The sequence below is a fragment of the Borostomias antarcticus genome (genome assembly GCF_949987555.1).
Source record: "Borostomias antarcticus genome assembly, chromosome: 22".
Taxonomy (NCBI): domain Eukaryota; kingdom Metazoa; phylum Chordata; class Actinopteri; order Stomiiformes; family Stomiidae; genus Borostomias; species Borostomias antarcticus.
In genome coordinates, this window is record NC_140255.1 from 5,833,785 (window position 1) to 5,885,716 (window position 51,932).

At 47.4% G+C, this 51,932-nt stretch overlaps 2 protein-coding genes across 2 annotated transcripts; both read left to right on the forward strand.

Annotated features, from left to right (window-relative positions):
- Positions 1-20,772: 20,772 nt before the first annotated feature.
- Positions 20,773-45,268, forward strand: cmn (calymmin; the record flags this gene model as incomplete). The annotated part of the gene is made up of 29 exons (XM_084456593.1): positions 20,773-20,779; positions 20,889-20,951; positions 21,700-21,750; positions 22,442-22,483; positions 22,631-22,672; positions 22,760-22,813; positions 23,422-23,517; positions 23,713-23,769; positions 24,374-24,690; positions 25,006-25,363; positions 30,159-30,215; positions 30,363-30,413; positions 31,031-31,075; positions 34,165-34,242; positions 36,739-36,798; positions 37,324-37,389; positions 37,830-37,886; positions 38,236-38,283; positions 38,394-38,465; positions 38,670-38,735; positions 39,199-39,255; positions 39,464-39,532; positions 39,889-39,957; positions 40,187-40,249; positions 42,349-42,420; positions 42,600-42,638; positions 43,094-43,363; positions 45,087-45,152; positions 45,264-45,268. 29 exons carry the CDS (start codon positions 20,773-20,775, stop codon positions 45,266-45,268), a joined length of 2,397 nt encoding a protein of 798 aa, XP_084312719.1.
- A 2,701-nt stretch (positions 45,269-47,969) lies between these two features.
- On the forward strand, positions 47,970-51,412 carry LOC311324040 (progestin and adipoQ receptor family member 4-like; the record flags this gene model as incomplete). The annotated part of the gene is made up of 3 exons (XM_084456410.1): positions 47,970-48,135; positions 50,563-50,781; positions 50,979-51,412. The coding sequence occupies 3 exons, from the start codon at positions 47,970-47,972 to the stop codon at positions 51,410-51,412; spliced, it is 819 nt and encodes a 272-aa protein (XP_084312536.1).
- Positions 51,413-51,932: the final 520 nt, after the last annotated feature.

Consider the following 51,932-nt stretch of genomic DNA (forward strand, 5'->3'; position numbering starts at 1 on the left):
ACTGCTCTGTCCTCAGTTCATACCAGGCCTACAGTAGTTTGTGTCTGATGTGTGTCCAGGACAAACTCAAGTCATGAGAATGGTAAAAGGTAAACTGCACTTATAGCACCTTTCTAGCTTAACGGACAGCATTTTACAATGGACTCTTATCACACACCTTCACACACCAATGCAAGGTGCTAGCCTGCTCATTGGGAGGAATTTGCGGTTTAGTGTCTTGCTAAAGGGCATTTCGACATGTGGACAGGAGGAGGAGCTGGGATTCGAACCACCGACCCTACGATCATTGGACGAGCTGCTCTACCTCCTGAGCTACAGCCGCCCGTTGAGAACTTGTTGTTCAGCTTCACTGTAGTTTCAGCCTGCTGCCGTTTACCCACGTCCGTCAGGAGAGTGGCACAGACGCTCGTACCCCCCTGTAACCCGGCCCTCTGAGAAGTACCAGAACTGAGAAGTACCAGAACTGAGTAGTGCCAGCCCTCTGAGAAGTACCAGAGCTGAGAGGGTCTGAGTGTGTCTGGTTGTAGAGGTCTGGTCACCCAGCTGGAGATGGGGTCTGGTTGTAGAGGTCTGGTCACCCAGCTGGAGATGGGGTCTGGTTGTAGAGGTCTGGTCACCCAGCTGGAGATGGGGTCTGGTTGTAGAGGTCTGGTCACCCAGCTGGAGATGGGGTCTCCCCACTGGCCTGACAGCCAGCGTTGATTAGAGGGACATGTTATACCCTTCCACCAAAAAGTCAGCCAGAATTTGTTTTACCAGTGAAACTTCAGTTGATCTGTAAGCCACTGTCTTTGTCATACAAGGCATTTCCCATGCTTTTAGAAGAAACCCTGGGGTCCTGTACATCGGACTACCAATTCCCCGAAAAGTTGCAGGCCTCATCTGTGTCTCCTCAGACCAGAACAGAATTTTAAACAGGGTTCCCCTTGACTGGCCAGACCCCAGTGTTTGTGTTGAGGGGAACGGGGAGGCGAGGAGGCGGTAGGTAGCCCCCTCATGTTGATGGACTGTTTAATGTCCTTCATCACCAATGGAATCTTTTAAGATTTACAGTTTAAAAGTGTTACAACTAAAAATTTTCCCCCATAACTTTATTTTATTGCTAAAATACGTTGCCTCCGTCATACCTATCTACACATGATAGCAGAACATTAACTGTGATAGATTGCAGCACACTAGCGTGCTGGAAGTGGGCAACGCCATGCTGACTCTGAGCTGTTCTTCTGTCCGAGGGCTACTGGGCTGGAGAGTCTGACCAGAGTGATAAGCCTGTACTATGCAGAGACACCGGGGCGCGACATTCCTGGCAAGGAGAGGCTGATTGGCAGGAGGACATGACGTTACTCTGGCAGAGGAGACATTACAGGGAAAAGGGCAACCATGACAGTTCCTCTGTATGAGAGCAGAGTTCAACACTGCAGTCTGGAGTGTATAAGAGCAGACTTCAACAGTGCTGACGTAACATTATAAGAGAGCAGAGTTGAACACGGTGCAGACTGGTATAAGAACAGAGTTGAACACGGTGCAGACTGGTATAAGAGCAGAGTTGAACACGGTGCAGACTGGTATAAGAGCAGAGTTGAACACGGTGCAGACTGGTATAAGAGCAGAGTTGAACATGGTGCAGACTGGTATAAGAGCAGAGTTGAACACGGTGCAGACTGGTATAAGAGCAGAGTTGAACACGGTGCAGACTGGTATAAGAGCAGAGTTGAACACGGTGCAGACTGGTATATGAACAGAGTTGAACACTGTGCAGACTGGTATAAGAGCAGAGTTGAACACCGTGCAGACTGGTATAAGAGCAGAGTTGAACACGGTGCAGACTGGTATAAGAACAGAGTTGAACATGGTGCAGACTGGTATAAGAGCAGAGTTGAACACTGTGCAGACTGGTATAAGAGCAGAGTTGAACACGGTGCAGACTGGTATAAGAACAGAGTTGAACATGGTGCAGACTGGTATAAGAGCAGAGTTGAACATGGTGCAGACTGGTATAAGAGCAGAGTTTAACACTGTGCAGACTGGTATAAGAGCAGAGTTGAACACTGTGCAGACTTGTATAAGAACAGAGTTGAACATGGTGCAGACTGGTATAAGAGCAGAGTTGAACACTGTGCAGACTGGTATAAGAGCAGAGTTGAACACTGCAGACTGGTATAAGAGCAGAGTTGAACATGGTGCAGACTGGTATAAGAGCAGGGTTGAACACCGTGCAGACTGGTATAAGAGCAGAGTTGAACACTGTGCAGACTGGTATAAGAGCAGAGTTGAACATGGTGCAGACTGGTATAAGAGCAGGGTTGAACACCGTGCAGACTGGTATAAGAGCAGAGTTGAACATGGTGCGGACTGGTATAAGAGCAGAGTTGAACATGGTGCAGACTGGTATAAGAGCAGAGTTGAACACCGTGCAGACTGGTATAAGAGCAGGGTTGAACACCGTGCAGACTGGTATAAGAGCAGAGTTGAACATGGTGCGGACTGGTATAAGAGCAGAGTTGAACATGGTGCAGACTGGTATAAGAGCAGAGTTGAAAATGGTGCAGACTGGTATAAGAGCAGAGTTGAACACTGCAGACTGGTGTAAGAGTAGAGTTGAACACGGTGCACACTGGTATAAGAACAGAGTTGAACATGGTGCAGACTGGTATAAGAACAGAGTTGAACACCGTGCAGACTGGTACAAGACAGCAGAGTTGAACACAGTGCAGACTGGTATAAGAGCAGAGTTGAACATGGTGCAGACTGGTATAAGAGCAGAGTTGAACACGGTGCAGACTGGTATAAGAGCAGAGTTGAACATGGTGCAGACTGGTATAAAAGCAGAGTTGAACACTGCAGACTGGTATAAGAGCAGAGTTGAACACGGTGCAGACTGGTATAAGAGCAGAGTTGAACATGGTGCAGACTGGTATAAGAGCAGAGTTGAACACCGTGCAGACTGGTATAAGAGCAGAGTTGAACACAGTGCAGACTGGTATAAGAGCAGAGTTGATCATGGTGCAGACTGGTATAAGAGCAGAGTTGAACACAGTGCAGACTGGTATAAGAGCAGAGTTGATCATGGTGCAGACTGGTATAAGAGCAGAGTTGAACATGGTGCCGACTGGTATAAGAGCAGAGTTGAACATGGTGCAGACTGGTATAAGAGCAGAGTTGAACATGGTGCAGACTGGTATAAGAGCAGAGTTGAACACCGTGCAGACTGGTATAAGAGCAGAGTTGAACATGGTGCAGACTGGTATAAGAGCAGAGTTGAACACAGTGCAGACTGGTATAAGAGCAGAGTTGAACATGGTGCAGACTGGTATAAGAGCAGAGTTGAACATGGTGCAGACTGGTATAAAAGCAGAGTTGAACACTGCAGACTGGTGTAAGAGTAGAGTTGAACATGGTGCAGACTGGTATAAGAGCAGAGTTGAACACGGTGCAGACTGGTATAAGAGCAGAGTTGAACATGGTGCAGACTGGTATAAGAGCAGAGTTGAAAATGGTGCAGACTGGTATAAGAGCAGAGTTGAACACTTTGCAGACTGGTATAAGAGCAGAGTTGAACACTGCAGACTGGTGTAAGAGCAGAGTTGAACACAGTGCAGACTGGTATAAGAGCAGAGTTGAACACTGTGCAGACTGGTATAAGAGCAGAGTTGAACATGGTGCAGACTGGTATAAGAGCAGAGTTTAACACAGTGCAGACTGGTATAAGAGTAGAGTTGAACACGGTGCACACTGGTATAAGAACAGAGTTGAACATGGTGCAGACTGGTATAAGAACAGAGTTGAACACCGTGCAGACTGGTATAAGAGCAGGGTTGAACACCGTGCAGACTGGTATAAGAGCAGAGTATCTTTGAGTATCTTTTTACAGGCTGTACGGTTCAGTGTCCTCTCGTTGGTGAGCGAGGCCTGACCAGTAGTCAACGTGCTCAGTACGGTATTGTCTTTTATGGTGCTTTCTGGGACTTCTTTATGACCTCAGAGTGTGACCTGGTGTGTGACCTCGGACTCCTGTGCTGTGGAGCCTCTAGCTGTCTGTTTCCCTGTGTTTAGTGTGTCTGTGCATACCCCCTCAAACCTACACACGGTTAAGATAAACCCCTAAAGTTGGCAGACAGAGCCAATATTGTCCCATTGTCTGGGGGGGGGGGGAAGGGGTGCAGACCGAGCCTGTGTGAGGAATGTGGACATGAGACGGTGTGGGAGAGAGACTGGGGGTCAGCGGAGAGGGAGACCCAGGGGTGATACCAGCGGTGTGACACGTTGTCCCTCCCCCAAACGCAAGTGCGCTGGGTTTGAAATCAGATTGACCATTGACCATGTTCCTTAAAAGATTTTCTCGTCTTAGAAATAAGAGAAATAAGAAAAATAAGAGAAATAAGAGAAATAAGAGAAATAAGAGAAATAAGAGAAATAAGAGAAATAAGAGAAATAAGAGGCAAACGGCAAATTTAAAATAAGTCTCCACTATGGTCATCATGGCAACAGGTTGTGTTCCAGCTAAATATTTGATCTGAGGGAGAGATGGATGGAGAGGAGGATCCAGGCGGAGGTGTCTGACACGTTCAAACATGCCTGAGCAGGTCCACTCCTGCGCAGCCTCTTTATACATGTGGACCCACGTCAGGAACCTCTCCTGTCAGAACCACCCTCCTCAGTCTGGTCCGGCCGTCCAGAGCCATCTGTCTGTGTTTACTCCCCCGGCGCGACACCGCCGTGTCGGGGCCCAATAGGACTGTTTATACATGGGGGTGGGGGCCCCCTGACCCTCCACCGGGACCCCCGGCCCCCCACCCTCCACTGGGAAGGGGGTTCTGGATGACTGGCGCAGCTTGAAGTGTTGTACCCTGCCCCGCGAATACGTGGGTCTCCATCATCAGCCTGACCCTGTGCATGTCCCGTATCCAATAACACATGAAGACACAAAGGCCTTGTTGAGGCGGCGATGGGATTAAGAATTAGTGACAATAGTCCACCTACGCCTACATATGCATGAAAAACACTCCTTAAAATGATCTGTTGGACCAAAACCAAGCTCAAACATGGAGTGATGGGTTTGGGGGGTTCCCGAGGTCGTAGGTTATCGTCAGTCTACAGTAGGAGGATAGATGGATCTTGGCGCCAACACAACCACAACTTTTGGATGTATAGGAAGTACCGTAGTACTGTAGTACCGTATACATCGTGCAGAGTTCATTTTTCGAATCCCTTCAAATGGTTCACCCCCATGACTTGTGACATGTTAGCGGTGGACTGTGGAGCGGTCTGGTCCAGGAGGGCATGGGGTCCGTGTCTCACAGCTGTCTGGGCCAGGAGAGGGGGGGTCCGTGTCTCACAGCTGTCTGGGCCAGGAGAGCATGGGGTCCGTGTCTCACAGCTGGCAGTGCGTCAAAGCCTCCGGGATGAGAGCTCGACCGTCAGCTCTGCTAGGAGGGAGGGAGGGAAGGAGGGAGAGAGAGAGAGAGAGAGAGAGAGAGAGAGAGAGAGAGAGAGAGACGCACCTGGGTTTGAATATACACAGAGGAGAGACGGGGGCTAGGGCCAGAGAATCCATCTCAAACTGTGGTTACATTGTGTTCCCCTGCCCAATTTTTAGTATGGTACACAGAGCGATACACTAACATCCTGTCACTCTTAGTCTCACCCCCTCCCTCCCTCACACACACACACACACACACACACACACACACACACACACACACACACACACACCCTGCTTCTATGCAGGGTTCCTCTGACTGGCCTGTTGGCCTCCATCAGTAATGGTTACACCAAGCCTAACCATGGCAACATTGGTCCTATAAAATTCTTTACACCACTTGGAATCTGATTGATTAAGGGGCCGTTTACATGAGGGTGTGTTTCTGGATGCAGGTCTGTGTGTTGGGTCAGGTCAGGTCTGTGTGTTGGGTCAGGTCAGGTCTGTGTGTTGGGTCAGGTCTGTGTGTTGGGTCAGATCTGTGTGTTGGGTCAGGTCAAGTCTGTGTGTTGGGTCAGGTCAGGTCTGTGTGTTGGGTCAGGTCAGGTCTGTGTGTTGGGTCAGGTCAGGTCTGTGTGTTGGGTCAGGTCTGTGTGTTGGGTCAAGTCTGTGTGTTGGGTCAGGTCTGTGTGTTGGGTCAGGTCTGTGTGTTGGGTCAGGTCAGGTCTGTGTGTTGGGTCAGGTCTGTGTGTTGGGCCAGGTCTGTGTGTTGGGTCAAGTCTGTGTGTTGGGTCAGGTCTGTGTGTTGGGTCAGGTCTGTGTGTTGGGTCAGGTCTGTGTGTTGGGTCAGGTCTGTGTGTTGGGTCAAGTCTGTGTGTTGGATCAGGTCTGTGTGTTGGGTCAAGTCTGTGTGTTGGGTCAGGTCTGTGTGTTGGGTCAGGTCTGTGTGTTGGGTCAAGTCTGTGTGTTGGGTCAGGTCTGTGTGTTGGGTCAAGTCTGTGTGTTGGGTCAGGTCTGTGTGTTGGGTCAGGTCTGTGTGTTGGGTCAGGTCTGTGTGTTGGGTCAGGTCTGTGTGTTGGGTCAGGTCTGTGTGTTGGGTCAGGTCTGTGTGTTGGGTCAGGTCTGTGTGTTGGGTCAGGTCTGTGTGTTGGGTCAAGTCTGTGTGTTGGATCAGGTCTGTGTGTTGGGTCAAGTCTGTGTGTTGGGTCAGGTCTGTGTGTTGGGTCAGGTCTGTGTGTTGGGTCAAGTCTGTGTGTTGGGTCAGGTCTGTGTGTTGGGTCAAGTCTGTGTGTTGGGTCAGGTCTGTGTGTTGGGTCAGGTCTGTGTGTTGGGTCAGGTCTGTGTGTTGGGTCAGGTCTGTGTGTTGGGTTCTGTATGTTAGCCTAGAGCTAAGAGGCTCCACACAGCAAGGCTGCTCAGATTCCAGATTCAGGACTTCTTTAGCTTTCCTGTACAGTTACAGTGAAATGTTGCTGCCAGCTCCAAGATTATGCTCAATACAGATAAACCTCAATACTCAATTTACAAATTTACAAGTTACAAAAGTACTAATTACACAATAAGTAGCATTTCTTTACATTGTACAGATAGGGGTAAGACAAGATAAGATGATATTCAGTAAGATATGTTAAGAGAAGAGAAGATGAGTTCAATACTGGGCTGCTCCACACAAGGCTGGTTGAGTACAGTAGACTGGTTGTGTTCAGTAGACTGGTTATGTACAGTAGACTGGTTGTGTTCAGTAGACTGGTTGTGTTCAGTAGACTGGTTATGTACAGTAGACTGGTTGTGTTCAGTAGACTGGTTGTGTTCAGTAGACTGGTTATGTACAGTAGACTGGTTGTGTTCAGTAGACTGGTTATGTACAGTAGACTGGTTGTGTTCAGTGGACTGGTTGAGCAGTTTGTGTAGACCGGCTGTGTACAGTATACTGGTTGTGTTCAGCTGACTGGTTGTGTAGACTGGTTGTGTACAGTAGACGGTTGTGTAGACTGGTTATGTACAATAGACTGGTTGTGTTCAGTAGACTGGTTGTGTACAGTAGACGGTTGTGTAGACTGGTTATGTACAATATACTGGTTGTGTAGACTGTCTGTGTACAGTATACTGGTTGTGTTCAGTAGACTGGTTGTGTAGACAGGCTGTGTACAGTATACTGGTTGTGTACAGTAGACGGCTGTGTAGACTGGTTATGTACAGTAGGCTGGTTGTGTTCAGTAGACTGGTTGTGTACAGTAGACGGTTGTGTAGACTGGTTATGTACAATAGACTGGTTGTGTACAGTAGACGGTTGTGTAGACTGGTTATGTACAGTAGACTGGTTGTGTTCAGTAGACTAGTTGTGTTCAGTAGACTAGTTGTGTTCAGTAGACTAGTTGTGTACAGTATACTGGTTATGTAGACTGGTTGTGTACAGTAGACTGGTTGTGTAGACTGGTTATGTACAGTAGACTGGTTGTGTAGACTGGTTGTGTACTGTAGGGTAGACTACTGTAGAACTCAGAGAGCTGCTCCACACAGCAAGGCTGCAGGAAACAGTCAGAGAGAAAGAATTTGACTGATTATTTGTCTTTACCGGTCCTGAAATGTTGCCATACTGACAACATGTGTCTGTCTGAGTGTGTGTGTGTGTGTGTGTGTGTGTCTGTGTTTCTGGGTGGGAGGTCTGGATATGAATGTGTATGATATGTTATGTGCGTGTATTTCTGTCCTAGTCTAGGTGAAAGGCTCTTAGTTCAACCCCCCAACATCTTCCCCTATAGGACCCGGACACTCCGGCAGAAACACGTTGAAATGCATGAATCCTTCACTCAAATGAGCGCTTAGCAGGGCGGGTCTGAGAGACGCGTGATTCAGACACCTTTCATTCACTATAGGAAAAGCACAACGTGCTTTTTCCAGGACACCTTTAAAAGAGGAACGTCCTATTATGCCTGGCTCACACTACAGGATTTAAAATCCTAACCAATTTCGAAATCGGGTTACATCACGCACATAAGGAGAATCTTAACAGATATTCTTCTTGCGCATCTCAAACAAGCACACACAGCAAGATTTGAAAATAATGGCTCATCACACACTACAGGATCTTATCGTGCCCGAGGGAGCAACGAACCACTGGTCTCGCCGTCTCACTTGTAAAGTCGGGACGTAATAATCTTAAATATCAAACATGTTTGATATTATCGGTGCCGCCCCGATGGGTCTGCGAGCCGATTGGGAGGTATAAGATTGGATCTGTAAACCCCTCACATTACAAGATCATCTGGATCTGTAAACCCCTCACATTACAAGATCATCTGGGCAGATCATCGGCCCTGACCATCGTTCCAGACCAGATTTCTCCTCCGATTGTCGGGAGGGATGAATCGGGGATAAATCGGCCCAAAATTCCTGTAGTCTGAGCCCGGCATTAGGCATGTGAACCTCATTGTAATTGAAGAACATGTCCTGTTGATGATTTATTTGGGGGCAGAAAGTGTAAATGTCACTTTCTTCCTCAGCCTGTTGCGTAAACAACCAAATTACACAAATGAAACACGCATGTCTGACATAAAATAAAAACACGCGTCTGACAAAATATGTCTGTAAATATTATTCCAGCCATTCTAGTGCTCTAGTGTCACGTTAACAGCTCACTCTCAGTGCTACACCATCGACAAAACTAAATCTCAAATGCATACGAGATTCAGAGCTGCACAGCTGCAGCTTCCTCCGACAGACAGGATTCATTTGAATAGCTGCATGTGTGATCTTCATGATGACTGAGGGCTGACAGATGCTGAAGGAAAGAAGATACATTTGTGAAAAGAGCATAATATGACCAGACACTCGTGCTCTGTGCTATAAAATCATTATTATTAAAGGTTATTTCACAAGTAAATAATACCCGAACAAGATAATGTTGAATGTTTTTGTCCAGACAGACCAGCGGCATTTCCATGGATCTGGACGGAGGAGACTGAGAGGGGAAGAACCTGGCAGAACCTTCACCCCACCAAGACGTTCAGGAGTTGAGCTCTGAACAGGGTTGGGACGGCTGGAGGGGCTGGAAGGCCAGGGGAGGTATCTGGAGGGGTAGGAAGGCCAGGGGGGGTATCTGGAGGGGGTGGAAGGCCAGGGGAGGTATCTGGAGGGGTAGGAAGGCCAGGGGGGGTATCTGGAGGGGTAGGAAGGCCAGGGGAGGTATCTGGAGGGGTAGGAAGGCCAGGGGGGGTATCTGGAGGGGGTGGGAGGCCAGGGGGGGTATCTGGAGGGGTTGGAAGGCCAGGGGAGGTATCTGGAGGGGTAGGAAGGCCAGGGGGGGTATCTGGAGGGGTTGGAAGGCCAGGGGAGGTATCTGGAGGGGTTGGAAGGCCAGGGGGGGGTATCTGGAGGGGTAGGAAGGCCAGGGGAGGTATCTGGAGGGGGTGGAAGGCCAGGGGAGGTATCTGGAGGGGGTGGAAGGCCAGGGGAGGTATCTGGAGGGGTAGGAAGGCCAGGGGGGGGTATCTGGAGGGGTAGGAAGGCCAGGGGAGGTATCTGGAGGGGGTGGAAGGCCAGGGGAGGTATCTGGAGGGGTAGGAAGGCCAGGGGGGGTATCTGGAGGGGTTGGAAGGCCAGGGGAGGTATCTGGAGGGGTTGGAAGGCCAGGGGGGGGTATCTGGAGGGGTAGGAAGGCCAGGGGAGGTATCTGGAGGGGGTGGAAGGCCAGGGGAGGTATCTGGAGGGGGTGGAAGGCCAGGGGAGGTATCTGGAGGGGTAGGAAGGCCAGGGGGGGGTATCTGGAGGGGTAGGAAGGCCAGGGGAGGTATCTGGAGGGGGTGGAAGGCCAGGGGAGGTATCTGGAGGGGTAGGAAGGCCATGGGGGGGTATCTGGAGGGGTAGGAAGGCCAGGGGAGGTATCTGGAGGGGTAGGAAGGCCAGGGGGGGTATCTGGAGGGGTAGGAAGGCCAGGGGGGGTATCTGGAGGGGTAGGAAGGCCAGGGGAGGTATCTGGAGGGAGTGGAAGGCCAGGGGGGGTATCTGGAGGGGGTGGAAGGCCAGGGGGGGTATCTGGAGGGGGTGGAAGGCCAGGGGGGGTATCTGGAGGGGGTGGAAGGCCAGGGGAGGTATCTGGAGGGGTAGGAAGGCCAGGGGGGGTATCTGGAGGGGGTGGAAGGCCAGGGGGGGGTATCTGGAGGGGCTGGAAGGCCAGGGGAGGTATCTGGAGGGGTAGGAAGGCCAGGGGAGGTATCTGGAGGGGGTGGAAGGCCAGGGGAGGTATCTGGAGGGGTAGGAAGGCCAGGGGAGGTATCTGGAGGGGTAGGAAGGCCAGGGGAGGTATCTGGAGGGGGTGGAAGGCCAGGGGAGGTATCTGGAGGGGTAGGAAGGCCAGGGGAGGTATCTGGAGGGAGGAAACCAGGAGGTCACTGAGGCTCAGCCAACTGTGTGAGAGGTCTGGGTGGGTTAAGAGGTGAAACATTAACCTCTCCTTGACCCCATAAGATGAGGATTTGGGCGAGTGGTGAGGAATCTGCGCCGAAGGTGAGATATCTTCTTTTTTTTTGCTCTTTTTTTCCTAGACACACAGAGGGTCAGTCACTGGCCGGCTGTGTGTTTAAGCTGAGATCACAGAGACCCTGACAGGCTACAGAACTGAAGAGGCCCGGTGGCTCTGAGATCAACCTGAACTCTGCAGCCTGCTGTCACTGTGTGGACTAGCAGTGTTTCAATCAGGAGGTGATGTCATTTCCTCCATAAGTACTGACCAATGAGACGCTGAGCTCGGTAGTCTTGTCAGAACACACTGAAAGTTGGGTTTAGATCGCAGTGATAACATTAGACCTCAGACAAGGTCATTTTGATGTGAATGACATATTAATTGTAATGAACTTTGCTTCAGCTTCTTATGTTGAAGCATAAGAGGGTTCTGTGAAAACGTTTCCTGTTTTATTTTTGTTTTTCCACATCTTTCTGAGCCCCTGGTGTTCAGGTGTGTGAGACAGATGGCTCTGTGGCTGTGTTGGCATGTCTCTGTCTGGGGCCATGTTATTCAACCTTCACCAGTCATTTAAATTATTTAAAAAGTTCACACAAGTTCTGTTTCAGGCATATTTATAATATTTTGGACAGACTTTACTTGTGTAATTTGCACTGCCTACTTAATGTTTGAGCTGAGTTGGCTTCAAAGTCCATTGAAATAAGTTAAAGTGCTGCTTGTGACACAAGTGTGTTTTATGTCTCCCTGTATTACATTGCCTGGTGAAAGAAAAAAACATTTGCCATGGTGTCCCTAGTGTAGACAGTGTGTCCTCCATTGTGTCCCTTGTGTAGACAGTATGTCCTCCATGGTGTCCCTAGTGTAGACAGTATGTCCTCCATTGTGTCCCTTGTGTAGACAGTATGTCCTCCATGGTGTCCCTAGTGTAGACAGTATGTCCTCCATGGTGTCCCTTGTGTAGACAGTATGTCCTCCATGGTGTCCCTAGTGTAGACAGTATGTCCTCCATGGTGTCCCTAGTGTAGACAGTATGTCCTCCATGGTGTCCCTTGTGTAGACAGTATGTCCTCCATTGTGTCCCTTGTGTAGACAGTATGTCCTCCATGGTGTCCCTAGTGTAGACAGTATGTCCTCCATGGTGTCCCTAGTGTAGACAGTATGTCCTCCATTGTGTCCCTTGTGTAGACAGTATGTCCTCCATGGTGTCCCTTGTGTAGACAGTATGTCCTCCATTGTGTCCCTTGTGTGGACAGTATGTCCTCCATGTTGTATCTAGTGTAGACAGTTTGTCCTCCATTGTGTCCCTTGTGTGGACAGTATGTCCTCCATGTTGTATCTAGTGTAGACAGTACTGTATGTCCTCCATGGTGTCCTTAGTGTAGACAGTTGGTCCTTCAGTTTATTTGTACATTTGTTGTGGTTTGTCTTGATTTATTCTATTCCAGTTTGTTTTTGTAAGATAGCGACAGCTAATTATCCCCTGCTAATGACTCTCAGCCCACTGCTAAATAACTGCTTGTGTTTGAGGAGCACTGTGTTGACAACCTCCCTCTGCAGTGTTGGTGAGGCACCATGTGGAGTCCATCAGTCAATGTCCTCTTTTCTGAGTCCCCTCCTCTCTCTTAAGTGTTAATGTACTTTAAGTGTCCAATTATTCAGTGGGTGTGTGTTGACCAGAGCCCGTCTCAGTCCTGTGGGGGCGGCGGCGGGGGGGGTCAGGATGGGTCTGGAGCTGGGGGGAGGGGCTCCTGGGACAGGAGGGTATATGAAGCCTTCACTCACAGGGAACGTGTCCACAGTAGAGCAGCACGTCCCCGTCATCCTGGTCTGTCTGGTTCTTCAGGTCTCCAACATGATGGGACGCCTACTTCTCCACACCGTGACAGTGCTCTGGCTGGTGCAGACCGCACACCTGGGGGGGACAGGTGAGTGGGGGGGGGGGGTTGCTGACCTGGCCGGTTAGATGGCGAGAGAGTTCATAGAGGAACTCAGGGCTTCTGTTCTGTTGCTTGCTTTTAGTGGCGTTTTGGTGTCTGCTGTCATTATGTGATAGACCTTGGTTTACGGCAGTGTATTGGAAGTGTCATATTCCTGTATTTGCAGTCAATGCCTTTGAACCTTCCCCCCATCCTTGACGGGCAGAGGGGCAACTACTCAGAGACTGCATTTCCATTTAAATGGCGCTGCTTTGTTTTTGAGAGGTAGCTGATGATATCGTAGCGCTCTGTGGATTCTTGAGCGTCTGAGGCAGTCAGCCTCCTGCTGTCAGCAGTCCATCGGTCAGGGGACAAGACGCTCCGCTGACCTCTGTGTGTGAGCTGTGAGCGCAGACGTGTGTCCGGCTGCTCTGGTGCTGTGGACATGTGTCCGGCTGCTCTGGTGCTGTGGACATGTGTCCGGCTGCTCTGGTGCTGTGGACATGTGTCCGGCTGTGACGCTATGGTCCATTAGCAGCTGGTCCTGAGGGGGCCGTCTGGTCGGGATCTGGACCAACATGTCCCTGGAAAACCACTGGCCATGTGCAGTTTGACTGATCGGGTCACTGTATTGTGGCAAATAGTAATTTTTCCGTCTGTACAATTATATCATTTTTATTTTTAAAGTTCTACCTGTTGCTGCTTCTCATCACTGATTGATGTTACATTCAACTTGATATGCTGTGTAGAATTCTAACCAAGACAAGTCAGCTTCTATGGCTAGTGTCACAAATATAAAGACTCCTTTATAGTAAATGGATCCTTCCCACAGTTAGTGTGTCAAGTTAGTGAGTCAGTCAAACAGGACGTACAGTACCATTCTAGCTGTGGGTGGATTTTTAACAAGCCAGATGTGTGTGAAGTCAGTTGGATGTGAGTGTGTCAGGCAGCGTTACACCCAGGGACTCTGTTACTGTATGCAGAGGGTGACAGTGAACATTTTTAGGGTCTCGTTATTTTGAAACGGTCTAATTGATAGAATCAGTCTGTATACAGTACATAAATCATGTTTAAGCAGAAGTGGGTTGTTGCTGTATTCTGCTGCAGGTCGTTAGTGAGGAGGGCGCTCTCTCTTACCATTCATCAGAGACCATTCATTTCTCCATTACATTTTTTCACTCTGCTCTTCAGTATCTACAGATCATATATTTTCATTACTCACCGAAATGAAGACAGCTTTAGAACAAGGTCACTTGACTTTCACACCCACCTTTTATATAGAAATCACTTTTTTGCACTTGAAGAGCATATATCCACTAGCCTGGCTTCACCATCCTGATCATGTGATCTGTCTCCACGGTAGAGAAACAGAATGTTAGATGTGTGCTATTTAAGTGCAAAAAAGTGCTTTTTATTCAAACTGGGGGGCTGCAAGTTAAGCCACCTTGGAGAAAAGACTTTCATCATTTGAGAACCGTCTTCACTTCAGTAAGTAACGAAAACATATGATCTGTATATACTGAAGAGCAGACCGAGTTAAAAAAAAATCTGAAGGAGAAATGTGTGTTCGCTGACAGGGCAGGCTCCTGGACAAGAGAGAGATGTGTGGTCCCTGACAGGGCCGGCTCCTGGACAAGAGAGAGATGTGTGGTCCCTGACAGGGCCGGCTCCTGGACAAGAGAGAGATGTGTGTTCCCTGACAGGGCAGGCTCCTGGACAAGAGAGAGATGTTCTTACAGGGCAGGCTCCAGGACAAGAGAGAGATGTTCTTACAGGGCAGGCTCCTGGACAAGAGAGAGATGTGTGGTCCCTGACAGGGCAGGCTCCTGGACAAGAGAGAGATGTGTGGTCCCTGACAGGGCCGGCTCCTGGACAAGAGAGAGATGTTCTTACAGCATTGTTTTATGATCCCCCAACTTTCTCCTTCCATGACTTCCAGAAACAGGCTACTCTAACACCTTGAATTTTCTCCAAAATCAATATTTGCTCGCTGAAGAGATGTGGATATAATGGCTCCTGACCGGCCGCATGCCTGAAGCAGGAAGAGAGGCGGTGTGGGAGAGAGAGGTCTCTCCAGCAGACGCTGGCGTTTGCCTGACACATTTCAAACCGTCATGGCAAACTGGAAAAAGAAAAAAAAATCTTAGCAACGCTCACTATGCAACTCTTAGGTGTATTACTTTGGCCTCGGTCCAGCTTTTCTTGTGATCGTGTGAAACAACCATATATCCCTCTGCTGCTGCTCAGCAGCTTCAGCCTGCAGGAATCAAAGGAAGTCAGGCTTTGGTGGCAGCGGCAGTCTAAATCTAACATCCCTCCGTGAAAGGGAAGCGTTTACTACGTGTACACAGTCCTCCTATTGAGGACTCTTGCCTGTGTCCATGCCTGTCATGTCACTCACCCAAATCACCCACAAAATCAGACACAAGACAGGCCATCAAAGGCTTCCTGAAATATCAATAATGACATTTCTTGATTTATATTATCCAATCAGCATGCTGGATATAGTGATGTGAGTGCACGATGCTGTGTAACAATACAAGTCTCTTAAAGGTACCCAATGTAGTTTTTGACCACTAGTATGCGCTCTAGAGCAAAATTGAGAAGGTGGTCCCCGAAAATCGCGTACTACGTCATTGCATCAATATGCGGAGCACATAATAGTGACGTTTCACACATCTTTGTTGATTTCAAAACATTAGCTAAATATAATTTTGCGAAGAAATTACAAGGTAGTAAAGACATTCAAGTGATTCAACATGTTTATTAGACTACAGGGAACCATATAATCGAGGAATTTCGAAAATAAACAAAACGGATTGTTTTGATTTACGTCTCGTTGGGTACCTTTAATGACTCGAAGTTCAAAGTAGTGACAGTATAGGCCACCTCCGTAGGCCAGAGATGTTAGGGTCAAGGTTCAAAGTAGTGACAGTATAGGCCACCTCCGTAGGCCAGAGATGTTAGGGTCGAGGTTCGCATGTGGAATATTACAATGACTGATCGTGAGAAACCTTTCAACGTCATGTGAATGTCAGAACATATCTCCCAAATAGCCGATAGTGGCTACAAACACTTCTCTGTGGTATTCCTGGAGGAGGAGTCTTGATCAGATCCTCAATATTTGAACTTAGTTTGGCAGATGTGATGTGATTAACAGATATTTCACGTTTGGTAATGTCTTCTGTAATCTCATTTGTAGGGTATAGACCAGCAGTGGGGGTCCCTAATGGATATGGAGCTAAGCCCAACGGTAAGTATGTGTGTTATTGTGTCCCTGCTGCATATGACCAGAGTCTCGCATGATCTGGTCTGAGGAACCGTGGGGTTCCGTCTGGCTGTTCTCCACATCCTGTATGGTTCCACTTCCAGGTTATGGTGTGGCCGCTGCTGTTCCAAATGGACAGGGTTCTAAAGCCAACAGTGAAAACCTCCTGTCCTGAGATATTTACCTCCTGTCCTGAGATTAAAACCTGTCATGAGATATTTACCTCCTGTCCTGAGATATTTACCTCCTGTACTGAGATATTTACCTCCTGTACTGAGATATTTACCTCCTGTCCTGAGATTAAAACCTGTCATGAGATATTTACCTCCTGTACTGAGATATTTACCTCCTGTACTGAGATATTTACCTCCTGTACTGAGATGTTTACCTCATGTCCTGAGATTAAAACCTGTCATGAGATATTTACCTCCTGTACTGAGATATTTACCTCCTGTCCTGAGATATTTACCTCCTGTACTGAGATATTTACCTCCTGTCCTGAGATATTTACCTCCTGTACTGAGATATTTACCTCCTGTCCTGAGATTAAAACCTGTCCTGAGATTAAAACCTCCTGTACTGAGATATTTACCTCCTGTACTGAGATATTTACCTCCTGTACTGAAATATTTACCTCCTGTACTGAGATATTTACCTCCTGTACTGAGATTAAAAACTCCTGTACTGAGATTAAAACCTCCTGTCCTGAGATATTAACCACACATCCACATATTCTAATCATGTACCCTAGAGTGAGATTAACTAATAAACTTTGAACACAGAAACTGTCAGTTTTTAGGGTTAGGGTTAACCCTAGACTTTAATAAAATACAGGCGACTCTCAGAGCCCTCAGGCAGAGCAGCAGGGAGGCCCCAACATTCAGAGCATACAGGCTTTCTTATACAGATCAGCAACCTTAGCAGGCCGGGTCAAAACAACCAATAACAAGCAGATAAAGAGTTGTTATTCGCTACTTATCTATGCAGCTGGCGCCTAGCTAGGTTCCTAGCAGGAAGATTCTAGCTCTACACAGACATTCCAGCGGTAAAATAGCGCACACACATCATCAGTCTCAGAATGTATGACATCATGATTAAAACTCTGTTAAATGGTAAATGGACTGCATTTATATAGCGCTTTTATCCAAAGCGCTTTAATTGTTATTCATCACGAAGCTCAACAAAGGTGAGGTGTCTTGGGTACAAGGCCTCCACAGTCGTCATATCAAATGGTTGACCCAAAACAAGTATCCGTGTCTACGCAGTAAATTTTGACATGACACAGACCGTACATATTTTATTGATCAACTATGACACGGAGTAGAGTCTTACTGATGATGACCTGTAGGGCCTATACCTGCCATCACACTACCCTAAAACTCTACCACTGTAGTAGAAAAACGCTCATCCAACCATCCATGTCCCAGGCGACGGTGCCCCAGACGGTGTCCCTGTGCTCATTCAGCTCATCCTGCAGGAGCCAACATCACAACCACAGTTTATGTGTTTATCCTTCTGATTCAAGGTTATGGTGCAGCAGCTGGTGGACCCAATGGACAAGGGCCTCAACCAAACGGTAAATCAATAATACTCACTATTACAGAACGTGTTCTCAGCATGGTCCCTGTATTTGATATTTATATTTGGGTTAAGTTCACCTGAGATGTCACATATCCTGTAGCTTTGGTGACATACAGTATTCATATCTTAAACCAGCCATGTTTTCGTTGTCCCTCTCAGGAGTGAAGACACAGAACGGCGGGTCTGTTGGGCGCATGTTGTTGCCGTCCAAAGGTAACTCACTTTTAAACTGGTTTTCAAGGATTCTAAGATCATGTGTACAAGATACATGCCATGTACATGTACAATAGGATTAGTTTGTCACAAACCTTTACATGGAACAGGTTTGTGCCTTCAGTTGCTGGTGTCAGGCGAACCGTTCTCAAACCCCAGAGTGTATTTAACTGGGTGAAATGTTTTCCTCAGGTGTAGGCATCCCTGCAGGCACACAGAATGGGCTGCCCAACAAGGGAGCAGGTAGGTGGCCAGACAGTCCAGCACTGTCCCAGTACCTGTGAGAGAGACGAGGCTTCGTTCTGGCTTGTCTGACGATGCATTTTATGGTCCTGTGTTCCCAGGCTACGGGCCGTCCACTGGGGTGTCCAATGGAAACGGAGCTAAATCCAATGGTGAGTATCTTGTGGATAAACACCTGTTTGACATAACTGGACTGGTGTAACAGCATAGCGTGATTAGCTGTGTGCTCTAACTTCCTGTATATGGTCCTTCTCCAAGGTCACGGTGCTGCGTCTGGCCTGGCCAACGGGCAAGGAGCTAAAACTAACGGTGAATATCTCCAGCTGCTGGACCACGGCTTTGTGTTGTCATGACTGGGGTGTGATGAACACTGTGGTGATGTAGCTACAGGACTCTGCCATGTCTGTGTACTGCTCAGGACCATCCGATGAACTAGGGGGCAAGCCCAGTGGAATACTCTACCTTACCCTTGTCAATACTCTACCTTACCCTTATCAGTACTCTACCTTACCCTTGTCAATACTCTACCTTACCCTTATCAGTACTCTACCTTACCCTTGTCAATACTCTACCTTACCCTAATCAATACTCTACCTTACCCTTGTCAATACTCTACCTTACCCTTATCAATACTCTACCTTACCCTTATCAATACTCTACCTTACCCTTGTCAATACTCTACCTTACTCTTATCAATACTCTACCTTACCCTTATCAATACCCTACCTTACCCTTATCAATACTCTACCTTACCCTAATCATTACTCTACCTTACCCTTATCAATACTCTACCTTACCCTTATCAGTACTCTACCTTACCCTTGTCAATACTCTACCTTACCCTTATCAATACTCTACCTTTCCCTTATCAATACTATACCTTACCCTTATCAATACTCTACCTTACCCTTATCAATACTCTACCTTACCCTTATCAATACCCTACCTTACCCTAATCAATACCCTACCATACCCTAATCAATACTCTACCTTACCCTTATCAGTACTCTACCTTACCCTTATCAATACTCTACCTTACCCTAATCAATACTCTACCTTACCCTTGTCAATACTCTACCTTACCCTTATCAATACTCTACCTTACCCTTATCAATACTCTACCTTACCCTTATCAATACCCTACCTTACCCTAATCAATACTCTACCTTACCCTTATCAGTACTCTACCTTACCCTTATCAATACTCTACCTTACCCTTATCAGTACTCTACCTTACCCTTATCAATACTATACCTTACCCTTATCAATACTCTACCTTACCCTTATCAGAACTCTACCTTACCCTTATCAATACTCTACCTTACCCTAATCAATACTCTACCTTACCCTGATCAATACTCTACCTTACCCTTATCAGAACTCTACCTTACCCTTATCAATACTCTACCTTACCCTTATCAGTACTCTACCTTACCCTTATCAATACTCTACCTTACCCTTATCAGTACTCTACCTTACCCTTATCAATACTCTACCTTACCCTTATCAGTACTCTACCTTACCCTAATCATTACTCTACCTTACTCTTATCAATACTCTACCTTACCCTCATCAATACTCTACCTTACTCTTATCAATACTCTACTTTACTCTTATCAATACTCTACCTTACCCTTATCAATACCCTACCTTACCCTAATCAATACTCTACCTTACCCTTATCAGTACTCTACCTTACCCTTATCAATACTCTACCTTACCCTTATCAGTACTCTACCTTACCCTTATCAATACTCTACCTTACCCTAATCAATACTCTACCTTGTTGACTGTCCTTATACAGAGCCAGTCATATACGTAGGAGAACAGGTATTGAATAACAGAGTGGTGACCTCTGATCATAAAAGACAGAGGCCCTGGACAAATGGTGAGCAGGAGCGTCAGGACTGGGGCTGGATGCCTATTGGGCAAGGCAGCAAGCCCAATGTTCAGTTCTCCACTACCCTCATCGGTGCCCTCAGCTCTGGTCAAACTTGTAGCAGATTCACTAATGTCTGATCCAATAATAACATGTTGTGTAACACTGCTGCAGGCTATGGTGCCTGGGCTGGCGTGCCCAATGGACAAGGAGCCAAACCCAATGGTATACTCCATAGTCTATAATCTCTAGTCTATAATCTACCATAACCTTATGAATGTTTTCAGTTTTTGTAACAGATAAACAGATTTGATCCAACACACAATTATGTAACACAACCTTGTAAATGCTGCAGGCTATGGAGCGGGAGCAGGTGCTCCTAATGGACAAGGGGGCAAGCCCAACGGTAGGCTAGCCCCTCTGCACTTAATTTTGGTGTTGGTCTCGCAGTTAGACATGCATTATAATAACATTTTATTCATAATTATCTCTTTATTTAATGATTGTTCATAATGAGGAAGGCTAAAGCGTGTAACAGCAGATTTCAGGTTCCTTTCATACTGAGAATGTTTTGTTTTTTTTAACTCTAGGTTATGGGGCTCAGACTGGGACTGCTAATGGACACGGAGCTAAAGCCAACGGTACCTTCCTCCCTAACGTTGTAATGTTGAGTGTATTCATTATATCATGTCATTAAGAACTGAGGTAAATTAGCTGATTTTTTTGGCGGCATTGTTGCCATCTTCAGGCCAGGGAGCTGCAGCGGGCGCATCCTACAGTAACGGAGCCAGGATGAATGGTGAGAGAGCGAGAGTTTGAGAGATGAAAATCTTCACGTACACACCCGTTACAGACAGAGGAGGTGCTAGATGTGGTTCACAGCATGTGAGCGTTCATGTGTTCCACAGGAGGCTACGGAGGGGCAGGTAGCAAGCCCATGAAAGGATATGGACGACCGCCTTATGGAGCAGGTACACAACTCTATGCAAAAGCCCAAGACTTCAACTGGCTTAGTCCATAACTTATGAAACTACGAGTATCTCCTCCTCCACAGTCTCATCTCTTTTCTCATGGTCATGTGATGGCAGGTATCGGAGTAGGACCTCAGAGGGGCCTTGAAGTACCTCAGCTAGCAGGACACCAGCGGAGGGGTGAGTGTGACGGGGACAGCTGAAGGTGACAATACAGCTATGTGGATCATCATGTTGTTTCAGAGCTATCTGCTAATGCCGTGTTGTATGTTTCCAGTGTATGGAGGATATAGCTATGGGTACGGAGCACAGACCCAGGGAGGTGAGCTCAAATCGCAGTCTTGGTTATTGTGTCGTCTGGAGGACTATATCTATTATATATATACTGTACGCCCTTGTCTCTGAACCAGGGTACAGGATGAACAGGGGCTATCCTAGAGCTGGCATCGGTGCTGGGTATAGGCCCACCAATGGAGGAGGATCAAAGGGACCCAAGTCAGGTACACAGACAGGCCTGTCTTCCAAGTTGTACTGGAAGTATGTCTTTCTGAGTTGTTCATGTTGCTTTCTAACTCTTTTTGATTATAACTAGGTTACGGTGCACCCAACGGACAAAGGGCTAAACCCAACGGTACGTACAGTAACACTTATTAACAGACAGGTTTGGTGTAATGAAGTACTAGTTATCACAGTTCTAAAGATGACACTAATGACCAGTGTGTTGAGCTGACGCATGTTCAACCTCCAGGCTACGGTGGTCAGGCTGGCCTGCCCAATGGACAAGGTGCCAAACCCAACGGTAAACCTCCTGGTCACCTTTTACTATCATAATGTGTTTATTTATTGTCTTGTTTTAAGGGCCTGTATCAGGAAAACCGCTGTTTGTGTACACTGAAGTCATCTGATCTCTCTGTAACATCTGTCATTCTCAATAGGCTACGGTACTGCTCCCAATGGCCATGGTGCTAAACCCAGCGGTATGTTGAAGCTATGCTGTTTTTTCTTATTATTCTTATTCCACCTCATTCTGTTTCAACATGAAATCACCCTGCCATGTTCCTGATGGGTTATGCTTGTGTTCCAAAAGCATAGGAAGCTAAACACAATAAGCACACCGTTTCTCTCTGTTTGCTAATTCAATTCAATGCAGTAATCACAGTCTTCACGGTTTCTCAAAGGTTTAGTAGTTGAAAAAGATCATCTCTGTCTTTGAACGGTTTCTCAAAAGTCTAGTTGAACCAGATAATCCCTGTCTTTGAACGGTTTCTCAAAGGTCTAGTTGAACCAGGTAATCTCTGTCTATGAATGGTTTCTCAAAGGTTTAGCTGTTTCATTTCAGTCACTCCACCATTTATTCATAATGTAAAGCACTAATATGCTTGTAACTTGTCTAATATGCTTGTAACTTGTGTAATTGTTGTATCTTGTGATTCAAGATTCATTTATCCACAGGCTATTACAATAAGTGCTCTTGTTGTTTTTACCTGTAGGTTATGGTGGTGTACCCAACGGTTATGGTGCCAGGCCCAATGGTAATGATTGATCTGCCTGGATGCTGCTTCATCCAAATTCATCTGTTAAAGATACATTAGATATGTACTGTAATGGTCAGATGATATTAATCAAGCTGTTGAGACCACCCAAGACCATTGTTAAGCTTATTCATGTGTTAATTACAGGCTATGGATATCCCAACGGGGGTGCAAAGGCACCCAAACCAGGTAAATGACCAGATCATGGTCTTATTATCATATTATTCAGTAATTATTGAATGGTGCTCTTGTTTGAATAACTTAAATTATCTCAAGGATATGGTGGAGGTGCTGGTGGTGTGCCCAACAGATATGGAGCAAAGCCTAATGGTAAATCTCTACCCGTAATGGTTCCTGTTTTCAGTAACGTTTTGGTTTTACCAAATGTACTTGATGTATGTACCTAGTGTATGTACTGTACCTAATGTATGTACCTAATATACCTCATGTATGTACCTAATGTATCTTATGTATGTACTAATTTGTAATCACTTCAAATTTGGAGGCATAGGCATCTGTCCAGGCAAATAATCTGTTTTAAGAACCTCTTTTTAGGTTTTAGGTTATGGTTATATTATATATTATCTATATTTAGGCTATAATATATCATCTATATTTAGGTTATATTATATTATCTATATTTAGGTTATGGTGCTGCTGCCGGATCTCCCAATGGAGGCGGAGTCAAACCAGGTAACCCTGCTCTTAACCCTAAGGAATAGTAAATTAGTATGCAGTATGTTCTAGCTTGCGCATCCTAACCCTAACCCTGACTAATTGGAACCAGGTACTTAAAATAAAGCGTCATTCTGTATACTGTACCACATGTGACATTAGTTACTGAAATCACCTTATACACTTTCAATATTGTATTTCTGGTATTACCAAATTGAATTTTTAGATATCAAGCTAATAGGCGACTACTTGCTGGTTCATAGGTTATGGAAATGGAGCACCACAACTACTAATGACCAAAGGTGTTGGAGCAGGTGGAGCAGGTGTACCCAATGGAGGTGGCAAAGCACCAAATGGCGGTAAGCGCTCACTAACCCTAGCTGCGGATTTTAATTTGGGAGTTCTGCATGCATTAGATGCATGTCATTTTTTCTTCCAATGTCTGTCATCTGTCTTTTACATTTGTCACTGTGTTCATGAAGCAATATGTCTGCCTGTTGCAATTCACATTATCCCGAGTCACGTGAGTCAGTGAACGCTCTTGTGGTTCCTAGGGTATGGGGGTCCTGCTGGTGTTCCCAATGGACAGTTGCCTAACATAGCCAAAACTGGTAAATGCTACATGTTGTCTGTGTCATTGGCATCTCTTTTTGTCCTCTCCGTTTGTCAAGTGTCATTTTATTGGTTGAAGTTTGTTTGTCTTCCATTTGTGTTTTGTCCTAAACAACTTGTGTGAAGATCTCTGTGTCTTGACATGTAGACTAAGCAATAATTGAGTGTTGTGGCGTTCCGTGTTGTGTTTTCTTGTTCTATGTATGCATGAGCATTGTCTGTCATAGTTTGGGTCTTATTTGTTTTGTCAGAGGTATTGTTCGTTTTGTCCTCTAACTGATCTTGTTAAGTGGCTGTTGTCCAGCATGTTTAATTCGTCATGCTGAGTATGGTGCAGTAGGTACATAGTGACTGTGTTTGGGTTCCCAGGTTACAGTGAGCCAAGCGTCCAGGGTAATGGTGCTGGTGCACTAAATGGGAAGGGGCCCAAAGGTGAAGTTCTTACTCCTGTAGCACCAACTCCTGCGCCACTGGAGCCAGAACAGCCAAGCACAGGGGTTGCGGTACCAGCCGCAGAACCAACCCAGGCACCTGCTGCACCAGAGCCAACAAAGGGTGTAGCTCATCCAGTTGTAACACAAGGGAAATCCCCAAAGCCTCCAGCTCCAGCGGTGCCACAAGGGAAAGTACCTGCGCCAGAACCAGCACCAGTGGTTCCCCAAGGAAAGTACCCAAAGCCTGCACCAGAGCCAGTGGCCCCAAAACCAGTAGCACCAGAACCAGCACCAGTCATTCCCCAAGGGAAGTACCCTAAGCCAGCACCTGAGCCAGCACCAGTCGTCCCACAGGCAAAGAGTCAAAAACCAGCACCAGAACCAGCACCAGTGATTCCGCAAGGGCGATACCCAAAACCAGCACCAGAACCAGCACCAGTGAATCCCCAGTGGAGGTTCCCAAAACCAGCACCAGGACCAGCACCAGTAATTCCCTTAGGGAGATACCCAAAACCAGCACCAGGACCAGCACCAGTGATTCCACAATGGAGGTACCCACAACCAGTGCCTGCAGTTTCTCAAGGGAAGTACCCAAAACCTGCACTACAAGGAGCACCAGTTGTTCCCCAGTGGAGGTACCCAAAACCTGCAGCACCTGAACCAGCACCAGTGGCCCCAGAACCGCTAGCACCTGAACCAGCACCAGTGGCCCCAAATCCAGTAGCACCTGAACCAGCACCAGTCGTTCCCAAAGGGAAGTACCCTAAGCCAGCACCTGAGCCAGCACCAGTCATCCCACAGGCAAAGAGTCAAAAACCAGAACCAGCACCAGTGATTCCCCAAGGGAGATACCCCAAACCAGCACCAGAGCCAGCACCAGTGAATCCCCAAGGGCAATACCCCAAACCAGCACCAGAACCAGCACCAGTGATTCCCCAGTGGAGGTACCCAAAACCAGCAGCTCCAGAACCAGCACCAGTGATTCCCCAGTGGAGGTACCCAAAACCAGCAGCTCCAGAACCAGCACCAGTGATTCCCCAGTGGAGGTACCCACAACCTGCAGCTCCAGAACCAGCACCAGTGATTCCACAGGAGAAGGGTCCAAAGCCAGTGGCACCAGCAGTGCCTCAAGGAAAGGCTCCCAAAGTAGCAAACATGGGTAAACATTTACGATTCTCTGCATGTCCATGAGATCGTGGTTTGTGTTTAATGGCATGCCTTGGTAACTATTTCCTACTAACTAACTTCCTGTTTTAAGGACCCTTTGTGTCACTGACCCACATTAATGCAGATGAGAGGTCCAACTTTTCCAGTGTCTTCAGAAATCTTACACACCACCTCTCTGATCTGTGTACTTAGTACCGGTATGAGCATGTGTATTGTGGTATTAATGTACTCCACTAGGAGCTACATTGTTCTGTATTTTGTTAATCTGCAGAGGTATGCAACAAAGGCACAGTATGTGCACCATGTGTATGTCAGTCTGTGGAAATGATCTTGAAATTACTTATTTTACTATTTGATACTGTATGAATGTGTTTCAAATTTCTATTGACAGTATTTGCCTATAGATATGGATTGTCATTTGACTAAATCTGGGCCCTTGAATAAAACAAACACTGATGACTTTGTGGTCTTCAGGTGGTGGTGCTGAAGGTGTGGTGCCCTACGGACAAATGCCCTACTTACCTATAGAAAGTCTTGGTAAATGTCCTTACAGTATTTCGATTCAAAGGTTTTTAAGGGATGTTCTCTTAAAATTCAATTTCAAATTCAACCAATAACAAATTAACATCACCAACAGCAAATTAGAAATTTGATCTTAATTTAGGGAATATGATAGAATCCTGTAAGATTAAGAGAACAACCTGCAGTGTCCAAATCTTTATCTGTAGTGATTTTTGTGTTTGTGCATTGTGAATGCCAGTGCCTAGTGTGTTCTAGAGTATTAGCTGTAGTCACTAGCTGCCTGTGTCTATTGTTTTTGGCTGATTGTTCAGAGATGTCTTATCTCAATTCTGTTAATAGTTTTAATGCATGTAGAGTACTGTGGATTCTCTTAAGGGCCCTCTCATCAGTGCGTTTGCATGCTGCTGATGAGCAAAAAGTATGAGATCAGTCTCACTGCAAGAACTGGCCAAGAGTTGGCATCTCGACGCATGGGTTTGCATGGGTATACAGTAGGGATGTCATCTTAAACGTATGGTGTGTGTGTCTGAATTATTAAGTAGCCTAAATGTTATATTGTAATAACAGCATTTGCGTTGGCTAGTGTGATGCCGAGGGCCTTGTCAATGCCAGTATTCACTAACTATGTTTTGTATTGTCATTTTATATGGAACTTTAAAACTGATTTGAATGTGGTTCGCACTGTTATCTTTTGAAAAGGTATGTTTGACACTTGCTAGAGGACAATATATTTCAGTTACCCTGTTTTTGCCCCAATCTATCATATAGTATATAACTAAAATTTAACTGTACATCTTATTAGAAGTAAAACCCTAACGTAATCGAGTGTGCATATACTGTAAAACAAACAGCCTGTTATTGCCTGCTGCAGGTGCTATAAAAAGTAGTAGTTTCTTTGTGTTTTGATATTCTTCAGTGGTAGCATTTTTGACAGTAGTTAGTCATCCATAGTTAACAACCAATTTAGCTTAATTCTGAATACAAATCCCCTGTCAGGTTATGTCACTGGAAGCGCTGTGCCAGAGCAGAAACCTGCAGGGGCCAGCATGCCTGCAGGGGCCGTCGCTCCTGAAAGTCAGGCTCACCAGAGCAGCAGAGCCGCGGTCACCAAAGGTGCGCCTGCACCTGTGACGGTGGCCGCTACGAACACTGGATCCATCGCCCCTCAGGAAGAACCTGGGGCTGAGGGTGTGCTGGAAGAAGTGAACATTAGTGAGGCTGCAGTGACACCCCAGGAACCAGAGAGGGCCCCTGCTGCAGTGACACCCCAGGAACCGGAGAGTGTCCCTGCTGTAGTGGAGCTGCCTGAGCTGCAGCAGCAGTCGAAAGTGGGGAGTCCTGGTAATCCAAAACTTGATGCGTTTTGTTCATGACGACGACAGCGCCATCGCGTCCACAGTGCATGTGTCACCTAGGTGGATCACTGGTCCTCGCACACGTCTCCACCCGTCCTGCATCTTGTCACGTTTAGTGCATGTGTGTACATGTTGAGTCAGTTTATTGTATCTACAGTACAGTACTGCTGCCAATGATAGGGTAGCAATGCCAAGATCGCTAGGATCATCAAAACCAACAAAAGATTGATGCTGTGCATTTCTCTAGCAGTTTAGTTTGAACCCATTATAGGATGCGTACAGTAAGAGACCCATTGCACTGCATCAATCATGTAGCATACAGTCAGCTCCATAAATACTTGGACATTGATACAATTTTCATCATTTTAACTCTGTTCACCACCACTATGGATTTGAAATGAAACATTTAATGTGCTTTAAATGCAGACTTTAATTTAGTCTTTAATTTGAGGTATTTACATCCAAATCAGGTGAACAGTGGAGTTGCAACACATTGTATATGTGGTGCCCCCCTTTTTAGGGGACCAAAAGTAATTGGACAAACTAACATAACCATAAATCAAATGGCCAATTTTAATATATTGGCTGTAAATCCTTTGCAGTCAATGGCAGCCCGAAGTCTGGAACCCACAGACATCACCAGACACCGGGTCTCGTCCCTGGTGATGCTCTGCCAGGCCTCTACTGCAACTGTCTTCACTTCCTGCTTGTTCTTTGGGTTTCCCTTCAGTTTTTTCAGCTAGTGAAATGCATGCTTTCGCAGTATGCTTCAGGTCCAATTATTTCCAATTATTTCTGAAGCATTTGGCTGAATATGAGCAGATAATATTTCCCGAAACACTTCAGAATTCATCCTGCTGCATTTGTCAGCATTCACATCATCAATAGATACAAGGGAACAGCCATACATGCCCACGCCATAACACTACGACCACCATGCTTCACTGATGAGGTGGTGCTTTGGATCATGAGCAGTTCCTTCCCTTCTCCATACTCCTCTCTTCCCATTATTCTGGTACAAGTTGATCTTTGTCTCATCTGTCGGAGGTTGTTCCAGAACTGTATAGGATTTTTTCATGTGTTTTGGCAAACTCTAATCTGGTCTTCCTGTTTTTGAGGCTCACTAATGGTTTACATTTTGGTGAACCCTCTGTATTAACTTTGGTGAAGCCTTCTCGATTGTTGACTTTGACACAAATACGCCTTCCTCCTGGAGAGTTTTCCTGATCTGGCCAACTGCTGTGAAGGGGTCTTTCTTGACCAGAGAAATAATTATTCTGTCACCCACCACAGTTGTTTTCTATGGTCTTCTGGGTCTTTTGGTGTTGCTGAGCTCACTGGTGCATTCTTTCTTTTTGTGTGTGGCTGTAAGCCAGCACACCTTGGATAGCGTTTGTCTGGTTATCACTCACTCCCTCCCTCCCTCCCTCCCTCCCTCCCTCCCTCCCTCCCTCCCTCCCTCCAGTGAATGTTGACCTGCATTTCTCTGTTGGCACCACAAGAGGCAGTAGTCCCAGCACACCAAAATAAAGAAGGACACCAAAACCAACCTGTCAATCCCCACTCCACAAGTAGAGTAGCGGTGAAAGCATTGGACTCCCACCCGGGAGACCGGGGTTCAAGACCCGATGGGGATGATTTTATGGGACTATACCCCAAACCTCCACAAGTTCATCCTTTCACACCGACCTTTACCCCTTGCCTTATAGGTCAGATCCTGTCCCAACCCCAACCCTTATTCTAACCAACCCACACTAGGGACTGGAAGAAGGACACCAAAACCAACCTGTTGATCTCCACTGCACAAATAGAGTAGGGGTGAGAGCATAGGACTCCCACCCGGGAGACCGGGGTTCAAGACCTGGTGGGGATGATTTTATGTTATCATCAGTGTAACTGCTTTAGCCACTGACCCCTACCATTAATGTTATGGAAGCTGCTGCTACATAGTTGTTATGAACTCATGAGCTAACTGGCTATCCCACTCTTATTGTGCTGGATTAGTATTGGAAGCATTGGGACTGATGTGTCCAGGCGACAAGACCTATCTTAATTTATCAGACATTATTTCATGTCATTTCAATTCACAGCTATTTCAGTAGCATGGCTAGCTTCTGTCCTACCAGTCCTGAACAGAAACAAGCCAGCCACACACATAAGGCAGGCTGGAGCTGGCCTGGTTAAGAATGTACCAAACAGTTGATTTGGCCACAACTAATGTTTTTGCTATCTCTCTGATGGGTTTGATGGGTTGAAAGTCTGCACTTAAAGAACATCTTGATTGTTTCATTTCAAAATTGTGTCAATGTCCAATTATTTATGGACCTTATTGGTTTTATGATTCTAGCCATCTTGGCATTGCTACCATCTTCCCCTGATGTGTTATGTTGCATGCTTCTGTGCTGTGTTGACTGGTGATGTTTCATTCTCCTACTGTACATTGGAGCTTTTGAAACAGATTCAGAATGAATAGTCAAAATGATACAGTACCGTCGCTGTGTTCAATGTTTTGGTCAGGTTTGTGATCCCTGTATTTTCAGTCAGTGACTGTAACTTAAAATGAAACGTTCTGTGTTTATAGTTGTAATACCTCATTACCTCCAGTAGAAGCTGTGTGTTATTTCCAAATGTTTACAGCAGATCTGATGTGATACTGAGGTAGTTTGGTTTAATGTAAGGTTTAGATCAGAGTTTTGATCTAGATCCTCTATCAATGCTTATGTGTAAACACCAGAGTTCAAATTGGTGTTATTATTACTTCCCTTGATCCGCTGGCCTGACTAGTTTGTGAGGGGTCTGCTGGTGTCAAGCCTGATGGAGACCAGGTGGATGGAGAGAGCAGGGTATTATGGTCTGTCTTGCCAGCCTTGTTTGATCACTTACCTTGAAACCCCTCAGAAAATGCTGAAGAAGCTGGTGAAGGAGCTGGAAACACCGATGGGCAGGGAGCTAAGCCAGCCAAACCTGGTAAACACTAGTTACTTCACACTAGTCAAATATGCAGTACACTTCTAAAACTAAATGTATGACCAAAAATAGTAATATAGCAGTGGTTCTTTTGCTGTTAACAATGTTACATTTTCATCGTACGTTTTTCTGACACGGGTGTTCTAGACTGCGGGCCCTCAGGACTAAACGGGCAGTGGGTGAAAATACCCAGAAATGGTAAACCAAGACCGGTGTTTAACATGGTGATCAGAATGGCATGTAGGCTAAGAGCCATATATTCGGATCACTGTGACGTCTGAGCTCCTATAGGTGCATGCTGACTCTTTAAAGGTGCTATAGATAACATTTGTATCTTTTTTCTTTAATTTCTGTTTCTTTTTTTAATACTATTGACTCACGAGCCTTGTTGCAGTTTTTATTTTTCCTTTTTTCATGATTTATCTAAATAGAAATGTTATCTATAACACCTTTAACTCTAGGTTGTAACTAGATTGTGTTTGCATGGATGGTTCTTTGTTTCTGGGCCTAGCATGTTTGTTCTGTCTGTTCTGGTGTTCTGGTGACATGTTTGTTCTGTCTGTTCTGGTGTTCTGTTGACATGTGTTGTTGTGTAGTGGGTCCTCCCATATTTTTGAGTGTATGTCCTCAGATTCCACCTCCTTCCTTGTCACCTCTCCTCTCCTGGTTGTATTGTGTTGAATCTGTTTGACCTGTGCTCCTATCGTAGAACTAGGATTCCATAACTTTATATCATTCAAAATACTAAAACTGCTTGATCACTAACGAGGCGTGAATTGAGAATGCTTATTTTGCCTAAAATCCTGTAATTTAAGGTTACGGTGCAGGAGCTGGGGTCCCCAATGGAGCTAAACCCAACGGTAAACAGACACTGCACAGTAAACTGCAGTTATTGTGTGTTGGCCTAACAGTCAGTGTTCATTCAATTTCCTGGTTTTATATCAGTTATCATGATTTGTTGTGCGTGCCCTGTTAATGGTGATCAGGATACGGTGTTCCTGGTGTTCCTAATGCATATGGTGCTAAACCCAACAGTACTGTAGTGTAGATCAGTTCTCTGCAGCCGCTTGGTTGCACCAGCTGATCTTAAGTTCCATCTTAAGTTCCGTCTTAAATTTCACACTAAACACTACGTTCAAACTAGTTAGTTTGATACTAAAGTTGTGTCAATGTTCGGTTGCACCACTGAGACGTAAATTTCATCTTCGTTACTGGCATAAAGTCCACACTAACCAAAACATTGTTGCAGAAAATGAAGTTTTCGCTGTTTGTGGCCAATCATCGCCAGCCGCCTACTCCGATAACATAAATGTTAGTAACTCGTTAACTCCGATCTAACCTTGGAAGTTACATTCAAACTAAGCGACGTTCCGGCTTACGATCAGCTGGTGCAACCCTGTGCTGAGGCCGCGTTTCCCAGAGCCATCGTAGCGCTAATTCATCGTAAGATATGTCGTAAACTCTCCCTCTAGGTGGCGCATCGTTTCCCAGAGCCTTCTTAGGCTAAGGTATACTGGGAAACAGCGCATCCAAAGGTACATCGTAAATCAATGCTATTTTCGATGCCCACTAAGACGACCACCTAGTCTGGGAATCACCCATTCTGACCCATTCTGTCTAGTGTGTGGTTCAGAACTCCGTGTTATTCAGGTCATGTTATGAGGCAGTGTTTTGATCGTTTTTTTTCTTAACAATGTTTAAGCATGATCTTTTCCTTCTAATCTTTTCTGCGAAAGCACAATAGCATGCATTGGATTTTGTCTTGTTTTTATAGGATATGGAGCTGGAACTGGAGCTGGATATCCCAATGTAGGGGGAGCTAAAGCGCCCAAACCAGGTGCCGTATATTATCCTAAATTGACCTTTGTCATATCAGTGTTTACATTTATTACACTTGGGTTACAGCTAACAGGGCTGTCAACAGTAGCTTAAAAGTGTGTTGTCCTGATCTGTGGCCATTAGTGATGAGACGGTATACCGTAAAACCGTGAACCGCTGTATAAAATGTCCACGGCATTAGAACCGTGACATTCCCTGTGGATACGGTATTACGTTTACGGTATTCCACAATAATGCGCTGCTGAAACTTTCACATTTCACACTGCACAGGCACGCACACTAATGTTCAATAAAGCTGTTTTCCTTCCAAGTAAAATACTTGTTTTTTTATGTGTGTTGGGGAGGTGAAATGGCATAACCATGAAATACTGTACCGTGTAACTACTGTAGAGACTGTACCGTACCGTAATGCAAAAATCCATACCGTCTCATCCCTAGTGGCCACAATGCATGGTAGCATATCTAAAGTGTCAGTAGGCCTACCTACTGTATGTGAGCGCTCTGTCACATGTGCAGTAGCTGAAGTTGTGACCCTGTAGGTTATGGTGCTGGAGCAGGAGGCTACCCTGTCCCTTATCGGAACGGAGCTGGAGCTGGAGCTGGTAATGCCAACACCCAACATCACATCATGTTACTCCGTCATCTAGGCCTACTACAATTTCATATAGCTATACTTGTGATGGGCTACTTGATAGGGTAATTTCTGTGCCAACGGTGGAGAAGATTTCAAATTCAAGTCAAAGGTTGCCAAGTCCAATCAGTCAAGTTGTAGCTTCCAAAACCATCCATGCTTCCCTGACATCCCTCGTTTTGCTTTCTACAGGTCTTGGATATCCTTATGCAGGGCAACCCAAGCAGCATGGTGAGACAACCATACACTTGCCTACACAAACCACCGTCATGAGAACCAGCATACACAAACTAGCTTATCTAAAGAACCAGTCATGAGAACTAGCCTGCTGTGTTAAGTGTCAATCTTATAGCCTACCTTTTTGCTGGCTTGCTGTCTGCTAGCCTACTGCTTGACATCCTGAGGCAATGGGTGTTGGGACAGGTAAGCTAAGAATAGCCTATATTTGAAGACTACAAATCTTAATTGTTATAAAGCCCACATACTTAGCCTAGTTGTATCCTAATTCAGTCCTGTTGGGTAATATGAATGTAGAAAACGTGTCCTTGAATGGAGGACTTTCTGCACCTCTGTACCCGAGTTGACTGCGCGCGACCATGATTTATTCCCGCCACTACGAGTTATCATTGTTCACAGGTTCCCGCTAAATAGGAGGCCTGGTACGACCATCCCGTTCTCGAGCTCGCTAGATCGGGATGGTCATACCAGGCTACTAAACAGATCGGGATGGTCATACCAGGCTACTAAACAGATCGGGATGGTCATACCAGGCTACTAAACAGATCGGGATGGTCATACCAGGCTACTAAACAGATCGGGATGGTCATACCAGGCTACTAAACAGATCGCGATGGTCATACCAGGCTACTAAACAGATCGGGATGGTCATACCAGGCTACTAAACAGATCGGGATGGTCATACCAGGCTACTAAACAGATCGGGATGGTCATACCAGGCTACTAAACAGATCGGGATGGTCATACCAGGCTACCAGGCTAGGTGGTCATACCAGGCTACTAAACAGATCGGGATGGTCATACCAGGCTACTAAACAGATCGGGATGGTCATACCAGGCTACTAAACAGATCGGGATGGTCATACCAGGCTACTAAACAGATCGGGATGGTCATACCAGGCTACTAAACAGGTGGTTCATACCAGCCTACTAAACAGATCGGGATGGTCATACCAGGCTACTAAACAGATCGGGATGGTCATACCAGGCTACTAAACAGGTGGTTCCCGCATAATCGTTTGCGTTCGCGCGCTAGTGTTCTAGGCTATAAAATAGGCTAGGCTACATACAGTACCAGGAATGGCCTCTGACATGAGTGGATGATAAATCTTGACTAGGAGGCTAACTTCCCCAGAATTAGAATAAGAATCAATCAACTAATTTTAGGCGGCCCACATAATGGCTATTATATTACATTTTGCATATAGTGTTTTTGATTTTCTAAACCTTCTGATTTTGTAGGCTATGGTAATGGTCAAGGAGTATATCCTGGAGCTGGTTATGGAAATGGAAATGGTTATGGAGCACCACCTGCTAATGGTAGGTTGAGCAAGATAGCCAACAGCACAATTCTCATTTAAGGTGTAGCTACTTTAGGCTATTTAACTACTTAATAATTATTTTATAACGTAGCATGCTTATGATATATGCTTTTACTTAGCCTACTCATTTTTTGATTTGTGATTCTCACCCTAGCTTAAGATTTGTAAATGTTTCCTCTCTCTCAGTTAAAGCTGGCCCAGGTGATGCCATCAAAGGTAGAGTTACAACTGTGCATTTATGTTATTTGGTGGTTACGATGACTAGGTTTCATTAACATGGCATTAGTTTACTAAATGCCCTTCTCGTTCCCCCTGCAGGCTATGGATATGGTGCTGGCGTACAGCCTGGTTATGATGCTGGTTGGTTTATAAATCACATTTCCACTCCATGCCTTGCAGGCCGATGCGCTTTGATAGGGATTTAGTGGGTTCACTAGAGATGACATAGTCACACTAGGGATGACAGTCACACTATGGCATAGCACTAGAGATGACATACTGTAGTCACACTGGAAATGACATAGTCACACTACAGATGACATAGTCACACTACAGATGACAGTCACAGCACTACAGATGACAGTCACAGCACTACAGATGACATAGTCACACTAGAGATCACAGTCACAGCACTACAGATGACAGTCACAGCACTACAGATGACATAGTCACACTACAGATCACATAGTCACACTAGAGATTACATGGTCACACTAGGGATGACTTTCACTCTGATGATAGTCACAGAACTAGAAATTAGAGTCACAGTAGAGATGACATAGTCACCACACTAGAGATAAGATACTCACATTAGAGATGACAGTCACACTAGAGATGACATAGTCATACAGTAGCACTAGAGATAACATAGTCACACTAGAGATGACAAGAGTCACACTAGAGATAACATAGTCACACTAGAGATAGTCTGGCTCAATGGATGTAGGTTTTGGCAATAAACCTTGTCATTCGTTGTCACACTGCCCAATCAGAGTCTGGCAACACAAATTAATCTGATTCGGCCGAGAGATTCTCTCGGCACCAATCAGATTCAATCCCGACTATTTTGCTGACTGTGATTGGTTTAAAGACATACTGCGTTTCCCCCCCCCCTTATTGCAGAATGGTAATATGTCCAGCCAGACCTGTCTCCGGCGCTGGCACAGCGTAAACGAAGTGTGGAGATAGGTCTGGCTATGCGAGACTACACTAGAGATGACAGAGCCACACTAGATATGAAATAGTCAAAGCACTAGAGATGACATACACTGGAGATGATGGAGTCACACTAGAGATGGCATACTCACACTAGAGATGACAGAGTCACACTAGAGATGACATACTCATACTGGAGATGATGGAGTCACACTAGAGATGACATACTCACACTAGAGATGACAGAGTCACACTAGAGATGACATACTCATACTGGAGATGACGGAGTCACACTAGAGATGACATACTCATACTGGAGATGATGGAGTCACACTAGAGATGACATACTGGAGATGATGGAGTCACACTAGAGATGACGGAGTCACACTAGAGATGACGGAGTCACACTAGAGATGACATACTGGAGATGATGGAGTCACACTAGAGATGACGGAGTCACACTAGAGATGACGGAGTCACACTAGAGATGACGGAGTCACACTAGAGATGACGGAGTCACACTAGAGATAACATACTCACAGCAGCAGTATAGTGAAACCTCTTCACTCTCTTGCAGGTCTTGGTCAGGGTGTGCCGGCTGTAGACAGCAAATCAGGTACATACACTATGACCGCCAGTGGCTTCATTACTTAACACCAGGCATTTGATGAACACATTTAAAGGCTGGGAGGCAAATTAATAGATTTCTCTGTTTGACTCCATGGTGGATTTATAATGACACGGCTGGATTTATTTCAGCTGGTCTGGGAGGTGGGTATGGAGCAGAACCAGGAAATGGCAAATATGGTGAGAACCACACTCCAGAACAGTACTGTTCTTTAAACAGTGGGTAGAACCACACTCCAGACCAGTACTGTTGTTCTTTAAACAGTAGGCAAGGCCTCAGTTTGTCTGATATTTACAGAACTGAGGACCTCTAGTGGCTAGATTTATAAAGGCTACATTGATCAGTATATACTTCATGGTCGTACTACACTTACAATAAGCCATATGCTATTTTCTGTTGTTTCTAAAGGTGGAGCTGGACAGTTTCCTTACAATGGAGCACCGGTCATTCCTGCTGGACTTGATGGTAAGATATTTAAATATGTACACTGCAGCGCATAGGAGGAGCGGCGTCTGGATCTGACTGAAGTAACTCCTTGTCCTTCTTTACAGGAACCAGTCATTTCGAGCCCCTGCAGGCTGGTCTCGGCCCTGAGGGGAAGGCAGGCAGCATGTATGCTGGTGGGTATCCTGTCCCTTGTGCTTGTAAATATTTATGTGTGAGGTTGTGTTGTTATTGTGTAATGATGATTCTCTGACCGGTTCTGTCCAGGGATGGGAGGCTTGCCGTACGGCGGACTGGTGCCAGAGGCCAAATCTCCCACCAAATACGGTGAGTTTTTCCCTCACAGTCTGGAGCAGGTTTGGTATGGCTGTTCTGTTTCTCTGCCAATAAGGATCTCCACGGAGGAAAAGAGAAACAGGAAGTTAACACACAACACAAACACACCACACACACACACACATAACGCAACACAAACACAATATAAACACACAACACAAACACATAACACAACACAAACGCAACAAAAAACACCCAAGCATGGATGGAGGAGGGCTGGGAGAAGGCAGTGGAGAATTGAGAGGTCTTGGAAAGTTGAGAGGGACTCTTGAGTGTGTGATGACCTGGGGCAGGGAGCTCCAGAGAGAAGGCCCTGTCATGGTGACATTTGGACCTACAGTAGAGGTGGAGAGGAGGGAGGCTGAGGCAGATCTGAAGGACCAGGACAGTTGGTAGGGGAGAGGAGGTCTGGGAGATACGAGGGGACCTTCATGGACCTCAAGTGTGTCAGCGTCAGCAGCCGTGGTTCATACCGCCGCCTTGCTCGCCCTCACGCATTCTCTCGCTTCGTCTCAGGCATCGGGGGCTTGCCCTTCAGCGGCCAGCCCCTCGGACTGGGGGCGAACACGGGAGGCAAGTATGGTATGTGGCCCGCGCCTCGCCCGCGCCTCGCCCGTGTCTGTCAGTGTGTGCTCATGTTCGCGTTTCATGTGGATCCGTTTTAAAAATGCATGTCTGTTGGTGATATTTGTATTTACAGGTTTTGTCTGCATGTATTATATGGATGTGTTTGTATTTACATGATTTGTCTTTGCATGTATTGTGTGCTTGTATATATTTATGTGTATGAACATATGAATGTACGGCTGTATAGTAAACCGTATATAATATATACTGTACACAGTGCATGCTGTGTGTGTCTTCATGAATCTCTGTACCGTTGCACGTTCTGTTCGTTATATGTGCATGTATTGTAATTATACATGCATGTGTAAAAGTCTTGCTGTGTATTGCATGGGTGAATGCATGTTCATGTCTATGTTCGTGTTTACATTTTCACATAATCCCACCATCACGCTCAGGAAATGGTGGAAGTCCCTACGGACCTGGAGGTGACGGGAAATCCGCTGAGAAGTATGGTGAGCCATGTTCTCCTGTCTCTCTAACGGTACCCCGACAACGCATGTCCGAGCTGTCTGCTTTCCTCACAGTCAGCTGAGTGAACCTGTTCAGCGATATGTTGACCAGGTTAAGAAGAAGTCAGTCCAGTAATCGTTCAAACCTGTTAAGAAGTCAGTCCAGTAATCGTTCAAACCTGTTCAGAAGTCAGTCCAGTAATCATTCCAACCTGTTAAGAAGTCAGTCCAGTAATCATTCAAACCTGTTAAGAAGTCAGTCCAGTAATCATTCAAACCTGTTAAGAAGTCAGTCCAGTAATCATTCAAACCTGTTAAGAAGTCAGTCCAGTAATCGTTCATGCTGTTGCAGGCAGTCTAGGTGCTGGCATTGGAGGAGACCCTGCTGCTGGTAAATATGGTGAGAGCTGTTGGATGAGGATTTACGTGTATTTCAGTATTTCAGTGTTACAGACTCTATGGTAGTGAATGGATGTTGTATAATCACACGTTCTGGCCTCTCCTCCCCAGGATACGGAGCGCTGCCCTACGGAGGACAGCCACTGGGCCTGGGGGCTGATGGGAAATCAGCTGGCAAATATGGTGACTTCCTCTCTCTCCTCTACACCACTCTGACCCGGAGTCCTCCTAACAGAGTCACCATTCTGTTTTCTACCCCTCATAAACCGCCTTGCTGCTCCTCTCTCTCTCCCTCTCTCTCTCTCCCTCTCCCTCTCTCTCCCTCTCTCTCTCTCTCTCTCTCTCTCCCTCTCTCTCACTCGCTCTCACTCGCTCTCCGTCCTGCAGGCTATGGAGGTTTGCCCTATGAAGCTCAACCCGTAGGACTGGGCCCTGATACCAGGTCACACTACGGTGAGCTCTTTCATCATGAATATCTCCTCAGGAGCTCCGCGTCCTCGCTGGTTTATTCATGTATATACTGTGTGTCCTCGCTGGTTTATTCATGTATATACAGTACTGTGTGTCCTCGCTGGTTTATTCATGTATATACTGTGTGTCCTCGCTGGTTTATTCATGTATATACTGTGTGTCCTCGCTGGTTTATTCATGTATATAATGTGTGTCAGTTGTTTATCTGTTATGCCGACCCCTCTGGAACCAGTAACCACAGCCTGAGCCAAACAGCATCTAAACATAGAGATGAATGTTCTGTTAGTGTTCACAGTGCCGAACTGCATTCTTGGCCGTTTGTTTCTACAAACACAGAGATATTGTGCTATTCTTTATATTTTTTGTCATCATATAGTTTAAACGTGTGGTGAGTGATAGTCTTAAATAGAGGAATGTGTGCTTACAATATACTTTGTTTTTATAGAGCTGGGAGGGATTCCCTACGAGGCTCTGCCCCCTGGGCCTGGAACAGGCCAATATGGTGAGCTTCGACACACCTGGCAACCTCTTTAACAATCTAAAGCAACCGCTCTGACAAACCTGGCAACTGTTCTGTCATTCTAAACCAACCGCTCTGACAAACCTGGCAACCGCTCTGTCATTCGAAAGCAACCTCTTTTTTTCTGTCAATGTACTTTTTGTTGCCTGGCTGTCTGACCTCTGCTCCTCTGCGGTCGCCATGTTAGCAGGGGGGGCGGTTCCCTACGCACCAGAACCACTCGGACTCGGAGGGGAGGGAAAACCTGCCGGAAAATACAGTGAGACTAAAACATACTGTCTGGACACTCACTCATACTGCCCTGTTATTGTCGCCTTCTGTTCATATGGGCTCAGTCACTCCTCTTCTTCAGTCTCCCAATCAGTCAATCTCAATCAATCCGTGTCTCCTCAAAGATTTGACCAGAAGCGCTGTGTTACTGCTCCGACTTCTCAGAAGCGCTGTGTTACTGCTCCGACTTCTCAGAAGCGCTGTGTTACTGCTCCGTCTTCTCAGAAGCGCTGTGTTACTGCTCCGACTTCTCAGAAGCGCTGTGTTACTGCTCCGTGTTCTCAGAAGCGCTGTGTTACTGCTCCGACTTCTCAGAAGCGCTGTGTTACTGCTCCGTCTTCTCAGGTAAACCAGGAGCGTACGAGGCCCAGCCGCGAGAACTCCTGCCCAACGGCCAGTCTGCAGGACTCTATGGTAGTTCATTATGATGTACTATACGTCCCTCTGTCCTCCTGTCTCATGATGTAGACGGGTTCATCCAGATCTCCCTCTGTTTCCTCAATGTCCCTCTCCTCTCCTCTCCTCTCCTCTCCTCTCCTCTCCTCTCCTCTCCTCTCCTCTCCTCTCCTCTCCTCTCCTCTCCTCTCCTCTCCTCTCCTCTCCTCTCCTCTCCCTCCTCTCTCCTCTCTCCTCTCCCTCCTAGAGCTAGCCGGCCTGCCCTACCAGACCCTCCCCCTCCAACCAGAGAACGCGGGGAAGTCCTACGGTAGGTTAGACAGTAGGAAGGTCCTACGGTAGGTTAGACAGTAGGGAAGTCCTACGGTAGGTTAGACAGTAGGGAAGTCCTACGGTAGGTTAGACAGTAGGGAAGTCCTACGGTAGGTTAGACAGTAGGGAGGTCCTACGGTAGGTTAGACAGTAGGGAGGTCCTACGGTAGGTTAGACAGTAGGGAGGTCCTACGGTAGGTTAGACAGTAGGGAGGTCCTACGGTAGGTTAGACAGTAGGGAAGTCCTACGGTAGGTTAGACAGTAGGGAGGTCCTACGGTAGGTTAGACAGTAGGGAGGTCCTACGGTAGGTTAGACAGTAGGGAGGTCCTACGGTAGGTTAGACAGTAGGGAGGTCCTACGGTAGGTTAGACAGTAGGGAAGTCCTACGGTAGGTTAGACAGTAGGGAGGTCCTACGGTAGGTTAGACAGTAGGGAGGTCCTACGGTAGGTTAGACAGTAGGGAGGTCCTACGGTAGGTTAGACAGTAGGGACAGTAGTAATATGTGTAGTGTGCCCTAGAGCTACAGCACGAGCCCTCTGCCTCTCTGGTCCTTTACCTTTCTCTACCTCTCTCCTCCTCTGTTTCTCTCCTCCTCTGCCTCTCCATCTCTACCTCTCCTCCTCTCTCTCCTCCTCTACCTCTTTCTCCTCCTCTCTCTCCTCCTCTACCTCTCTCCCCTCCTCTCTCTCCATCTCTACCTCTCCTCTCTCTCCTCCTCTCTCTCCATCTCTACCTCTCTCCTCTACCTCTCCTCTTTCTCCTCCTCTCTCTCCTCCTCTACCTCTCTCTCCTCCTCTCTCTCCATCTCTACCTCTCCTCCTCTCTCTCCTCCTCTACCTCTCCTCCTCTCTCTCCTCTACCTCTCCTCCTCTCTCTCCTCCTCTACCTCTCTCCTCCTCTCTCTCCTCTACCTCTCCTCTCTCTCCATCTCTACCTCTCCTCCTGTCTCTCCATCTCTACCTCTCCTCCTCTCTCTCCTCCTCTACCTCTCCTCCTCTACCTCTCCTCCCTCTCCATCTCTACCTCTCCTCCTCTCTCTCCTCCTCTACCTCTCCTCCTCTCTCCTCCTCTACCTCTCCTCCTCTCTCTCCATCTCTACCTCTCCTCCTCTCTCTCCTCCTCTACCTCTCCTCCTCTCTCCTCCTCTACCTCTCCTCCTCTCTCTCCATCTCTACCTCTCCTCCTGTCTCTCCTCTACCTCTCCTCTCTCTCCATCTCTACCTCTCCTCCTCTCTCTCCATCTCTACCTCTCCTCCTCTCTCTCCATCTCTACCTCTCCTCCTCTCTCCTCCTCTACCTCTCCTCTCTCTCCATCTCTACCTCTCCTCTCTCCATCTCTACCTCTCCTCCTCCCTCTCCTCCTCTACCTCTCCTCTCTCTCCTCTACCTCTCTCTCCTCCTCTCTCTCCTCCTCTACCTCCTCCTCTACCTCTCCTCCTCTCTCTCCTCCTCTCTCTCCTCCTCTACCTCTCCTCTCTCTCCTCTACCTCTCTCTCCTCCTCTCTCTCCTCCTCTACCTCCTCCTCTACCTCTCCTCCTCTCTCTCCTCCTCTCTCTCCTCTACCTCTCCTCCTCTCTCCTCCTCTCTCTCCTCCTCTACCTCTCCTCCTCTACCTCTCCTCCTCTCCTCTCTCCTCCTCTCTCTCCTCCTCTACCTCTCCTCCTCTCCTCTCTCCTCCTCTACCTCTCCTCCTCTCTCTCCATCTCTACCTCTCCTCCTCTCTCTCCTCTACCTCTCCTCCTCTCTCTCCTCTACCTCTTCTCCTCTCTCACCTCCTCTCTCTCCTCCTCTACCTCTCCTCTCTCTCCATCTCTACCTCTCCTCCTCTCTCCTCCTCTCTCTCCTCCTCTACCTCTCCTCCTCTCTCTCCTCCTCTACCTCTCCTCCTCTACCTCTCTCTCCTCCTCTCTCTCCTCCTCTACCTCTCCTCCTATACCCCTCTACCTCCTCCTCTCTCCTCCTCTACCTCTCCTCCTCTCTCTCTCCTCCTCTCTCTCCTCCTCTCTCTCCTCCTCTCTCTCCTCCTCTACCTCTCCTCCTATACCCCTCTACCTCTTTCCTCCTCTCATCCTGACTGGCTCCTCTGTCTCTAGTGAAAGGAGAGGTACTGAGCCAGCAGCCACTCGCAGCAGTTGAAGGAGAAGGCCGATCAGTGGATAAATACGGTGTGTTTTTGGACAGTAACAGTATAAATACGGTGTGTTTTTGGACAGTAACAGTATAAATACGGTGTGTTTTTGGACAGTAACAGTATAAATACGGTGTGTTTTTGGACCGTAACAGTCCACTCATTTTTCTGGTCTCCCACACATTTCTGTGAGTCACCTCCTTCTGTGTGTTTCAGGAAATGGAGGCTACATCCACGGTCAGATCCAGCCAGAAGGTAAAGGAAGAGGTCCAGACTCCCCTGTGAAGTCAGACATAATGAGCACTTCACAAACACAGGACACATGTAGAGGTAGATGGTACCTGTTCCAGGTGCTAAAGACAGGTACCATCACAGCAACCCAGCGTCACGCTGTTTTTAGATCGTTTATAAGAAGAATTCAGTAGATTTCTGAATGTCTTCCAGTTGCAGCCATTCCCCTGCGTTGTTGACTGGGCGTGTCAGGGTTTGGGCTCAGGGCTTTCCCTGAGGGTCATGTTGTTTAGTGTCTGTGTGGCTGGATGTGCTTCAGTCTTGTTCATGCTGATCGTGCAGCTTCTGTCCTTTACCCACTCCTCCCTTCCTTTCTCCTCCTCACATCCCTCCTTCCCATCCTGCCTCCTCCCCCCTGTCATCCTTCCTCTCTCCCTCCTCCCCTCCTCCTCTCTCCGGACCCCTCGTTCCTCCCCCAGTGGTCTCCTTCCCAGCAGCCCCCACCTCCGGCCCCGCCCCCGCCCTCGCCCTCCCCATCCCCTCCTTTGTGCCGCTGGTCTCCTCCTTCCCCCCCGAGGTCCCTCCCGCGGCGGGGTCCGAGGCCGCCGCCCCCACCGTTCTTCCCCCGGCCTCCCTGGCGCCCCCCCCCCAGCAGCCCGGGGGCCTGCCCCCGCACCGCCCCCCCCCCAAGATCCACATCCAGCAGCACCTCCAGCTGCACTTCCACCCGCAGGACAAGTCGTGGAGAGGTAACAGGCTCAGCACGGGCAAGATGCGGAACATTAGGCCCGGGGTCAAAGGGCAAGATACTGAACATTACACGTCTGGTTTGGCTTACAGGTTCTAGTTCTGAACACCAGTCAGTATGATATGGATACCAGTCAGATTGAATGGACACCTAGTTGTGATTCATTGATCCTGTTTAGCATGGCTGAAGAACCGACCCTTTCACAACCTGACGGACGGTTCTAATGTCAGACATCCCAGCTGTGCGTTCCTGCTGGGACAGCTTTATTCTCTCCTACACCAGCGCCGTGGAGATGAACACTCCTCTCTCTCCATCTCTACCTCTCCTCCTCTCTCTCCTCCTGCTGGGACAGCTTTATTCTCTCCTACACCACCGCCTTGGAGATGAACACTGAGTGACAGACCTGTCTAGAGAATGACAGGAATACTGCATGTAGATGTAGAATAAAGGCTCCGAGCTCTAATGGGAATAATCAGCCAGTTACGCAGAGAGAATGAACCTCCGAACCTTGGTCACAGAACCTGCATTGCTCGCTTAATGTGATGCGATGAATGCATGAATATCACACAGGGCTCCAGTGCAAAATGTAGTTGTTTCAAAACTGTAACTATGAGGTCGTCTGATGTCTGATGCTGCAAATCATGAATTTTCCTGTCAGTGTATTTAAGGTTGTGAAAGATGAAAGAGGTCATTCTAGCGTTGAATTGACCATCCAGAAAATACATGTTTTTACATCATATTTAATCTCGGCTACCCAAGACTCATCATAATTTTTGATTATTGAATGTAGTATAATATTGAATATAATATATATAATATAATACACAATAATATATTTTATGTAGTTTTGTATATTATAATATATTGAATGTAGTTTAATATCTAATATACTGAATGTAGTTTAATGTCTAATATAAAATACTGAATGTAGTTTAATGTCTAATATAAAATATTGAATGTAGTTTAATGTCTAATATAATATATTTAATGTAGTTTAATATCAAATATAATATATTTAATGTCATTTAATATATATATATAATGTAGTTTAATATCAAACATAATATATTGAATGTAGCTTAATATATGTTATACGATATTGAATGTAGTTTAATGTCTAATATAATATTTAATGTAGTTTAATGTGTAGTATCATGTATTTAATGTAGTTTAATATTTAATATATTTGATGTTGTTTAATATATAACATATTTAATGATGTTTAATATATGACAATATATTTAATGTAGTTTAATGTGTAATATAATATATTAATGTAGTTTAATATATGATATACTGTTTCATGTCATTTAATATATGATATTATATATTTCATGTAGTTTAATGTGTAATATAATATATTTGATGTAGTTTAATGTATGACATACTATATTTGATGAAGTAGTATCTAATATATTTAATGTACCTTAATATGATATAATATATTTCATGAATTTTAATATATGATATAATATATTTCATGAATTTTAATATATGATATAATATATTTCATGAATTTTAATATATGATATAATATATTTCATGTACTTGAATGTTACATATAATATTTTTCATGTAGGTTAGTATATGGTATGATATATTTCATTTAGTTTAATATATGACATTATATATTTCATGTAGTTTAATAACTATCATGATTGTGAGCAGCTCCTGCGAGAAATGAATTATGGGAAATGAGTGATTAGTTTCCTTCTCATTTTCAGGAGGAAAAGATGGCCAAGGACAGAAGTATGAGTTGAATGGATTCTTTGGGCACGGTGCTCACCAAGGTACACAAAGACAACATGAACTGAGCAATAACAATGTTTCCTGAGAGGAGCCGTATGAACCCAGCAGCCTGAACCTCTCTTTCTCACCTTGATCCTTCTGTTTCCTCACAGGTTGACCAGGGTGAAGGTGGACAGCTTTTCATGTATTTCTCTAAACTTGATTTATTTTTTTTGTATTGTTTTTTAATTGTTGTATATTTTTGTGTTTATCTCTTTAATTGATCCTGAGTTTTGTGTTGTTTTTCATACGTACCCTCCATGCTAAGTCCTTCCATACAAACCAGTGTTTTGTGTTTTTGTGATGCTTGCTATATCGTATAGGTAGTTATGTTGCACATGTTGGTATTCATGGTTGGGTATCTCTGTCTGGTCTCTCCTCTCTCACGTCAGTCCCCTCCTTACTGGTCATTCATTATTCACGATAGAGAGACCAGCTTCAGAGTCCGTCTGCTGCAGATACCCAGTGTGTTGATTGAATCAGTCAGTTTTGTCTGCATGTTGTCCTCTCAGCATAGTTGTATGAACTCAAACTCAGAGTAATTTATTTTGCATGGGAAAGGGGTTTTGTATTACCTGTGGCAAACACCTGTCTATTTTGGGACAGTTTTGACTTTAAATAAAACAGACTAGAAATCCGCTCAGTGAAGTGTGTCTTCATCATGTTCCGACGGTTTTGTTCTCTATAGTTTGTGATTGCCGTGGTGATGGTTACTCATCAGAGCATCATTCTAGAAATGTCTTTGCTTTTGACAATATTATTGCCTCTTGACTGCTTCCTACTCACCTGCATGCCTTATACAGGAGGTGAGTATCAGACTGACATCACGCAGGTTCTGCAACTAAGATGCACACGCATCCCCAATGCATTATGGGTCACAGCAATGACCCTACCAATGTATGGACCGTAATCTTCCCAGATTATCCACTCAAATGACACCACACCAGCAGTACACTAGAAGCAGAGGAGCAGCGTCCATACAAGATCCCCAGACATGTGAGGGCTGCGTGGTGAGGGGAGACGTGGTGAGGAGAGACGTGGTGAGGGGAGACGTGAGGGGAGACGTGGTGAGGGAGGACGTGGTGAGGGGAGACGTGAGGGGAGACGTGGTGAGGAGAGACGTGGTGAGGGGAGACGTGGTGAGGGGAGACGTGGTGAGGGGAGACGTGGTGAGGGCTGCGTGGTGAGGAGAGACGTGGTGAGGGGAGACGTGGTGAGGGGAGACGTGGTGAGGGGAGACGTGGTGAGGGGAGACGTGTGAGGAGAGACGTGGTGAGGGCTGCGTGGTGAGGAGAGACGTGGTGAGGGGAGACGTGGTGAGGGGAGACGTGGTGAGGGGAGACGTGGTGAGGAGAGACGTGGTGAGGGGAGACGTGGTGAGGGGAGACGTGGTGAGGGGAGACGTGGTGAGGAGAGACGTGGTGAAGGGAGACGTGGTGAGGGGAGACGTGGTGAAGGGAGACGTGGTGAGGGGAGACGTGGTGAGGGGAGACGTGGTGAGGGGAGACGTGGTGAGGGCTGCGTGGTGAGGGGAGACGTGGTGAGGAGAGACGTGGTGAGGGGAGACGTGGTGAGGGGAGACGTGGTGAGGGGAGACGTGGTGAGGGGAGACGTGGTGAGGGGAGACGTGGTGAGGGGAGACGTGGTGAGGGGAGACGTGGTGAGGGGAGACGTGGTGAGGGGAGACGTGTGAGGAGAGACGTGGTGAGGGCTGCGTGGTGAGGAGAGACGTGGTGAGGGGAGACGTGGTGAGGGGAGACGTGGTGAGGGGAGACGTGGTGAGGAGAGACGTGGTGAGGGGAGACGTGGTGAGGGGAGACGTGGTGAGGGCTGCGTGGTGAGGGGAGACGTGGTGAGGGGAGACGTGGTGAGGGGAGACGTGGTGAGGGGAGACGTGGTGAGGGGAGACGTGGTGAGGAGAGACGTGGTGAGGGGAGACGTGGTGAGGGGAGACGTGGTGAGGGGAGACGTGGTGAGGAGAGACGTGGTGAAGGGAGACGTGGTGAGGGGAGACGTGGTGAGGGGAGACGTGGTGAGGAGAGACGTGGTGAAGGGAGACGTGGTGAGGGGAGACGTGGTGAGGGGAGACGTGGTGAGGGGAGACGTGGTGAGGGGAGACGTGGTGAGGAGAGACGTGGTGAGGAGAGACGTGGTGAGGGGAGACGTGGTGAGGGGAGACGTGGTGAGGGGAGACGTGGTGAGGGGAGACGTGTGAGGGCTGCGTGGTGAAGGGAGACGTGGTGAGGGGAGACGTGGTGAGGAGAGACGTGGTGAGGGGAGACGTGGTGAGGAGAGACGTGGTGAGGGGAGACGTGGTGAGGAGACGTGGTGAGGAGAGACGTGGTGAGGGCTGCGTGGTGAGGGGAGACGTGGTGAGGGAGGACGTGGTGAGGGAGGACGTGGTGAGGGGAGACGTGGTGAAGGGAGACGTGGTGAGGGGAGACGTGGTGAGGGGAGACGTGGTGAGGGGAGACGTGGTGAGGAGAGACGTGCCGTCCAGCTCCTGCAGTGAGAGTTCAGCACACAGCTTTCCCCTGAGGATTATATCCGATTTAACCCTAGGAATAACGGTGACTGCTGATTGGTCCCCGGGAAAGCATGCCACTTAGTGAGCTCAACAGGTTGGCTGTGCGTAGCTGCTACCTGTCCAGCGATGGTTCTGAGAGACCGAAATGCTGCTGTCCTGTCCTTGGCCATGTCGGTGCCTGAGGAACGTACCGGAGACTGTGTTAGTTTAAAGTGACCGGTACGGAGGCATTATTCTACTAGCAACTGATGTACTGTAAGCACCGTGGGGACATTGGATGGGGGAGGTCGCCATGGCGTTCTTCAAAAGACCACGACTGCTGGACTTTGCTAAAACGCCTCCACATCTTCAGTTCAACCGGTTCGTCCTGACCGGCTACCGACCCGTGTCCACCTGCCAGGACTGCCTCCGGAGCCTGTTCTACCTGCACAACGAATTCGGGAACATTTACACACATGGTGAGTTCAAGTGAATGAAATCAAGTTGGCGATTTGGCGCTATCAGCTGTTTAACCGTTTGACCTGTCATCAGTGATTGGATGTTCACTGACCCTCTACCTGCATGCATGCGTTACTGGAAAATAAACGCTCTTATTGTGCTGTGTTCCTTCTGAGCATCTGATCTAGGCACCATGGACCGGTAGCCCAGGTGTCTTGCACAGCAAACAGAGGACCTCTTTAATATGGGATGTGTCAGATCCTCATGGCCCCAGTGGACACGTGTCCTCAGCGGGACACCCTCACTTAGGCCGTTAGCCAGCATACCTGGCAAGTCTCTGTAAAGAGATTACGGAGATAGGGGATTAGTGGTAATCTGGACAGAGAAACCCTGTCCTGGAAATAGCCTACTGATATTTAGGCCTTTTTGTGATGTAATTAACTGTTTACTACACATTAACATGTTTGTTTGTTTAATCAAATTCAAGCTGCTTTGACTTAATCTCAATCTTAATTGATTATTTAATCTCAATCTTAATTGATTATTTAATCTCAATCTTAATTCTGTGTGAAAATGTACAGAAACAGAGAAAATATGTTGTTGTGGCAACATATTGCATAGCACCAGAGTAGAAGATATCTAACCCTGCAGTTGAGATCAATAAGTGTGGATAGCATTAGTGCTTTCATGTATTATAATTATAGCCTATATGCTCTCTTGGACTCCCAGTGGAACACGGTATGTGAGTGTCTCCTTCCTGGAGGTCCTCAGTAAGACCATTAACACTAACGCTCTTACCGGAGGGATTACCTGGAGGAGGCTCACTCCCCGGGTCACCCAGCCCACTGGCCGCTGCCTGCTTACATGCATGACGGTTAAAACACACATGAAACACCACGCTGAAACACGCCAATGACGGCTCGTTATCCTGGACGTCCAGAGGGAAGATGCTCTGGCCTATAGCAGGGCTGGCCAGACTGACTGGCAGGTCCCGTGTGTATACACACTATGGTCAAGGTCAGAGGTCAATACTAAAATACTGAGCCTAAGTCACTTTCCTTTTGACATGGTATTGCTAAGGAGGATTTAGAGAACGAACTGCACTGTGGGTAACGACCACAGCAGCTTGAACCCACATCAACCTCAACACCTTCATTCATCCCGCCATTATTTTCCCTCTTCTCTCCCCTCCCCTCCTCTCCTCTCTCTCATTCATCCCTCCAACCACCCATCCATCCATCCCTCCATCCCTCCATCCAACCACCCATCCATCCATCCATCCATCCATCCCTCCATCCCTCCAACCACCCATCCATCCATCCCTCCAACCACCCATCCCTCCATCCCTCCAACCACCCATCCATCCATCCCTCCAACCACCCATCCATCCCTCCAACCACCCATCCATCCATCCATCCCTCCAACCACCCATCCATCCATCCCTCCATCCCTCCAACCACCCATCCATCCATCCATCCCTCCAACCACCCATCCATCCATCCCTCCATCCCTCCAACCACCCATCCATCCCTCCCTCCAACCACCCACCCATCCATCCATCCATCCATCCATCCCTCCATCCCTCCAACCACCCATCCATCCCTCCCTCCAACCATCCATCCCTCCAACCACCCATCCATCCCTCCAACCACCCATCCATCCATCCCTCCCTCCAACCATCCATCCATCCATCCATCCATCCATCCATCCATCCATCCATCCATCCATCCATCCATCCCTCCAACCACCCATCCATCCATCCATCCATCCATCCATCCATCATCCATCCCTCCAACCAACCAACCAACCACCCATCCATCCATCCATCCATCCATCCATCCATCCATCCATCCATCCCTCCAACCACCCATCCATCCATCCATCCATCCATCCATCCATCCTTCCCTCCAACCATCCATCCATCCATCCATCCATCCATCCATCCAACCACCCATCCATCCATCCATCCCTCCCTCCAACCATCCATCCATCCATCCATCCATCCATCCATCCCTCCCTCCAACCATCCATCCATCCATCCATCCATCCATCCATCCATCCATCCATCCATCCTTCCCTTCAACCAACCACCCATCCATCCATCCCTCCATCCCTCCAACCACCCATCCATCCATCCCTCCAACCACCCATCCCTCCATCCCTCCAACCACCCATCCATCCATCCCTCCAACCACCCATCCATCCATCCCTCCATCCCTCCAACCACCCACCCATCCATCCCTCCAACCACCCATCCATCCATCCATCCATCCATCCATCCATCCAACCATCCATCCATCCATCCATCCATCCATCCATCCATCCATCCATCCCTCCCTTCAACCACCCATCCATCCATCCCTCCAACCACCGATCCATCCATCCCTCCATCCATCCATCCCTCCGTCCGTCCATCCCTCCACCCCTCCCTCCCTCCGTCTGTCCAGGCATCCCGTTCCTGTTCTTCCTGGTGCTGCTGCCCCTCAGCATCCCCTGGTCGGAGGTGGAGTCCAGCTGGATGTGTGTGGTCCACTACCTGGCCTGCCTGTGTCCCACCGTGGGCTCCGTGCTCTACCACCTCTTCATGAACCACCGGGGGGGCGCCCACGTCTACGACACCCTGCTCTCCCTGGACATGCTGGGGGTCTGCCTAGTCAACACCCTGGGTAGGTGGCCGGAGCTCCTGGGTGAGGTCCAGGTGGAGGATGCTAATGCTAACGCTGCTTTAGAACCAGGCGGCACCTTCGTGCTCGCTTCCTCTGGACCTCTATGAGCCGTCTAGAATCACCTGTCCCTGACCTTTACCCTTTGACCTTAGTCCTGCGCTCACCCATCACCCCCCCGCCTCTCTGCCCCCCCCCAGGAGCTCTGCCCATCGTCCACATCACGCTGCTGTGCTACCCTGCCGTGGGCCGGGCGGCCATGTTGGTCTACGTCCTCCTCTCGGCCCACGGGATCTACTGCGCCACCACCGCCCGCTCCAACTTCCACCGCCTCCGCGCCTTCGTGTGGCAGGCGGCGTTCCGCATGGCGCTCTTCCTGTTCCGCTGGCTGGGCGACGGCGCGGGAAGCCCCGCCTCCCTGCGCCTGTTCCTCACCATGGACCTGCTGGCCGCGCTGGGCGGCCTGATCAACGTCAGCCACTTCCCCGAGCGCTTCCGCCCCGGACGCTTCGATTACTGGGGCAATAGCCACCAGATCATGCACGTCCTGGTGGTGGCCTCCATCGTCTACCTGCACTGGGGCATGCTGGAGGACCTGGCCTGGGTCAAGACCTTCCACTGCCCCGCAGACTGACCACACGCCAGGCTGGACCTGCAAGGGGAGGGGTTTAGGAAGGAGGGGGCAGAGCAGCAGAGGGAGGGGGAGGAGCAGCAGAGGGAGGGGGAGGAGCAGGCAGAGGGGGGGGGAGCAGGCAGAGGGGGGGGGGGGAGCAGGCAGAGGGAGGGGGCGGGGCAGCCGAGGGTGGGGGAGGAGCAGAGGGGGGGGGGGGGGGGGGCTTGGGGGCGGGGCAGGCAGAAGGAAGGGGAGACAGATGTACTTTAGAACCAGCTGCTCACAGAGTAGTGTGTGTGTGTGTGTGTGTGTGTGTTAGTCGTCCACCAGACATGAACGCCTGTCCAGCACAGGAGCAGATGTTCATTTCATTGCATTTTGGGCAACAGAATAGAACTAAATGTTAGTATTCAGAATTCAGTGACACCTTTGGCCAAGTCTGTTCAAATGTGGTAGCGTTTGCCACCATTCCCAAAATAGTTATTTTGATGGAAATTATTGTGCAATAAATTATATATTTGTATCTCCTGTTTTCTGTTGA